This window comes from Cupressus sempervirens, chromosome 4 (genome assembly GCF_028749045.1).
Source record: "Cupressus sempervirens isolate cs-2001-9-10 chromosome 4, ASM2874904v1, whole genome shotgun sequence".
In the NCBI taxonomy this organism is placed as follows: domain Eukaryota; kingdom Viridiplantae; phylum Streptophyta; class Pinopsida; order Cupressales; family Cupressaceae; genus Cupressus; species Cupressus sempervirens.
The window spans coordinates 750,462,446-750,534,534 of record NC_143121.1 but is presented as its reverse complement, the minus strand read 5'-3'; the positions used below and the strand labels follow the sequence as shown (position 1 = coordinate 750,534,534).

The following is a 72,089-nucleotide window of genomic DNA, read 5'->3' as shown; positions in this document are numbered from 1 at the left end:
ATGTAGCGAGCCTCCTTTTCCTTAGAAAGTTTTCTATGTCTAGAATGAATAGTCAACTTGTAAAAATCCTGAGTATAGTCCTTCACGGACTAATGCTTCAGTTTGAGTTCTGCAATCTCTTAATAAACTCAAGTTCATAATCAGTAGAAATGAACTTAGCCTTCAATTTAGTCACCATCAATCTCCAATAGCTGATATTGATTTCACCTTCCTCTTCTTTTTCTCTTTGTAGTTCTTTCCACTAAAGAGAAGAATGTCGTTTCAACTTAGTCTATGCCAACCTCACTTTGAGTAGATCTCCAATATCCTCTAATTCAAAATAGAAATCTGATTCACAAATATAATCAATCATTTTTGCAGGATTCGAAGTACATGAGAAATTAGAATTATTCATATTATGCTTTAGTTTCAATTGAGTGTTAGATCTATCTAGTTCACCATCTTTATCTTTCATAGATCACTCCACATGATCAGTTCTATCTTCACCACTTGATCTAGCAACCTAGAAGTCTTTGGTAACTTCCTCATAACCATATTTGGCACCCACATGATGAGGTAAACTACATATATCCCTCAAGAAATCATTCTTAATCAACTCCATCTTAGATTTGAAGTATATTTCAACCTTCTCTGATATCCTTGCTTCCAAAAAATCACATAGATCTTCAATTTCCCTAGGTTCCATTCTTATTGGAGGCATCTTCCATGATCTTTGCAAACTCTCTGCAAAAAATCCACAAGATCAACTAGATCCTCACTCTTATAATATTCACCCTAGGTCCTAGTGCAAACTGCCTCGACTTGAGCAATCTATTTACCCACTCAAGAAAACTAAGCTTTGATACCTCCTCATGCAATGCAAGCCTTAAGAATTCCTAGAAGAGATGTCCTAGCCCCTAGAAAATAACCATATAACATAGAAACAACACAAGATACAAGATTTAATACACCAAAATCCTAGTTAGTCCATATCTGTAGCATTAAAAAACTCTAGTAGAAACCCCTAGCAACAACAAAACTTGTTCTCTCAAACCATCAATAAATCTCCTTGTTTCCCAAGCTATAGGAACTAGCTCTGCTAAACTTTACTCCTCTCATCTTCTCCTTCTCCATGTTGGATGAATAATGATTCAAGAGCCAAAAATCCCTCTACTTACACCCAACTAAACAACAATTTGGCCTAAAAAATTAAAAATTAAATAAACCCTTATACTAAATACATATTTAAGCCCCAACTTAGCCTACGACATATATTACATACCAAATTCCTTAGAAGGCTTACAAAAACCATTATATACACCTAGGAAAAATAACCAAGACCCAAATAGGTCCACAAAAACTCCATGATCGCTCCACATTGCGGTCATTCTCCTCACATGTTAAATTCATTGACTCAATTTATAAAATCCACAAGAACTCTAGTTTCCAAATCAAACCATTGATCATAAAAAATTACCACCAAGAATGATTGAGTTCATAAAAGAATTGTTGAGTTCCTTTTGTTAGAAATTCTTTAGAATAACCAAGAGAGTGGGGGGGGGGGGTGAGTTAGTTATTCACTGTTCAAATGTCCAATTCAAACTTTTTCATCAAGCAAAGTGTGCCCATCAAACTATTCATTTGTCCAAGCTTAGACATTTTTGATTTTGCAGGTTACTGTAAATCAACATGCAAGAATAACACATGAAAAGATCAACACATAACACAATGATTTACATGGAAACCCAATTTAGGAAAAACCACTAGTAACATGCTACTCAATTCTCACTCTTTTGAAGTGATCCCCTATGAAAGGCATGCCCTGTTAAAGGCTACACCACACTGTTAAATGTGACCTAGTTAAAGGATTTAACCACCCTATTAGAAGTGGGCTTGGTTAGAGGACTTTATAACACTCACTTGGAATGTTACCCTGTTAAAGGATTTACATATGGTTGTTAAACCAACCTAAGTCCATAGGATTTTTAGCCTAACTAATACAATTGCTAGAGAGTAACAATAAGAGGTTTTCACCTAATTACAACATACAACATATCTTGCAAATTTCAGATCACCATTCAGCTCTTCACAAATTTCCTAGCTTTTAGTCTCTGCAACTCTAAGAGCTTGTCTTCCTTTCAAGCTTTGTCACGTTGAGTCTCCATGCTTAATGTACTAGTGCAATCCTCTCTTTCTAACCACTTATTGAAGCAGAGTATCTGTGCTCTATTCTTCCTTCTCCTTGACACCCTTCAACCACTTCGCAATTTGGCACATTAGAAACTCTTGCTTCTTGGCCTATGACTCCTTAAATAGAAGTTTAGAGTTGCTTTTCCCACTCAATTCTTCCCTCTTTTAATTTTAGTTCAAATGGATTAGGTAGAATTTATTGAATGTAACCCATATTTTGTTCCTTCTAGAAACATCATGAAGAATCCTCTTGAATTCACTCAAAAATAGTTTACATAAAATTCTGTGCCACCATCTCATCATCCTTATCCTCTAATTAGTTCACAAAATTCAAGGTAACAACTTTGTCAGCTCAGATCTGATGAATCTTTTACTTTTCCAATAATGCAGGAGCTCGACACTATTAAAATTTTGGTCCTTGGCACATACTGTGTTACTTGGCACCAACTATATTTTATTGATGCTCGACACCCACTTAAAATTCACTCAGCATCCACTAAATCTTTTGATGCTTGGCACTTGTTACTTTTCTCGGCACTTGAACACACTCGACTCCTTCTGTATCACTTGGCACACACTAGATTTTCCATTCGCTCGACTCTAATTGAAAATTTTCTTGGCTTGAACTAGCTCGCTCGACACTCACTAATGAACTTAGTTAAGCTTTGTAGTCAACCTTGTTACAACTTATTCCTCCAAAGTTTGTAAGTGTGACCAACCTTTGTATCATCAAGTATGTTATCAATACATCATTTAACCATTGTCTTAGCTTATCCTTGTATTTCATTACAAAATCATAACTCAACCTTTCCCTTAGGTGCTCTTGTTACATCTTGTTGATTAAATCTTCTTCATCAATCAACTAAGTGACAGTACTTGCATCTTATAAGCAATTGTCATTCTAGTAAACAACAAGTTTGACATCAATGATAAAATAATGATTGAAAACATTCTTTATCAACAATCTCTCTCTTTCAATCGATCTTCTTCTCACAATGATCTTTTCAATTAGATTTTTAACAATCTCCTTCTTTTGCATTGATGGCAAAACCAAACCAATCAACCAAGTTATCAAAATGCTAACTTTGTTAGAATAGTAAGTCAAATGCCAAAATGAAATTATGTTACCATAAGTTTTCACTACTCCCTCTCTTGATCTACTATCTTGATTACTTTACTTATACTTCTCCCTCTTAGCTGTTGTATCCTTTTCTTTCCTTTTTTCTATAAGTACTTCAACATTTTCATTCCTCTTTTCAAATGTTCACTTTGATCTTGTACTACTCTTGAATCTTTCTTACATTATTTCTCCCTCTACATGCATTAATCATGTTCTACCATTCTAGTGTCACCTACTTCTCCCACAATTGTTGATTAGTTTTTGCTATTTCTCCCTCTTTGACAACAATGCCAAAGACATATTATCTCAGCATCTTAACATGCAAGTGTAGCATTTACAAGTTATTCCAATTTCTCCCTCTGTCATCTTGCCTGTGACTGATTTGAAACTTTAGTAATTTTATTAATTAAGGCAAAATCCTAAAATAAGTATCCTCTAAATCAATGTGTAATATTTCAAACATTAACTCATTTGATGCAAGGAAAACTTTTCTTTTACTTCAAGTAGCCTTGCTTAGGAGAATCATCCCTAACTTGCCTCTAAGATATTCAAAAGCATCTTTAGGTAGAGCTTTTATAAAAAGTTCAGCAATCTATTCCTTTGAGCGGACATATTCCATTCTTACTTGCTTATCTTCCACCAATTCTCTTACATAGTGATACTTAATTGCAATATGCTTTGTTTTGGTATGCATCATAGGATTATTTTATATGTTGATGGCATTTATGTTTTCACAATACAATATCACAGGTTTAGCTACCTCTTTCTTCATAACTTACAACAAATGTCTGATCCATTCAATAGTGGTGCAATTGATAGTAGCTGAAACATATTCAGTTTTTGTTGTGGACTATGAGGTACAACTTTTCTTTTTGTTGGTCCAAGTAATTAGTATTTTACCTAAGAAAAGTGCTCCTCCACTGGCGCTTTTTTTGTCATCAATATTACCTCCCAAATCTACATCAGTGTAGGCTCTTAGCTCAAACTTTTTACTCCTCTTGTAGTATAAACCAAAGTCATTAGTTACTTTTGAGTACCTCAGTATTCTCTTTACTACCATTAGATGATTTTCCCTTGGGTTCGCACAAAATCTTGCCACTATTCCAATAGCTAATGCAATTTCTAGTCTACTATGTACATCATACTGCAACTTTCCAATCATTCATCTATACAATGTCTAATTTACTTCAGCTAACTCATCATTCTTGGATAACTTTTGTCTTGTTACCATTGGTGTACTAACTAGTTTTGAGTCTTCTAATCCAAATGTCTTGAGTATCTCCTTGATGTATTTTGATTGGGTCACAAATATGCCATGCTTCAATTGATGTACTTGCAATCTAACAAAGAATTTGATGTCTCCAAAAATTGACATATCAAACTCATGTTTCATTTGATTAGCAAAATCTTTGCATAGAGCATCTTTTCCTCCAAACATTATATCATCAACAAAGATTTTAGACATCAAAATGTCTTTACCTTTTTCTGCCTTGATGTACAGATTGTTGTTGTTATCTATTCTCTCAAATCTAATCTTCACAAGATATTTGTGTAGTCTCTCATACCATGCTCTAGGTTCTTGCTTAAAGCCATAGAGTGCATTATGTAATTTTCAAACCATATCCTTGTTGTTGTCATCAACAAATCCCTCTAGTTGTTCTATGTAGACTTCCCCTTCCAGTATATCATTCAAAAAAGAAAACTTTACATCCATTTCATAGAATTTGAATCCTTTGTAGGTAGCATATGCAAGTAATATTCTTACTCCCATTCTTGCAACAAGGGAAAATGTTTCCCCATAATCTAGGGCTTCTTCTTGTGCATAACTTTTGTAGACTAGTTTGGCTCTGTCTCTTGTTATCTCAACATACTCATCAAGTTTGTTTCTAAAAACTCATTTGGTACCAATTACATTCTTATTAGGTGGTCTAAGAACTAGGGTGCAGGTTTTTTTCTTCTCAATTTGATCTATCTCCTCTTCTATAGTTTTACACCAATCATCATCTTGTAGTGCATCTTTTACTATTTTACACTCAACCTTGTTCATTAGACATGATTCATTCCTTAGTCTATGTCTTGTCATTGGTCTGGCATCCTTTTCACCAATGATTTGTTTTGTAGGTTGACGTCTTCTCATATATTTAGCTAATCTTGGTTCTATCCTTCTTTCCATATTTGATTCTTTAGCTTCAGAGTCATTTTGCACATCACCATCTAGTATTTTATTATCTCTTCCATGTATACTAATTTTAGAGTCAGGATGTGCATTTTCTTCATTCTACAACTTAGCTTCTAAATGTAGCTTGGCATTCACTTGTTGTAACTTGGCTGATACTAAAATTTGTTGCTGATTTCCAACTTGATTGGCAGCAATATCTTCAATTGGCATTCCTTTATAGAAGTATACAAAGGATCTATAATCTTCTAGTTGCTTGAATTCATCAACTTGGACTTCTGCATGCTCATCAAAATTTATATTTACACTATCCACAATATTGTTAGTGTTAGTGTTCAAACACTTATATGCCTTATTTCTAGTGGAGTATCCCAAGAATATGTCTTCATTACTCTTTGCATCAAACCTGTCATTTCTAGTATCTTTAAGAATATAGAAGTTACAACCAAATATTTTGAATTTTTTTACATTAGGTGAGTGACCATACCATAATTCAAAAGGTGTTATATTTGTACCTTTCTTGACTTGGACTCTATTTAGGGTGTAAACAACAGTACTTACAACTTCTCTCCAATACTTTAGAGCAACATTTTTCTCCATCATCAAGGTTCTAGTATAGTCTATCACTGATCTATTCCTTCTTTCTACAATCCCATTCTATGGTAGAGTTCTTGGTGCTAATGTTTTCCTTTTGATTCCTTTGTCATTGCAAAATATCTCAAATTCTTTTGGTGTAAAATATCCTCCTCTGTCTGATCTTAGGCACTTCAGACTTTTTCCTATTTTGTTCTCTACTTTGGCCAAATACCACTTAAACATTTGAAATGCATCATATTTATTCTTTAAGGACATGGTAGTCATCATCCTAGAGTAGTCATCCACAAATAACATTATGTATTCATCTCCTTGGTATCTTTGCGCTTCTATTGGACCACACAAGCTAGTATGCACTAACTCTAGTACTTCTTTAGAAGTGTATGTTTTGCTTTTAGAACTAGACTTAGTCATCTTTCCTAGTTGACATTGTTTGCACATTGTGTTTTCAAGTTTCTTTAGCTTAGGAAAACTCTAACTTTCTTCTTTTGCTGATGCTAATGAGATTGTCAAAGTTAACATGACATATTCTTTTATGCCATAGCCACACATCATCAAGTCGAATAATAAGACAAGTTGCATTTTCCATATCTAGGTAAAACAAATTACTCCTATTTTGTTCACCTTTTCCTATCAGATTTCCATCAGTGTCATAGATTTTGGTAGTTTTATTTCCAAATTCTACTTTGCAACTTGCACTGCCTAACTTTGATACACTCAACAAATTGTAGTTCAATCCTTCAACATAGTATGCATTATCACATGAAATTTTTTCTATAAGTTTAATTGAACATTTTTATTTGATTTGACATGGAGCATCATTTCCAAATCTAACACTATTTTCATCATATTGAGTAAAGGTAATAAACTTACTTTTATCTCCTATCATGTGATCTAAGAACCCACTATCTATGATCCACTTGTCATTTTTGTTCACATAGGTTACCAATGTTGTTGCTTCATCTTCATCTAATTCATCCTTCATGTCCACATAAACTACTTCATCATCATTCTCATCATAATCATCTTCTACAATGTAGAATCCTTTTCCTTTGTCCTTGTAATATCTGCTATCATCTTCTCTCTTGTGCTTGAACTTGTTTCCTTCTTTGTATTTCTTCTTCTGTGTACACCTTGTAGCAATACAACCTACTTCATTGTAATTAAGAAAAATGATAGGCAACTTACCTTTAAATTTACCTTTGCCTCTATGGAATCTTCTAGTTAGTAGTACTTTCAACTATTCCACATCTTTCCCATCTGTGTTGCTATCACTAGATGCATGTTTTCCTTTTCTACTCTTCTTCTTTGATGTCACCTCCTTAGTCTCTTTCAATGTCAACTTTTTCTTGAAAGAAGATTCAAGATTCTCAAGTCTACAGTTGTCAAAGTTGGACAATCCAAATGCAGTAAGTCTTTCCACTATACCTTCAAAGGTTAGTGTGTTTCTTGGAACACACCTTAGCTCTTGGATGGATGAAACTCTAATAGCATAGATAGGGAGTAGGGTTCTCAAGTATTTTCTATTGACAGACTCCTTTTCCAATTGACCACCCAAACTTCTTATTGCACTTACCACTTTGTTTATTCTAGCAGCATATTAAGTAGAATTTTTGCCTTCCTCCATTTTCATGTCATCAAACTTTCCTCTGAGGCATTCTCTCTTTGATCTTTGAATATTTTGATGTCCTCCATAGATATCTAATAGGGCTTTCCACATCTTCAATGTAGACTTACATCTTTGGATGTCATCAAATTCAACATACCTAAGTGCAGAGGCAATCTCCAACATTACTTGACTATGCTCCTTCCTTTTGACCAAATCATCTACAATAAGAGGTCTAGCTGGGTCTACGTGTTCCATTCCTATTGAGGTTTTTGCATAATACCTAATGATCCAAGGTGTAGTTTCATTAGACTTTTCCATGTAGAGGAGTTATCTTTATTAAGCTTGGGAACTTCTCTCTTGGACATCTTGATCTTCCTGCTTCTAGTACCTTTAAACTAAATCAACAGATGGCTCTGATACCAATTGTTAGAAATGCTTTAGAATAACTAAGACGGGGGTGAATTAGTTATTCAAGGTCCAAATGTCCAATTCAAACTTTTTCATCAAGCAAAGTATGCCCATCAAACTATTCATTCATTCAAGCTTAGACTTTTCTAATTTTGTAGGTTACTGTAAATCAACATGCAAGCATAACACATGAAAAGATCAACACATAACATAATGATTTACATAGAAAATCAATTTGGGAAAAACCACCAATGACATGCTACTCAATTCTCACTCTTCTAAAGTGATGCCCTGTGAAAGGCCTATCCTATTAAAGGCTACAACAAACTATTAAATGTGACCTAGTTAAAGGATTTAACCACCCTGTTAGAAGTGAGCTTGGTTAAAAGACTTTAGAACATTCACTTGGAATGTCACCCCATTAAAGGATTTACATATGTTTTTTAAATCAACCTAAGTCCATAGGATTTTTACCCTAACTAATACAATTGCTAGAGAGTAATAATAACGGGTTTTGACCTGATTATAGCATACAACTTATCTTGCAAATTTTAGATCACCATTCAGCTCTTCATAATTTGCTTGGGTTTCAGTCTCTATAGCTATAACAACTTCTCTTCCTTTCAAGCTTTGTCACATTGAGTCTCCATGCTCAATGTACTAGTGCAATCCTCTCTTTCTAACCACTTACTAAAGCAGAGTATCTGTGCTCTGTTCTTTCTTCTCCTAGATGTCTTCTCCTTGACACCCTTCAACCACTTTGCAATTTGGCGCACTAGCAGCTCTTGCTTCTTGGCCTATGACTCCTTAAATAGAAGTCTAAAGTTTCTTATCCCACTCGATTCTTCCCTCCTTTAATTTTAGTTTGAATGGATTAGTTAGAATTCATTGAATCTAACCCATATTTTGTTCCTTCTAGAAAAATCATGAAGAATCCTCTTGAATTTTCTCAAAAATTGTTTACATAAAATTCTATGCCACCAACTCATCATCCTTATCCTCCAAATGGTTCACAAAATTCAAGGTAACAACTTTGTTAGCTCAAATTTGGTAAATCTTTGAATTTTCCAATAATGCAACAGCTTGGCACTATTGAAATTTTGGTGCTCAACACATATTGTGTTACTCGACACCAACTATGTTTTACTGATGCTTGGCACCCACTGTGAATTCACTTAGCATCCACTAATATTTTTTGATTCTCAACACTTATTACTTAGCTTGACACTTGAACACACTTGGCTCCTTCTTTATCACTCGGTACACACTAGATTTTCCATTTGCTCAACACTAACTAAAAATTTTCTTAGCTTGAACTAGCTTGCTTGGCACTCACTAATGAACTTAGTTAAGCTTTGCAGTCAACCTTGTTACCTCTTCTTTCATGTCTTGCAATAGATTTTTGATCCATACAATATTAGTGCAATTGATAGAAACTACAACATATTCAGCTTTTGTTGTTGACTCTGATGTACAACTTTTCTTTTTGTTGGTCCAAGTAATTAGTTTTTTTTCCAAAAAAAGTGCTCCTCCACTAGTGTTTTTTTTGTTATCAATAATACCTCCCCAATATTCATTAGTGTAGGCTCTCAACTCAAACTTTTCACTCTTTTTATAGTATAAGCCAAAGTCATTAGTTCCTTTTAGATACCTCAGTATTCTTTTCATTACCATTAGATGATTTTCTCTTGGATTTGCAAAGAATCTTGCCACTATTCCAATAGCTAATGCAATGTCTAGTCTACTATGTACAACATACTACAACTTTTCAATCATAGATCTATACATTGTTTGATTCACTTCAGTTGAGTCATCATTCTTAGATAACTTATGTTCTATTACCATTGGTGTACTGACCAGTTTTAAGTCTTCTAATCCAAATGTCTTGAGTATCTCTTTGATATATTTTGATTGGGTTACAAATATGCCATGCTTCAGTTGATGTACTTGCAAACCAACAAAGAATCTGATTTCTCCAAACATTGACATTTCAAACTCATGTTTCATTTGATTAGCCAAAACTTTGCATAGAGCATCTTTTCCTCCAAGTATTATATCATCAACAAAGATTTTAGATATCAAAATTTCTTTACCTTCTTCTACTTTGATATAAAAGCTGCTACTGTCATCTATTCTCTCAAATCCTATCTTCACAAGATATTTGCGCAGTATCTCATACCATGTTCTAAGTGCTTGTTTCAAACCATAGAGTGCTTTATGTAATTTGCAAACCATATCCTTGTTTTTTTCATTGACAAATCACTCAGGTTGTTCTATGTAGACTTCCTCTTCTAGTATACTATTCAGAAAAGCATACTTTACATCCATTTGTTAGAGTTTGAAACCTTTGTAAGTAGCATATGCAAGTAGTGTTCTTACTCCTTCAATTCTTGCAATAGGGGAAATTTTTTTCCCATAATCCAATCCTTCTTCTTGTGTATAACCTTTGCAAACTAATCTAGCCTTTTTTCTTGTTATCTCACCATTCTCGTCAAGTTTGTTTCTAAAAGCCCATTTGGTACCAATTATATTTTTATCAACTGGTCTTAGAACTAAGGTCCAAGTTTTTTTCTTCTCAATTTGATCTATCTCCTCTTCCATAACTTTATAGTAGTCATCATCTTTTAGTGCATCTTTTAGTATTTTAGGCTCAACCTTGCTCAATTGACATGATTCATTCCTTAGTCTATTCCTTGTCATTGGTCTAGCATCCTTGTCACCAATGATTTGTTCTATAGGGTGATGTCTTCTCACATACTCGGCTAATCTTGGTTAGGTCCTTTCCATGTTTGGTTCTTCAGCTTCAGAGTCAATTTGCACATCACTATCTAGTATTTCATCATCTCTCCTAGGTGTACTATTTTTAGAATTAGAATGTACATTATCTTCATTATGCAACTCAGCTTATAAATGTAGCTCAACATTCACTAGTTGTAACTCAACTGATATTGAAATTTGTTGCTGATTTCCAACTTGATTGGTATCATTATCTTCAATAGTCATTCCTTCATAGAAGTATACAAAAGATCTATAATCTTCTAATTTCTTGGATTCATCAACTTGAACTTTTGTAGCTTATCAAAATTTACATTTGCACTCTCCATAATCTTGTTAGTGTTAGTGTTCAAACACTTATATGCCTTACTTCTAATAGAGTATCCAAGGAGTATGCCTTCATCACTCTTTGCATCAAACATACAATTTCTTGTATCTCTAAGAATATAGCATTTACAAGTAAATACTTTGAAATTTTTTACATTAGGTGAGTGGCCATACCATAATTCAAAAGGTGTTGCATTTATTCCTTTCTTGACTTGGACTCTATTTAGGGTGTAAACAACAGTACTTGTAGCTTCTCTCCAGTACTTTAGAGCAACATTTTTCTCCATCGTCAAGGTTCTAGCATAGTCTATCGCTGATCTATTTCTTCTTTCTGCAATCCCATTCTGTGGTGGAGTTCTTGGTGCTTATTTTTGTCTTTTGATACCTTTGTCATTATAGAATATTTCAAATTATTTTGATATAAACTCTCCTCCTCTGTTTGATCTTAGGCACTTCAGACTTTTACCTCTTTCCTTCTCAATTGTGGCCAAATACCACTTAAATATTTGAAATGCATCAGATTTTTTCTTTAAGAACATTGTAGTCATCATCCTAGAATAGTCATCTAAAAATAACATTATGTATCTATCTCCCTTGTAGCTTTGAACTTCTATTGGACCACATAAGTCTGCATGGACTAGTTCTAGTACTTCCTTGGAAGTGTATGTTTTTCTTTTGAAACTAGATTTAGTCATCTTTCCTAGTTGACATTGTTTGCACATTGTATTTTTAGGCTTCTTTAGTTTGGGCAAACCTTTGACTTTCTTCTTTTTGCTGATACTAATCTGATTGCCAAAGTTAACATGACACAACATTTTATGCCATAACCACACCGTTGGAATGTCTTAATGGGAAGAGTGCTTCTGAGAGCAGGGGGGGTGGTGGGGGTGAATCAAGAGTACTAGCCTTTTACTTGTTTTAAATCCTTAATAACATATAACTAAAATTAACATGCATGAATGAAAACATTAAACAATCATGAGAAGTAAACATGCATCACCACATAACACTTGAGATTTTGATGACCCATAAACTCTCCAGGAATAAGAAGGTAAAACTGGGGTGGGGATGATACCCACAAAATTACTGCAGCAATTGATTTGAACCACTTATGATGGTTTTCCCTATTAAAGGTTACAACACACTGTTAAATGTGACCATGTTAAAGGATTTCTACCCCTTGTTAGGAGTGTTCCTTGTTAGAGGACTTAAGAACATTCAACTTACACCTTGTTAAAGGATTTACATAAGGTTGTTAAACCCACCTAACTCAATAGGATTTCCAAATTTCCAATACAATTGTGAGAGAGTATTAGAATAATGCACATGATCTAATGCAATCTCTGATGTTGATCTCAGGCTCTTGATCTACTCTTTAATAACTAATCTCTACTAGATCTAATTTGCTAATTGTTTTCCTTGTTCTATTCTGATCAACTAGATGTGTAAATTTCGTCATTTCCACTAAATCTTAGACACCAATGTTTTGCAATGACCTTAATAATAGTCTCTACTTTTCCTTCTTCTTTCAACTTCGCTCCTCTTAAGTTTAATGGCATCAAGACTCCCTTATAAAGATTAATGGTTCATTATGCATCCTTGATTCAAGTGTTCGCACTCAAATCCAAAAAATTCACCCATTGGCTACATGCAATCTCCAATTTTTTTATTGGTTGCATGTAGAATGCATGGACAAAAGAAAGGATTCGATCTTATCTCCTTATCCTGCTATGAGTCATGCATAACATTTTACATCTTTGTTTACAATTACACAAACTTTCATATTGATCATGCATTTCTCAGCACATGAAGTAATACTGATGCTCGACACCATGTATTCTAGATTGCTTGGCTTCCACTGTGTTTCCTGGTTTCTCGGCACCTATAGAATTATTGTGTCACTTGGCACCTATTAATTTTTTGCATTGCTTTGTTTCTACTAATTCCTGAATCACTCAGCTCTTATTAACTTTGTAATGCTTGGCTCCTATTAGATCCTAAGTTACTCAGCACATATTGGTCTCATCTACTTGGCACCTACTGTGACTTGCTTAGCACATATTGTCTTCTGGTATACTCGGCACTATCTATAACTCAGCATGTGTTAAAGTTCTAGCTCAGCTTCCATTGTATACTCAGCATGTATAGTGAAAATGGTTAAGTGTGTTGACACTCATTTGTCAATCTTACTTATTTGATCAACAATCTCTCCCTTTGACATGAGTGTCAAAAAAAATTAACTAATCATTCATGATCTAAACCTTATGTGTCCATTCTTCACTTACAAAATTTCAAAAAGATATTGTGAACAACAATATGCCTTATGACTCCCCCTAAGTTTATTATTTCATAAATCCTAATGTCTTGTGCCATTGTGCTTGATGTACTTTATTCTTTGACCTATTTCTGACCTATTCTTGCCTTCTAATCCTATTATCTCCTTATTTTACTATATGCATTTATCCTCCTTTAATATATCTCCCCCTTAAAATATTATCTCGTACATTATCTCATCTCCTACATTATCTCCTCCTTTGAATATTTTCTCCCCCTTTTTGACACTTATGTCAAAAGATTCTAAATGGTAATGCCATGCTTGGCCAAAAATGTTTTATTTGCCTCAAGGAGAATTTTGAGAGCTGCATCCCAGTTATTTAATGCAATATCCAATGACTTGTGTTGGATTGCAAGCTCTATTGTTAGATCAACAAGTCCTTCATGTGTAGAAATATTTGGATACTTCTTCAGAACAATTTATGCATACATTTGCTCCTTGTGTAAGACTTCCAAATGGGGAGTGACAGAGGCTTGTATTTGCATCATCTTTTCTTTAATAGTGGCCACTTCTTCTGATAATGTAGCTAATTCCCTTTGAGTGTGAGGCGTTTGAGAAAAATTCTTCTCACTTTGTGCAAGATTTGAGGGTAGTTGCATGCTGGAGAGCTTTAGTTTTCTCTCAAGGTTGAAAATTTTCCAATTTATTTCTTATGTGCACCTGGAAAAATCACACAATTTGCTATAAAGAGAAAGATGTTCCCTAACACAATCTTTACATTATCCAATTTCTTAGCTAGATCAACTTGTCCCAAAATAATGTTACTAGCTATCTTTTGGTTGACCTTGCCTAGAAACTTTTTTTTTGACTGTTCCATTAGTTTTACATTTGTATTATGGTCTTTATTATTCACTTGGTCAACTATATCAGATAGTTTCTCAAGGATTGGCATGCTTGAATCTGGAGGTTGTAGGCTGAAGGAATCCATGAATATATCTTTGATCTCATGCATTGCCTACTTGTATTTGATGTCTTTCCTCATTGCCTCTTGCCTCCTTCTTTTATCCAATGCACTCTATATTTCATTCATTATTTCCTCAGTTAGAGTGCTTGAATCATAATAGGGTATTTGGATTTCTTCATCAAGCTCAAGAATACCATAATGAATGGTCCTGGCTACCCTAGTAGAACTTGAGCTTGGTGTACTAACTTGTAAGGTCAACTTGTCCATACTCGACTGCTGAATAGGTTTTGTAGGAGTTTCTATTTTTGGAAATTCAACCAAAGTTTGTATTGCAGACTCCTTATCCTATGTTTCTTCTTGATCTTCTTCTTGTGTCACTGCTATTGGGGGTGTACTTGTTATCTGTACTGATGTACCTGTGACTTCTCCTACTATTGCACTCATCTCCTAATGAGCTTGCATGGCTATTCTTGGTGGTGATGGAGATGGTAGAAATGGAAGTCCATTAGTTTGAGTGATTTGAGGTGGTTCTTGTGGTGAAACCTTGGCTTCTTTGAGTTTATCTACTAACTTTTGGAGCTCATCTATACTGATCAATATGGGACTTGTACACAACTATGCTTGAAGAGTTGTTTGGTCAAGGATTTTAGTGAGATCCTCTATAGTAAATTGATTGATTTTTTGACTTGAGGTGTTAACAACATCCTTAATCTTTATGATTTCTGTAGATGTGGTGGTAGAGTGAGGAGGACTAGGAGGTGGAAGTTGTGTCTTGTACACTTTGCTTCTCATCAGTACCCTTGTCTTCATCTTTTCTTTCCTCCTCTTCAACCTTTTTCTCTACTTCTATCTTCTCTTCTCTCCTCTTTCTCCTCTCTTCTGGTTTAGCTGTGGCTTCTTCTTTGTATTCCTCTTCAAGGACATCTTTAGTTTTCTTATACAAATTCTTCCATGATCTTGTTGTCCTTTGTACAACTTCTTCAATTTTATTTTGTAAAATGGAGAATGCCCTATACTTTGGTGTAAACCTTTTATTATGCCTTTTGACTGCTTTAATTATTTGTTCCTTTGTCAAATCAGGCAGTATACTTGCTAGGGTTGATTTCCTCATTTCTTTCTCCATTTTCAAATAGAAATGTCATTTATCTTCTATAATTTTTGACAATTCCTTTGGCAATTGTCCATCTAGTTCAAGAGGTGTATACTTGAACTGTGCCATCTACATAGACTGATTCTTCTATTCTTTTTTGTTCCTCTTTAGTGAACTTATTGAAATCAATCTTTTTTATTTCACTTAAGTCTCCATTCTTAATCTTTTCACATAATGTATCAACTTAAGACTTAGGAGGATGACTTATCTTTTCAGACTGATCTTCTTCATCAGTATCAAGTTGAGCCACATATCTTTTCCTTTTCCTTGGCTCTTCTTGTGCCTTCTTGGTTGTTTTCTTCTTCCTTTTAGCTTTCTCTTTGGCTTTTTGTGTGGTGGCCCTTGTTGTAGCTCTGGTTGTTGGATTCTTTGTTGTAGGCTGAGAAGCAGGAGGTGTCATTGCCTTCCTTTTGATGGCCTTACCTTTGATGAGTGCTTCCTTGGCTCCTTCTTCCTTGACACTCTCATCTTTGTCTTCAACTTAGCCTTGTGACAATTCAACTGGCCCTTGTTCTAGCTCATCTTCATCTTTCTCATGATCACCTTCCTCTTCATCTCCACTAATTTCTTCAGCTTCTCCTACTACACTTGTTGCTTCAACACCAAATTTCTTCTTTATTGTTTTCTCTAGCTTTTCCTTCTTCTTCACTACTATGGCTTTCTTAAGGTCTATTACCACCCTTGATTTTACAACATCATAGGTTCCAAATGCCTTTGTAGTTTTTTCCATTTCCACTACAAGTAGTGTTGTGATGGTTGCTGAAGCTTGGTCAACATCAAGCTCATATCCCAATGGTCTAAGCCATCTTACTCTTGGAAGGACTGCTTGGATATAAGTATAGTCAATATGAACAAGAAAGAATATATCATTCTCATGTTTTTTTACCAATGAAATTGGTATCCTCATTCTCATTTTCATTGCATTCTTGAAATCATCAAAATATACAGTCATTTGATCATCAAAACTATCTCCCATTTATGCAATGAAATCATTTATTTGATCAATAATTGTTTTGTTCTGACTCTAGTTAACTTTGCCAAATGAAGGGAATTCCTTCATCACATAAAAGAACATGCATACAAATACTGACCCAAATTTACAGTGTGCTCCCTTGGACTTTCTAATTGCTCCAAGATTTTCATTAATCTACTACAACATGAGCTCTACAAGGTTGTATGTATGATCCTTCTTTATCAATTTGTATGCAACATCAACAACTATACAAGACACGCTATTCAATCTACTAGATTGATACAATTTGTGTGATATGATCCTCACAGCAAAATCTAATGGGGGGTCTTTTATTGTGTCAATTGTCATTTCCCTATTATTCCATTTTGCACCTATGTTCTTCTCTATTGTTTCCTTCTTTTCACTTCTCAGTGTCTTAGGCTGATCTAGGGTTGGAAATCCTGTAACCCTATGAAATATCTTCTTGGTAATTTAACTAGTCCTTGCTCTAACTAGAATGATCCATCATGGATTCTACTAAGTACTATGCGTATCCACTTAGTTTTGAATACGATTGGAAAAACTAGGGCTTTGGTTAAATCCTTCTTCTCTACACTTGAAAATTCATCCTTCAATATACCATTGTCACAAAGTTTGTCAAAGGCATTAAAGATTTCCATGTCTCCTATGGCTCCTATTTTTCAGTTATAACACCTTTGCACATCCTAAACCATAACAAATTTATCAGGGATGGTGGATAGGGCACCAATGAGATCATTTTTATATGCAACTTCTAGGATTGGCCTAAATTCAGGTTGCTTAACCTCATTGCTGACAAGCTGAATCTCATGGCTCTGTTTCCCTTTGGTGGATTTTGAAGCAGACGCCATTTTTAACCGAACTAGGGTTTTATGTTTAAAATAAAATTCACAAATTGTACAACTTAGCACCTAAAGGAAATACTTGGTTAAACACTTAAATTGCTTGGGTAGATGCTAAATCACTACAAATCACTCGTTGAATGCTTGAAAATTTATGAACCATGCTCCTGGTAATCGCTCTTTGTTTGAATGGCTAAAAATGAATCGATTTTCACCTTTAAGTGGCTCAAAAACCTTGCATTTAATACATTCTTGTATCTTCACCTGTCACTTGGCTTCCAAAGGTTTTCAACTTGACATCTATTCTATTTCACTCAGTAGCTATTCTCACTCAGCATCTATTAATTTTGTTAGTAACTCAGCAACCACTACAATTTTAACTCGGATTCCACTAGACTTCTTAACTCAGCTTCCAAAGAAGTTTCACATGGCAACCAAAGACAGCTCGACATCATCATTCAAATTTTGTCTTAGCATCTTAACTCATGTAGATTTATACTTTACAATGCTTCTTCTTTGTTTAGGGCTAATGTATGATACTTCTGTATATGTATCAACCCCATAGGCTCATCTTGTGATTAGTTGGATGAGGTATGATCACTTGACCTCTTGGGTGAAGTGATCCTTCCATTAGATGCATTTGGTACATCCTTTTTTTCCCATGTCTTCTTTATGTCTGTTCTGATGTCTTCCTCATCAACCTTTTCTTTGCCCTTATTTACTTTAGTCTTGGGTGCCTTGGCCTTTGCTGAACAATTCTTGCTGACATGTCCAGTTTTCAAGCAATTGAAGTAAGTAGTTTGGTTCAACCATCTTTTATAGTTCCCTTTGAAGTGTGTTCTTATGCAGTTTTGGGGTATATGTCCATAATCTTGACAATAATGACAGATTTTCCTTGTATTGTAGTCCCAATTATAATGGTGTACATAGTTGTTCCCTCTTATATGCTGGGTTGGTGTCCATATAGTCTTTAATCTACACTTAAAGGCTCTATGTCCATACTTCTTTCAATTATGGTAGTGTCCATCAAATCTTTGTATCCTTGTGACTTTAGACCTATAGTCTTGTGTCATGTGTCCTTGCTTATTACACTTGTGACAGTAACCCTTACTTTTGGGTATGTTTGGCTGATTGATCCTTCTACTCCTACAAACATTAGCAGTATGCCCCTTTTTATTACAGTAATGACAAGTGGGTTTAGAATCCATACCTTTGTCAATTCTTTTCTTAGCACTCTTTGATGATTCCCCAACTTCAGTGCTGATGTATCCAAATTCTGATGTATCATGGGATGATCTTGGAGATTTCAGCATCTATTCAAAGTACTTGATAGCTTCACTTGAGTTGTTGAGATTCTCTATTGTTTCTTTTTCTCTCTTCAATTGATTTTGTAGTTGTTCATTCTGCATCCTCAAAGTAGAGATCTTAATATCTTTCATATTGAGTTCATGATGAAGGTTCATCAGTTGGGCAAGTGTATCCATCTACATGTTTGAGATCCTTGTTAATTTAGTATATTTTTCTTCATTTCTATTTGCAAGATTCCTTTTTCATCTTCCATCATGACTCTATCCTCAACTGCTCCTTTCTTTTGCTCAGTGATTTCACATAGCATCATGGCCTGTGATTCATGCTCCATCTTAAGAGTTCTTATCTCTTCTGCTTGAACTCTATTTCTGTCCATCAGTTTTGCTATTGGCGCATCAAATTCTTTGGAATCTCCTTTGGAAAATACTTGTGTGGTGTCAATCTCCTTGTAGTGAATATCATTTTTAGCTATAGCTATTTCTTTCCTTCTTTTTAAGGATTTTCTTAGTTCCTCTCTAGCTTCCTCTACCTTGTGTAGAGCGAGATGCACATCTATCACCTGGTTCTCAATGATCTTCCCAAGTTTGAAGACTTCCATCTTTAGATCTTTTCCTCCAAGTTGTTAGGCTTCTTCTTGAGAGAACTTAGCTATGATACCAATTGTTGCAATGTCTTAATGGGAAGAGTGCTTCTAAGAGGGGGGTGTGAATTAGAAGTACTAGCATTTTTACTTGTTTTAAATCCTTAATAACATATAACTTAAATTAACATGCATGCATGAAAACATTAAACAATCATGAGAAGTAAACATGCATCACCACATAACACTTGAGATTTTGATGACCCAGAAACCCTCAAGGAGTAAGAAGGTAAAACTGGGGTGGGGATGATAACCACGAAATTACTGTAGCAATTGATTTCAACCACTTATGATGGTTTCCTTATTAGGGGTCTGCCCTGTTAAAGGCTACGACACACTGTTAAATGTGACCATGTTAAAGGATTTCTACACCTTGTTAGGAGTGTGCATTATTAGAGGACTTAAGAACATTCAACTTAGAATGCCACCCTGTTAAAGGATTTACATAAGGCTATTAAACCCACCTAACTCAGTAGGATTTCCAAATTCCTAATACAATTGTGAGAAAGTATTAAAATAATACACCTGATCTAATGCAATCTTTGATGCTAATCTCAACCTCTTGATCTGCTCTTCAATAACTGATCTCTGCTAGATTTGATTTGCTAATTGTGTTCCTTGTTCTATTCTGATCAACTAGATGTGTAAATGTCATCCTTTCCACTAAATCTTTGACACCAATGTTCTGCAATGACCTTAATAATAGTCTTTTCTTTTCCTTCTTCTTTCGACTATTCTCCTCTTAAGTTTAATGGCACCAGGACTCCCTTATAAAGATTAGTGGTTCATTATGCATCCTTGATTCAAGTGTTCCTGCTCAAATCCTAAAATTTTTATGATTGGCTACATGTAGAATGCATGGACAAAAGAAAGGATTCAATCTTATCTCCTTATCTTGCTTTGAGTCATGCATAACCATTTTACATCTTTATTTTCAATTGCACAAACTTTTAAGCTTATCCTGCATTGCTCGACACATGGAGTAATATTGATGCTTGGCACCATCTATTCTGGATTGCTCAGCTTCCACTATGTTTCTTTGTTGTTTGGCTCGTATAGAATTATTGTGTCACTTGACACCTATTAGTTTTATGGATTGCTTAGCTTCTACTGATTCTTGAATCACTTGGCTCCTTCTAACTTCGCAATTCTCAGCTCCTGTTGGATCTTGAGTTATCGACACATATTGGTCTCATATCCTTAGCACCTACTATGACTTGCTTGGCACATACTGTCTTCTGGTCTACTTGGCACTATTTGTAACTTAGCATGTGTTAGAGTTCTTGCTCGACTTCCATTGTATACTTGACATGTATAGTGAAAATGGTCAAGTGTGTTGACACTCAACATGCAAACATAACACATGAAAAATCAACACATAACAAAATGATTTATATAGAAACCTAATTTGGGATAAACCACCAGTAATATGCTACTCAATTCTCACTCTTTTGAACTGTTACCCTGTGAAAGGCCTACCTTGTTAAAGGCTACAACACATTGTTAAATGTGACCTGGTTAAAGGATTTAACCACCCTATTAGAAGTGGGCATGGTTAAAGGACTTTAGAAAATTCACTTGGAATGCCACCTTGTTAAAGGATTTTAAAATGACTAGTAAACCAACCTAAGTCCATAGAATTTTTACCCTAACTGATACAATTGCTAGAGAATAACAATAAGTGGTTTTAACTTGATTACAATTCACAACTTATCTTGTAGATTTTAGATTGCTTCTTTAGCTCTCCACATTGCCTGGCTTTTCATCTTTGTAGCTCTGACAACTTGCTCTCCTTTCAAGCTTTGTCTCCTCAAGTCTTCATACTCAATATACTAGTCCAATTGTCTCTTTCTAAACACTTATTGTCTCTATGCTCTATTCTTCCTTCTTCTAGATGCCTTCTCCTTGACACCCTTCAACCATTTCACAATTTGGCACACTAGAAAATCATGCTTGTTAACCTATGACTCCTTACATAGAAGTTTGGAATTGCTTTTCCCACTCAATTCTTCCCTCCTTTAATTTTAGTTTGAATGGATTAGGTAGGATTCATTGAATCTAACCCACATTTTGTTTCTTCTAGAAATATCATGAAGAATCATCCTGAATTTTCTCAAAAATAGTTTACATAGAATTCTGTACCACTAGCTCATCATCCTTATCCTCCAACTAGTTCACAAAATTTAACGTAACAACTTCTTCATTTTAGATCTAGTGAATCTTTGACTTTTCCAATAATGCAGTAGCTCAGCACTATTGAAATTTTGGTGCTTGGCACATACTATGTTACTCGGCACCAACTATATTTTACTAATGTTCGGCACCTATTGTGGATTCACTCAACATCCACTAAGTTTTTCTAACACTTAGCACTTGTTACTTTTCTCAGCACTTACTAATGAACTTAGATTAAGCTTTGTAGTCAATCTTATTCCAACTTATTCCTTTAATGTTTCTAAATATGACCAGGCTTTGTATCTTTGAGTAAGCTATCAATACATCATTTCACCAATGTCTTAATTGATCCTTGCACTTCATTACAAAATCATAACTCAACCTTTCCCTTAGGTTCTGTTGTTACATCTTGTTGATTAAATCCTCTGCATCAATCAACTAAGTGATAGTACTTGGATCTTATAAGAAATTTTTACTCCTAAAAATAGCAAGTTTGATATCAATGACAAAACAATGATTGAAAATATTCTTTATCAAGAATCTCCCTCTTTGCAATCAATCAATCTTCTTCTCACAATAATCTTTTCAATCAGATTTCCAACATGGCCATCCAAAACATGTTGAATTGAGAATTTATAGGGAATCAATACAAAACAAAGAAATTGTGAATTGCTTCAAAAGGGTAGGGGGGTATGTGCAGGATCATGGTGTGCCAAAAAGTGGCGATCTGAAAAATATGTAATTCTGAAATGCCTCAAAGAATTTCAAAATCTATTCCCACTTTTTTCACACCCATCCTGATACTAAATGAAAACAATTAATACCTTTATAATTCCTACTATATCTTTCAATACCAACCTTATATGGTCATCTTTAAAATATCCTAAAAATGTGTTTTTGGCATGTTCTTATGTGTTTTTTACTTCAAGCATGTAGCTGACGACTTTTTTTTAACCAAAATTTGATGTAATGAAAAGGGTTTCTTAAGAATGTTCTTAGCTTTTCATAAATGTAAGTTTTGTCAAATTACGAGTTTAGTAAGTAATTATTACTTATTTTCTAATGGAGTTAGCTACAAAGTGTTGATTGACATACTGGTTGAAAAATAGCTATAACTTTGAAACCGTATAAGATTTGTGAAATCCAAAAGATGCGTCACATTCTATGCTTTGACTAGTATAAGAAAAAAAAAAAAAAACTTAATTTTGATTTTTTTTGAACTAGTTAAGGTGGTTAGACACAGGAGTTTTTTAATATGCGTCACATCCAAGCATGAGTCTACTTTTTATATCTAAAATGATATTTAAAAATATTATCATTTGATTATGATTAAGGTGGTTAGACATACACCTACTTTTTATTTTTGCCCTGAAATTTTTGTAGTACTGCATTAAAATCCAAACTTTTGACCAATCAAATATTTTTTTCTCCAGATAAGGCCTTGTAGTTTAGAAACTAGATTCAATTTCCTACAGATTATTTTCTCACAACTTTTTGATATAAAGTACAGAACCACTTTAAAATTATGTGTCAAGTTGACATAACCCTGATTTGCTGGTTTTTCACTGCCGCTTAAGGCCATAGTTTGGTACACCATGATCTTGCACATACCCAGGGTTAGATAAATACAGTTAGAAATATAAGAGAAGCAACTGAGAGTGGAGTGGTGAGTCAGCTACCACAAAAATTAATCCAAGATCCCTTAAGATGTCAATACAAAAAAAATACAAAACTCTTTTGTAACATAGTAAGAACAAAAACACCCAGTTAACACAACACAATTCTGTTAACACTAATAATTATTGTCACTTGGTAAGTACTGAAATGAAAATTATTAAGATTTTTAATATGTTTAAACTTATTTAACTTAGTTTCATACAGATAAAGGAAATTGTATGAACATAAGAGACACCAAAATTTAACATTGAAACCCAATTCGGGAAAACCACCAATTGCAACTATTTATTTTTTTAACTCTTATAAAGTAAGCCTTGTTAGGAGCCAACCACATTAAAGGTTACAAAACACACTATTACATGTGACCCTATTAAAGAATTTAGTTCACCCTATTAAGAGTGGCCTTGTTAGAGGTCTTTAGACACTTCAATCTAGAAACCCCACCTTGTTAAGGGATTTACAAAATAGCTATTAGGCTAAATCTATTAGGAGATTTGATTCACTACTACAATTTTTAGAAAGTAACAATGACTTGGCCTAATTGTAGATGTAACTATCTTTGCTGGTTCAAATCTCAATTCTAGCTTGAATACTTGATCCTCCTTGATTTGATTAATCTTTGTAGCTTAACAAGGATATTCTGTTTATCCTTCCAATCCACCTCCTTTATGCATCTTCTTCTCTTCCACACACTCTCATTCAATCTATAACTTCACTTTATAATTATATCATTTAAATTCTCAAGTAGGTTTTGAAAATACTTAAAACAATTAATATTCATCCCTTTAGTTAGCTAGGACTAACAAATTAATTCATCAAAGTGAATATGTTGAAACAAGAAAATCCTTTGTTAGCCGACACATCTTGGTAGACACTAACTCAAAAATTATTTTCCTTCATTGATCAAGTGAGCTCAGTTAACATTACATCTAAATGTTTTCCTTTGGTAATTGAGTGAGCTTGGTAAACACTAACTTTTATTGTCATACACTGGAGATTGTCTTCATTGCCTAAGTGAGCTTGGCAAACATTGATTTCTTGGTAGATAGATGACATTTTGTGTAACATTAAAGACAACATACAATTGAATAATTATTTTCAACAATATTCCTCTTTGGCATTGATAGTAACACAATATGTCATAATGCAATAAAATTCTAGAAAAAAACATATGGATAATATCCTTAGTTTCATTCTAATTCTCATCTATAATAACTCCCTCTATGAGTGTGAGTTTCCCTTTGCATCAATCACTTCCTCTGGAATGATTCTCTAATTTCTTTGACTGTGGTATGACAACAACCTTTGACATCTCAATCATTCTTCTTCATTGATATCTCAAATACAAAATTTAATAGTATGATAGTAATACATACTCTCCATCATTGACATCTCATGCCAAAGACATTATCCAATGCATTCCAATGTACTTGATCAATTGATTCATATGTAATCTTCTCTTTCATTCCTGCATGAACTTGAGTAATCTTCAAAAATAGTGAGTTGATGCATGAACTCTATTTAGTGAGCTTTAGATAGGAGAATAACCCCTAACTTTTCTCTGAGATACATGAATGTATCCTTAGGTGATTAATGGCTTTGTGAATATGTCTCCAATTTGTTCTTTTGTATTCTCATATTCCAATCTCACCTCTTTTTCTTGCACCAATTCTCTCAAAAAATAATATTTTATTGTAATGTACCTGGTTTTAGTATACATCATAGGATTCTTTGATATGTTATTGACACTAGTGTTATCACAGAAGATAACTACTAGATCCTTGATTTCTTCCTTAATAGCTAAAACTAGTTGTTTGAACCAAAAAATATTAGAACAATTAAATGTTGCTACAACATATTTTTCCTCTTCTACTGACTAAGAGATACAATTTTTCTTCTTACTTCTCCAAGATACTAGCCTCTTCCCAAGCAATAATGCTCCACACTGGTGCATTTTCTATCATCAATACTTCCTACACAAGTAGCACTAGCGAAGGCTTTCAATTCCAAGTTGTTTCCTTTCCTGTCCCATAATCCATAATCTTAATTACCTTTGAGATATCTCATGATTCTCTTTATTTTAATCATATGATTTTCTTTAGGATTAGCTAAAAATGTTGCAACCATACCAACTGCTAGTGTAGTATCTAGCCTTATGTGCACTACATACTGAAGTTTTCCAATCATTGATCTATATGTAGTCTGATCTACTTCATTGGAATCATCATTTCTAGAAAGCTTATGTCCAGTAGACATAGGTGTCCCAATGGTTCTAAATTCCTCCATTCCAAATTTCTTGAGTATTTCCTTGATGTTCTTTGTTTGAGTAATGTAATTCCATACTTCTTCTATCGAATCTTCAGACCAACAAATAATTTGATCTCTCCAAACATTGACATTTCAAATTCCTTTCTCATTTCTTCTATAAATAATTTACACAGATCATCATATCCAGTAAATAAAACATCATCCACAAATTATCTTGCCAGCAATATCTTCTTTCCTCACCCTTCCTTGATATAGAGACTATTGTTGTCATTTGTCCTTTGAAAACCAATCTTTATTAAATAACTATACAATATTTCATACCATGATCTAGGGTCTTGTTTGAGACCATATAACCATATCCTTTTTGCTACGAACAATAAAAATTTCAAGTTGCTCAATTTAGATTTCCTCTTCTAGGATTCCATTCAAGAATGCATATTTCACATCCATTTGATACACGTTGAATCATTTATGTGCATCATAAGAAAGTAGTGTCCTCACACCTTCTAATCTTGAAAAAAGAGCAAAGGTTTCATCATAATAAATACCTTCTTCTTGAGAATAACCTTTGCATATTAATCTTTCCTTGTTCCTTGATACTTATCCATCTTCATTTAGCTTATTTCTGAATGTGACAATACCATTTTTGTCATTGGATCTAGGAACAAGAGTCCAATGTTTATTCCTCTCAATTTTTTCAATCTCTCCATTCATTCCCTCAATCCAAATTTCATTGTCCGAAGTATCTTTAACAATTCTAGGTTCAAATTTAGTAAGCAAACATGTACCTTTTAATTTATTCCTTTTCATTGTGCCTTATAACCGATCTCTAATGAATCGCGCAAGTGCATGAGGTCTTCTAACATATCTTGCAAGTATAGTTACCTTGGACTTATAACTTATTTCACTTGCTTCACCATGCTCAACATGATTTGCTGAGTCATACTTGGGTCCTACTATCTATAACTTGAGTCCTTTAGACTATGACTTTGGTTGCACTAGCTACACCTTGGGTCTTTTTAACTATAACTTGGATATAAGACCCCTCCTCGTATGCACTTATTTAAATATGAATTTTCTTTGTTAAATCCTTTATAGGAGATTGAATGAATATATGAGCAAGACAAGGCAATAATATGGAGAAATGTTGTTGTTGTTACTAGAAGACATGAAGAGGAAATCAAGATAAACTATGACTATCTTATTTGTAATGATTATGATGTTGGATATGAATTAACATTTTATGGTTTAGGTATCCTAATGAAAATTGGGATCAGTTGATAGATTCATGTTTTAATACTCTATGATTCAAGATTCACTACATTATCTTGACTATTTAGACACTAATTCGCACTAACAATGATACAAGGTGTTTCACCATATGATAATGATGTTAATTATGGTACATTTATTATTAGGGTATATGCATTTAGATAGTTACATGTGCCTTATTGATGATATCATGATGTTTGGGTATACATATGCATTATGATGATTGTTTAAGTATTTTAAATTGAACTAATGAATATGTTATGATGACTCAATTATGAGATTTGCAATGATTAAATGTGTAGAAATGAGATCAAGGTTATTTAAATGAAATTTTGATGTTTTGATCAATGTGATTATAGAATTTGGTTTAAATATATGAATATGATATTATTCAACTACTAATGTATGAATTGAGTGTGTGGGATTATTAACCATTGAATATATCATAGAATAAGTAATTGACCCTATGTATTACCTCTGAAACCAGGATTGAGTCTAATAAAGAGACACAAACCTTATTATTTTTTATTTTATTTGTATCATATTCTGAATGTGTGTATCATTCTGTAATTTTATGGTGTTTAATGTTACATAATAGTGAATATTATGGTGTCACTTGACACTCATAATTCATAAATATGAGTGAACATGTTAATTAGGGGTAGTATAATAACCCATTAATCTAAGATTTATTAAGTTAGCAATCTAAATCTAATCAGTTGGTAATTTAGATTAATTACCCTAATTAGGGTTTAGTGGAAAGGAATTATTTTTAGGGTTTTTTAAAAGGTTAAAATATTTAAAGCCAATTACATAGGTCCTAAAATGATCCTAGAGGTCAAATGTAATGTAATCCAGGTGCCCAAGGGGTATAGGTATGGTTTGGGAATCTTTTCTAGCATTCTAGACCCTTTTGTTGACATCTCCTTAAGGTTAGCCAAGTTTACACTTCTCCTAGATTTTTTTTTGAATGGCAAGATCAAGTGGGAAGACTCTAGAATGCTTAAGTCAAGTCTAGAGTTATTGTCATTTGAGGTTGGTGAGTTTAGAGGCCTATTTAGTGGTCATTTTGAGAGTTGAAGGTTGTTCAACCGTTCTCCACATTTAGAGAGAGTTAAGCTTAGAATTGAGGAGGAAGAAGAGTTATCTCATCTCAAAAATTCCATTTCCATAACCTTTGTGAAGTTAGGATTCTTCATGGCCTTGTTCTTTATACATTTTTCTTTGTTTTCTTATGTAAATCTCTTGCATGTGTGTACTTCATGTTTATGTTGTAACATGTGAGCGATGGGTTATTTGTGGGTTTTCTATTTTCTTTCCTTTCATGTTTCTCATTTTGTTTTGTACTATTAAGGCTGTATTGGCATTACTCACCATCAAATAGGGTAGAAGTGATCAAGTATGGGAGGAGGGCTTTAGTTGGACTCTGGGTCAGTGTAGAGTCTCTCCTCATGATAAGGAGAGGGAGAATGTAAGGTATTATAGGCCCTTGTCAATACAAACTATTTTTTTGATTGGGAAGATAAGGAGAGAAAGAAGACAAGTTTATTATGATTTGTTAGCATCAAAAGAGGCATATGATTGTCTGTTCTTGATTGACATCTTGTACCTAGAAAAATCCTTCCTCTCCCTAGTCTTGGTTCAATAAAGAACCTGTTGTGTAAATCTTGGATGGGATTTGTTTTATTGAGTGTGTCAATGTGATTGTATTTAAATGTCACCTTATTAATTTTGGTTCTCCTAACATTAGGGTTCGACTTCACATTGAGGCCTTGGTTGGGAGGTGAGCTCTCTATAGTTATCTTTAGATAAACTTGCAGATTGTTTAGATAGAATCTTGAGATGGAGCAAAACTAGATTTAGAGTCTTCTTGGTGTTTTGGAGTCCATTGTTACAGAGACTTCTCCTCCAAAAATATGATCCTGATGTATAAAAAATTGATAGTACAAATGAGAACATTTTAAATCAATTTCATGATAAATTCCTTGAAAATAGATTGGTATAGGATGAATGCAAAAATATAGTGTTTCACAATTCATTTCAAAATTATATATCTAATGACAATGATATCAGGTTTTCTACTATGATTCTTTCTTGATTCAGTCTTTGAATTAGGTTCTAAAAAAAATGATAGTTTCTTACAGGAATATATATATATATATATATATATATATATATATATATATATATATATATATATATATATATATATATATATATAGTCGGATACAATTGTTCAATTGTGTGTCATCTTTGATGTTATATCAGTTATCAGACAGAGTCTACTGAGGGTTCCTGAATGTTACACTGTGGAAACAGTTTCTGTTGAGCAAAGGAAAGTCAGTGTTTATCGAGTTCACTCGGTCTCCAAAAGATATTTGCAGAATTTGCAGTATTTATCAAGCTTTAGTTGGTTAACGTTGGAAATCATTTCTAGAGTAGTGTTTACTGAGCAAGGTCGGCCAATGAAGCTTTTCATTATTTTGGGAAATAAAGTTTAATTGTTTCATGTAATAATTGCAGCTGACTAATGTAATGATTATTGATAATTGTAACTTTTAATTAAGCCAACTTGACAATTTGTAAGGTATAAATAAAAGGTCAAGTTTTACATCAAGTCATTCAAATTGTTACTCAAATTATACTAGTTGTAACTCAGATCCTTCTAGAGGTTTTGGGGACTCGAAAGGTGAACTCTATTGAATTCCAATTGTGTTTGTTTGAACATTAGGCAATGTATCAAGTTCAAAGTAAAGAAAACTTATGTAGTTTTCAAGTTCTTTGTTGCTCTCCTCTTCACTCTTTTCTGCAAATTCATCAATCTTTACATGTGTACTCTCTATAATCTTATGAGTAGTTAGATTCAAAAAAATTTATGCTTTGCTTCTACTAGAGTATCCTAGGAATATTCCTTCATCACTCTTGACATCAACTTTTCCTTTCCTAGTCTCTTTTAGGATATAACATTTTATACCAAATACTTAGAAATAACTTACATTAGGTTTATAGTCATACCATAGTTCATAAGGACTCTCATTTGATTCTTTCCTCAACTACAATCTATTCAAGGTATGCATTGTTGTATTTATTACTTCCTTCTAGTATTTGATTGCAACATTCTTTTCTATTATCAAAATTCTCACACAGTGCATGATAGATCTATTTCTTCTTTATGCTATACCATTCTGCTGAGGTGTACCAAGGGCTGATACTTGTCCCTTGATTCCTCTTTTAGTGTATAATTCACTTAATTCATTAGAAATGAATTCACCTCCTCTATCTAACTTTAAACACTTTATTTTCTTTCCTTTTTCTTTCTCAACTCTAGCTAGATGACACTTGAACTTTTGAAAAGCTTCAAACTTATCTTTCAAATACATTACTATCATCATCCTAGAATAATCATCAACAAATAAAATGAAATACTTGTCTCCATTGTAGCTCTCTATGCCATTAGGCCTACAAAGGTTTGTGTGGATCAGCTCCAAGACTTTTTCAAATAGATAGTTCTTTCTTTTAAAACTTGTCTTTCTAATCTTTTCAATTTGATAATTATTGCACATGCCTATATCAGTTTTACTTAGACTTGGAATACCTTGAACTCTATTATTCTTTCTTATCCTGATCAAGTTATCAAAATTCACATGACACAACATTTTTTTTCCATAACCAACTTTCTTCTACTTGAGCTTTTAAACATGAACTTTCACTTAGATCTAGGTAGAATAGGTTACCTTATGTTTGAGTGCTTGTCCCAACTAGATTTTATTTTATATCTAGCAATCTAGCCTTCCCATTTATGAAGTCTACATTTAATCCAATTTTGTTCAACTATGCTACACCCATTAGATTATGCTTTATTCCTTCAACCTAGTAGGCACTACCACATTCGAGTTCATTGGTTAATGCAATGCAACCTTTGAATTTTATGCAACAAGGTTCATTGTTACCAAATCTGACACTCCCACCATCATAGTGTTTCATTTGTTCAAACTTTATTTTATCACTAGTCATATGGTGAGAAAAACCATTATCAATAATCCATTTTTCATTCTTGCTAACATGAGAAATAAGTGTCATTTGATCATCTTCATCATCATCATCATCTTTTATAGAAATATAGAGGATTTCATCATCATCCCTACTATCTGAATCTTTAGCCATGTAATAAGATTTTTTATCTTTACCTGTGTAGTCTTTGTAGTTTTTCAAATCCTTGTTGCCTTTGTACTTGATGTTCTTCTTTTCTTCTTTGCCTTATTTTTTTGGACACCTTGTAGCAATGTGACCAACTTCTTCACAAGAAAAATAGATTATAGGAATTTTACCTTTATAATTTCCTTTTCCTTTGGGGTATCTTCTTTTAAGAAGGGCTTCAGTGGCTTCAAGATCACTATTAGAACTATCTTCACTTTTAGATTTTCCACCTTTCTTTTTAAGTGAAAGATTATCTTGAAATGTAGACTCAGTGCTGCTAGATTTAGGAACATAGTTATCATAGTTATCTAAATCAAAGGCTATCAAAATTCTCACCACCACATCAAAAGTTAAATCATTTTTTGGATTACATCTTATTTCTTGAATAGCTAAAACTCTAATTGCATAAATAGGAAGAAGAGTTCTGAGTACCTTGCTGACCACTGTCACATCATCTATTATCCCTCCTAGGGGTCTGATCAAACTCACCTCTTAGAATTTAATGAACACAAGAGACACCAAGATTTTACGTGGAAACCTAATTTTAGAAAACCACCAAGTGCAACTAGTTAGTGTTTTTAACTCTTTTGAGGTGAGCCCTATTAGGATCCAACCCTATCAAAGGTTACAAAACACAATGTTTTTGAATTAGTAGCAGCAAAAATAAGAGGGCTGACCTATAATAGATAAACTGGTCAACTACCAGTGGATAACCATCAAAACTAAACTAACCCCTATTGCTGCTAGAAACAAAAACAATGTTCACAACCATAATTATGAGAGCATCAGTAGGCTTTAAACAAAATTCCTATTATCAAACTTAAGAAACAATAGAAAAATATTAACAAAGACACAATAGTCTTGCAACCTAATAAGTTTAGAAACCAGTAGATTAATAGCATAAAAAGAAAATGGAGGGAGCCCTTAAGATTTCTTGGCCTCTTTCCTCCCAAGGAGGATATTCACCCAATCTTCCACCAAAAAATCAAATAGCATCTTAGAGTCCTCCTTAGACAAGTCTCCTTCTGAATTGTTGAGCAGGCACAAAGTGGTAGCATCCACACGTGTCACTTTTACCATAAAATTTGTCAATAGGCGCATTCTCTCCTCCAACACATGGATTATCTCCCATGCCTCATTACCAGCGTTATGCAATTCACCTAGATGGCCATCAATACCAGTCTTTGTAGTATCCTACACAATTAGGGGGTTAGTAGCATTTTTAGAAACAACCTTAATAAGGGGGACATCATGATGTGGGAAGGCATCTTGTCCACCATTTTGGGGAACTAATCCTTTGTTAGGTCCACACACTCTAGATCAACTATCACCAAAACATGTGACACTTACTTATTCTCCTTTCCTTTACCCGAATCTGACCTAGAGGAGTCTAAAATCTCCTCCATACCTCCCACCCCAAATTTTACCACTTTTTCTTTCATCCTCCTTTTTGGGCAGCCCAAATCCTCTAAATCTGACTCCTCCTCCTGTGAGGCTCCCTCCTTCAACTTCCTCTTAGCATTAGGTTTTTCTAACCTCCTCAACTTCCTCCTACCCCCTCTCTCCTCATCCTCTAACTCCACTAAATCCTTCTTCTTCCCTTTATCATGCCTCCCTCTTTTCCCCATGGGGGAGGGATTCACTAGGGAACCACTAGGTAAAGGTTGTGGGGTAGGGGCTCTGAGACCTATGATTCTAAGGGGAACCATTTCAGACCTGGGGTTTAGATGGGTTGGAATATCAATTTCCACTATCCTATGGGGGACTAGGGTGACGAGGAATTGATAGAGCTCAAAAATTAAACCTTGGTTTGAAATAGTAAAAGTAACCCCTCTTTTTCATTTCTTCTTTCACATCAACTATAGTATCCTCTAATTCATGCTGCAAGAAGAAAGGAAGTGAAATCAAATCCTAGTGACAAAAATGATTAAGGAGAAAAAAGTGATAGTAGTGGTAGACTCCATACCTTCCTTCTAGGGTAAGATATTTTATCAAGAAAAAAAACAAACCTTGTTCCATAGGTCAGGAATCTTCTGCTACATGAAACCCCCTCTATGCAAAATTGGTTCCTCACCATCCACAAAGAAACATTGCAGGCTTGCATCATCTATCACCCTTGCCACCTTCTACCATTTCGTACCCTTCATGGCCAAGCCCATCGATAGAGCAATCACCTCCTTCAAAATATGAAATGAGATATCATTTATGATAACTCTACAATTCTCCTAGGAGTTAACAAATTGCATAGATAAATTCTCATCATGCCCATTAAGTGCCTCCATAAATGTGACAAAATTTCCCTCCTTCAATAAGAACCAAACTAGGGGCTTCCTCATATTTTCATCAATCATAGCCAGTTCAATGTGCATCAAATCACCACCCATCTCCACATTTTTTTCCTCTTCTCTCTTTCTCTTTAGAGCCCAAACATAGTTTCTAAAAAAGACTTCATACTTAGGTAGAAAAACCCAAAAGTGGAGATTATAATCATAATTAATAGTAATAATGAAAATAGCTAATTTGGTAAGAAAGATCATGTTTCAGCCACCACAATCTATCCCCCAATCCTTTCCATTATTCCCAAAGCACATCAGCCCTTTAAAAAATAATTCCTTTCTCTACATGGTGTACGATGACAATTTTAGGGAAATAAATAAAAAATCCCCCATATAAAACTTCTAATTTTTGGGCCATGTGTATTTATTATTACCTATACTCGATTCTTTACTCCTTGCCACTTATACAAAAAGGTCATGTCCTCTCCACTAGCTCAACAACATAATACAAAATAACCAGCTAGGACTCATCATTTCTAACTTTGTGGCTCACTAACTCCCTTACCAACTTTGGTAATGCATTCAAATTCCTCCAACACCTAAGCCCCTTCACCTTTAAGCCAATCACTACCATTCCATCGACCACACTATTTCCCTCTCAAAATATGTGATTCAAATCAAACCTATTAAGAATGGTTAATAGGTACTTGATATCATCAATCACACGTTTGATAGCCCATCCCTCCCTCATATTACCTTTGATACTCTCAATAATTATTTTAGAATCTCCTTCAATTTGTACATACCTCTAGCCTACACTTATGACCAATTTTGAGCCCCAATATAGAGCCATCGCCTCCACTATGTTGTTTAAAACTTTCCCTAACTAACAAATATACACCAATAGAATCCTTCCCTTACTATCCATGACTATCCCTCTACCCATCAAACCCTCCTTTCTAGCTACTCCATCAAAATTGAGTTTAACCCAATTAGTAGGCGGGTGTTTCCATCTAGTTTTTTTTCTAGCCATAAGATTAGAATTATCAGTTTCCATAATCCCTTCCACAACTAACCAGCTCTTAGCCACTTTGACCTCTTGGGTAGAAGGGGGAAATGCCAATTTTCTCTACTTGCTGCAACTAATATACACAATGTTAGGTGTGATGATGTTAAAGGATTTAGTTCACCATATTAGGAGTGGCCTTGTTAGAGGTCTTTAGAAACTTCAATCTAGAAATGCCACATTTTTAGAGGAATTATAAAATATATTTTAGGCTAGCTCTCTTACAAGATTTGATTCATACAATTATTAGAAAGTAATAATGAATTGATCTGATTCAAGATGCAACTTCCTTTGCTGATTTAGATCTCAATTATAGCTTGAATACTTGATCATCCTTGATCAGATTAATGTTTGCATCTCAACAAGGATATTCTCCTTATCCTTCCAAGTTTCTTGCTTTACGAATCTTCTTTTCATCCACACACTCTCATTCAATCTACAAGTTGACTTTATAATTATATCATTTACATTGTCAAGTCAATTTTGAAAATACTTAAAACAATTAATATTCAACCCTTTAGTCGACTAGGAATAAAAAATTAATTCATCAAACTCAATATGTTGAAACAAGGAAATCCTTTCTTAGGCAACCCAACATAGTAGACACTAACTCAAACATGATTTTCCCATGTTAACCAAGTGAGCTTAGTTAACACTGCATCTGAACTAATTTTCCTCTGGTAATTGAGTGATCTAGGTTAACATTGGTTCTTTTCCAACTTTCCTTTATTGAGTAAGTGAGCTTGGTTAACACTGGATTTACCCTAACTTTTCTTTGTTTCCTAGGTGAGCTCGATAGACACTAACTTTTCTTGTCATACACTAGAGATTGTCTTCATCCCTTGAGTGAGCTTGACAGACACAGATTGCTTAGTAGATACATGAAATTTTTTATAACATCAAATACAACATACAATTGACTAATTATTTTCAAAAAATCACATCCAAGTGATGAGAGAGCACAACACTATGCTTTCTTCAAAAAATTTCAATTCTTGGCACAAAGGTTAGGTGGCTATTGGAAGTGTTAAGTTTGTGGCAACTCTAGAACTTATTGGAGAAGACACTATGAATAGATGAAAGTGGAAATGAACGGTTCCATAGATTACAACAAATTCAATAATAAAGTTTTCTAGGACACTAAAGAGATGATTAGGGTGAAGTCAAACAATGGGTGTGAGAACCTTTCACTCCCTAGTGTTTTCATGTGGGTTATGAAGTTGTTTACCCTAGAAGGATGGTTCACCACCTACCATGGCTATAATTCTCATTTTATCAATATGTTAAGGAATGGTGAGAATATTAGTGTTCCCCTATTTTCTATTAGCTTCTCTAGTTAATAGCACTACCAATAGGGATAATACGCTAATTCACAAAGGCCTAATTTTTGTCCTATATCACCTTGTTTTCTCCCATCATCCTAGTTTGGGCATGTGTCTTCTTCAAAATGAAATTCCCCATCCTAACTTGAGGCCCTCTCTTGTAATTGAAGAAATTGAAGCCAAAATGATTCTTGAGCCCTTCCAAACTAAAAAAATGTCGTAAAATCTAGGAAAAGACCAAGGTTTCCAAGGCTAAAACCTAAACCCTTAAAGATTCTCTATTATTTGAAAGCCTTTCTAAGTACAAGAATTATTCTAGTAGGTCTAGACCTACAAGAACCCCTAAAAAGAATAGAATTTTTAGAAGAAATCATTGAATTAGATATGCAAGATTAAAATGTAATTCAGATGGTGAGGAGGGAGAAAAGAAACTTGTGTTTCAAGGTTATAAGGCTTATTCTAGGTTAGTGGGAAGAAGATCTACAAGATCGATAAACAAAAATGTTAAGAACTATAAAGAAGAAAGCAAAGAGGATACTTTGGAAACTGAGAATGAAAAGGTGATATATGAAACTGAAGTAGAAGAAATCCAAATAAAGGTGCAGAATAATGCTACTAAAGAGGAGTACTATGAAGTAGAAAAAGAGGTGGAGATAGATGATGAGGAACATGACTCTCAGGAGGCTCATATTCAAGTAGACTTGGGCATTCATGAGGAGGTCCCATTTCTTAAGAAATCTAAGGATGGATAAATTATAGAAATATAATATTCTATGTCCTCTGTATAGAATAGATTTGAGAATATGAAGAAAGACTTCATGCAAAGATCTTGGAGCTCTATGACAAAGTCGATATCCTCAACAAAAAATTTATGAGAGATAAAATAGGTATCAAGATTGACCTGGTAGTTTCTTCCATTTGTAGGATCTAAAAGGAAATAATGAGGAAGGTTTTATTTGTCACCATCATAGCTAGAGGATAACTTAAGAATATTGTTCTATTGAATGATGATGATTTTGGGTATATCATGTTGAGGGGTAAAAGCACAAACCCGTGTCACCCTTTTGTAAAGGAAAAGGCTAACAAAAGTATAACTGTTAACTTTCAATGACATAAAACTGGTATTATTATTTTGAATTTGAAAATTAAGTAAAATAATGAAATGTGTAGAAATGGATGAAGTTTAGGATTATAATTTTCAATAATTTTTTTGAATAAGAATTGATATATTTTCCTAATTTTTATAGATATTCTTTTAGCTCCTAAAAAATGCTAAAAATTAGGGGTCTAGTTCCCACCACAAAAATTTATGAAAATAAATGTATTTCCCTTTGGTCTCAGACTATATTATAGATAACATATATAGCTAGAACAATAAAAAATAAAAATAGGCTTTAGACCTATATTTTCTCTTTTATAAAAATTCAAATTTTAACTCACCTGAAATTGATAGTTTTCATCTCCCACCACAATTTTTAAACATTAATCTATTCTAAGTAGAAGAAAAAATATGCATTCTAGAAGAGGAATCTCTGCTCTAGAACATAATATAAATTTTATTTTATTTTGTTATGATTTAATATTTTTTTCTTTCTCATCTTTTCTACTGTTAAAATATGTTCCTATAGAATTTTTTAATTACAATATAGTATATCTAATTAAAACACTATAAACTCAATATGAAAATATTGTTGAGTTTGATCTTTATAAAATGGTTTTTATATGTTATTAAAAATGTATCATAAAAAATAGTAAGATTTATTGAAATGTAACTTCTTTGAAATAAATTTATTTCTTTAGTAATTGGATGAAAACTACTATAAAACTTGCATTTAATAGATATTTCCAATTGGAAAAGTGTGAGACCACATATAAATTAGCCAGAATGAATTTATCTAGATCATACGTTTGAAAAAAATGATTTTAGATATAAATACTCAAATTCATTTGGATAAGTTACCCAGAAAGGTGACACAGCTTTGTACTTTTACTTTGAGATAATGCATGTTTCACACATTACATAATATTTTGGTATTGTATTATTTTATTTTAGTATGTAACGTTACACCTAGATAGACGTAAAACATAAAAAGATTCTCATGGGATATACTTGATGACTTGTATTGTAACATTGTGATAATATCTCATGTAATTATTTAATATTGGGGAAAAAAATTGAATTTCCAATATTAAATGTGGGGTCAATGGGTTAGTTAGAACATGGAATATTTAGCACATGCTTTATGTAATACCACTTGGTGGTTTTGTGGGGCTTACTACTATATATGCAACGACAAGGATAGTTATTATATGAAAAGACAGAAGGCAAAAAAGGGAAAGAGTCAAATAGAACAAGGCTTGATAGGTTAGTCAAGGGAGCATTTGTGAAGGTTGGAAGCATGGCATAGGATGTGTTGATTCATACTTGTTCACATGGAATGCTTAGTAGTGGCTATGGCTTTGAAGGATTCCATGGTTATATTGCAATGATATTTTTGCTAAATAATACATGGTGATGGATGCTTTTGGAGGTTGATTTTTCCCTCAATGAGGGTTTTCAAGGGTATATCTTATGTCCCTTTTTTTGTGGGCATGTTATCTTTTCTCGTGCATGTGGATTTTAATTTCTTATTTATTTTAGACCTATTATGGGTTATATGGAAATGATTATATTCTTTGTTGCAAGTTTCCTTGAAAGTACTATCAGAGCTATGGTTTAATTATTGTAACCCTAGATTGAATTCATGAGAATGTGTGAGAGGGAAAAAGAAAGTGCAAGATATACAAGTTGTTTATTATCGATCTAAGAATTTTGAGTTTGCTGTAATGATGGGATGTTGGTAAATTTAGGACATTTGAAATTTTTTGATAAAATAATTTTTGGATATTTCATTTAAATGAGGATTTTAGGGGGAGCTTGCAAAATGACCATTGGATAAAAATAGACATTACCATTGTATTTGGGTCGATGTTTCCCTAAATTTTGAGATATAATATGCCCCAATTTGGCCATGTTTAGAGGAAATGAAAGAGTTTCTCGGTTCGAGCCCATGATGACCATCAAATTTAATCCTGTCAAAACTTTCATCACAAAAAATAGAAAATATAAATATAAAATCATATTTAAAATGGTGAAAATGTTGTCTTAGTAAAAAAACCATAACTTTGTCTTAGGATATCATATTTTAGGCTTCTTATAGGCGTTGGAAAGCTAATTTAGAGAATTACAACTTGGTGTAAGATGTTTTCTATGATTTTGACATATTGTTAGGTTTTAAGAGCCCAAAAGTTAGATGTTGTTTATTTTAAGCACAAATTAGGGCATAACTTGGGCATATAGGGTTGAATTTTGGACTTCAAGTAGTCAACAAAAAGTTCTTAGAGAGCTCTACACATTGATTCAAATTTGGTATAGGTTTGACATGATTTATTTGGTGATATATTGATCTAAATAGTCAATGATATATAATGACTTTGGTAACATTGTGAGTTTATGACATTGCATATTTTGGTGATTTGAGTTTGATGTTATTGTATACTCAGTTTATATTTAAGATTGGTCTCATGATGATATGGTTATCAGTATTTGATTTGGATATGCATGATGACTTGTTGGGTTGGAAAGTTATGTAGTGTTGTCAGGGTTCTATGCACACATGTTGCATTTATGGCTTGGTTATGGATTGTATTTGTCCATTGATCTTTCATTATTTATGAATATTTAGATTGGTGGCTTGGATTTGGGTTGTCTATGCCCTAAGTCAAATGATTTTCTAATTTTTCTTCATGTAGAAGGGATGAGATATTGTTACCAGGTATTCGCATGGTAGAGGATTGTGGTTGACTATTTTATGCTAGCAGGTTGGACACATTGAGACTTAGTTACTTGGTTCACAAATGTGATTATGGTTGCATGGATTTTGGCATTACATAATTGGATATACAAGTACATCCTTGATGTTCATTGGTTTGGATTCCTGATTTGGTTATAGTGGCATATCATTTTAGTTGAGGATCATGGTTATTTGGTTTCTTTTGATGAGCTCATGATGTGCACTTTGAGGTCTTTGATGGTTTAATTCCTTGGTTGATTCTCATGGTTAGAGGATGGTTTTTCATCATGATGTCATGGATAGCTTGGATACATAGTTTAGTGGGACCTTGTGATAGTGATGAGGTATGAGTGTAGGATTAGTTCCTAGTTTGTTTTATATCGTCTTAGTTTGGAGATCTTAGTTTCACTCGATATTGACACTTTGGTTGCACATATAGACCTAGATGATACTCGTCTAGGAGATGGATTTTACGATGCCATAAGTGACTTGGTTCCACAATTGAGTGGGAGTTTTTTTTTCAGCATTGATATACTTATTGAAAGTTTGTAGATGTTGAAGGTTTGTCTTAGATCCTATTGATGGTGAAGCATCTTTCACATTTACATAGTACAATTGTTATCCCCATGGTGTGTGAAGATGGTTCTTAATGGTATGTGGAGATGGTTTTCTTCATTGTGTGTAGAGATGGTTGCATCTTGACGCCTCACATGGTTCCTGGTAAAGGTGTGGTTTATGATTTCATTTGATATGTTATCCTTGGTGTTAGGATGGTTTCATTATTATTTCATGGTACACTCTTCATACACACCTAGATTTTTGACATATTATAGTATATTCATATGGAGCATGTTATCTCTTTAGTTGAAATGTTTAGATCATGTTGTCATGTTTATGTTCTTGAGGTGTTGGTTGGAATTTTTACATTGATCTTGGTTTAGTTTTTTGGTATGGAGTACATTGATCATAAGATGGATGCTTCATGATATTGCTATGTTACATTTGGAGTTGACATGGATTGATTGTTTATAGGTTCTTATAGATACTTAGAGATGGTGGTGATGTTGATTTCTCTTGAATTAAAGAAGTATTTATTCAGACAATTATCTAGTTTTAGTTGGAAGTTTGAGGGGAATTCACCTAATATGAACTTGAGAGGAGATTATTATTAGATGATTCTTTCTTGGAGACTTGAATATCTTGATAAGAATTCTCATTCCCCACTCTTAGTCTACTAGATGGTTTGCTACTTGAGAGGCATAGGTCATTGTTTCTCTCAGGTGCATTATATTTATGCATATCTTTCATAGATATGGATCTTGAGGAATGGTACATGACCTAGTTCTGGAGGGTTCATTTGAGAGATGGTTTAGCATTTCTTATCTACATTTTCATATGTTTTTATGTTGGTTGAGTTTGGGAGATGGTTTATATTGGGAATATTCCTTGGATTAGGAATGGTTTAAGAGTTTGATCTTCTTGTGAGAGGCTTTCATCCATGATTAGTTATATGGTATGGTTTTGGTGTTGTTGTGGCTTCTTGTTGGGGTTCTTATGGAGGACATCATACTTTCATAGCTTACATCTAGAGGTTTATGGGTTCTCTTTGGTCTTGGTTATCTTCCTAGCTATTTGGTTTTTCTTACATTGGATTTGAGATTGGTTGGAGATTGTGATCACTAGTTTTTGCTCATGCATGTCATGTGAGAGATGACATGATTATTTCTTTACCTCTTTCCTCTATTGGAGATTTTTTTATAAGAGTTGTTCTTGCTACTTATTGGTTTATGTGTTGTGAATTTCCTTTAGACTACATAGATTCACTTCTTTGAGATTTTGTGAGTGGATTAGTTATAGACTTGACATTATATTTTGTAGTTGGAGCTTCTTGGTATATATGTGGCAGGTATTGCTCTTGAGGCTTGTCATTGCAAGTTACAGATTGGATATGTTGATGATTGTGAGATTCACTTGGTATAACTTTGGAATTATGGATAGTTGGATAGGTTTGGCATTTTCTATGGGTGCTATTTCAGCTATGGATATTTTGACAACTAAAAATACATGTGATTATATTTGGATCAGGTTTTTTTGCTTGGTATTTTAGTTAGTATGAGATTTTATGATCTTCTAATGTGACAGGTTGGGTGGCTTTCTCTTTTGATGGCTTGTATGTATATTCGGTGGTAGTACTATAATAAGAGGTGAGATCATTCATGTTTGAGATGCTAGATACTTTGATTTATTTGTAGGTATTAGGATGGAGCACATGGTGTACTTTGATCCTTGATGGTGGATGTGTTGGGAGGGACATGGAACATGTAAAGATTCCCATGGGATATAGTTAATGAGTTGTATTGTAACATTGTGATAATATTTCATGTAATTATTTAATATTTGACTAAAGAATTAAATTACCAATATTAAATATGGGCTCAATGGGTTAGGTAGCACATGGTTTTAGCACATGCTTTATGTAATACCACTTGGTAGTTTTATGGGACTTGCTACTATATAAGCAGCCAAAAGGGTAGTTGTTGTATGAAAAGACAAAAGACAAAAAAGGAAAAGAGTTGAGTAGAACAAAGCTGGGAAAGTTAGCCAAGGGAGCATTTGTGAAGGTCAAAAGCATGGCATGGAATGTGTGGATTCATACTTGTTCACATGGATTGTTTCGTAGTGGCTATGGCTTTGAAGGCTTCCATGGTCATATTGCACTGGTACTTTTGCTGAATAATACATAGTGATGGATGCTTTCGAAGGTTGGGTTTTTCCCTCAGTGAGGGTTTTGTAGGGTATAGCTTGTGTCACAAATTTTTGTGGGTATATTTTCTTTTCTCTTTCATGTGGATTTTAATTTCTTATTTAGTAGATCTATTATGGGTTATGTGTAAATGGTTATATTCTCTATTGCAAGTTTTTTGATAGATCAAGATCCCTAAGGATGTTGCCAACTAGATGGAAGACCTCAAGTTCTTAGTTGAAGACAAGGAAAATGTAAAGAATACCTAGTGGCTCTTCCCCTCTTTGGTTGTTTGGCTTTAGTAATTTTTTCCTTTATCATTACTTATGTTTTTGTCCTAATTTGGCTTGTCTTATTTGATATCACTTCTAATTTTGAGATCCAATCTTAAAACCTATATGTATTTTGATGATACCCATTCCTATTGGGGTTAAAAGACTTTTTCATGCTTCAGTAGTTATAGTAGTTTGAGTAATATTTCTAGGGATGAAATTATTACTTCCTCATTGAACTTTTAGAGGGTTTTAATCAATTATTATATCTGGTAGGACTTTGGCTATTTGGGCTAGATTTTCTCTTTTTTATTACTTGGTTATAATGGCCCAGAGTACTTAAGTGTGATGTGCAATATTGTTATATGGGTTTAGGATCCTTTTCATTCCTTTTTTTAATAGTAAAAAAAAACAAATGCATTTAATTTTCTTAATGTAAATTTGATAATTTTATGCACCTTACAATTAAATTTCTCTAAGGTAAAATATTTCAATGGTGTTACCTCATTATTATCATTTTCATATATTTTTGGAGTATTTTAACAAAAATAATGTTCAAGATAACTATGTCCCAAGGTGAAAGCTCATCCAATCACTCATTTTATCAAAAAACCATCATACTTTTCCATTCTTATCATGTTGATACTTTTGAATATTTAGGATATCATGTTAGTAATGAGAAAGGTTTTGATAACAATCACATTTACAAGAATCTCATATTCAATGGTCTCTCTTTTTGGTAGTATTTTGGATCAAATATTAACATATGAATTATCTAAATTTTTTTAGCATTCATTTTTACAAAATTGCAACTCACTTAAGTAATATAGGGGTTCTAACAACTTCTTGAAATGCCAAATTCCTTCACTACTCATTGAAATCTTAAGTACATGACTATAAACTATGAAGTTTTTATTAACCTTGAAAACACCAAATAAGGTTAGTAGTAATGACACTCCAATGATAATCTCAAAAGAAAGCCTAATGGCCACAATAATTGGATTTCCTAAAACTAAACAAAAATACCGAAAAATTCACATATCAAATTTTTCATAAGAATATACATATTGATAGCTAAGAGTTGTTTTAAAACTTATTGAAGTATAGACAAAGTTCATATTTTTCAATAGAAAGTGCAATGTCTTAAAATTGAAATGTGGTATGTTGGTAAGTCAAAGGGTTCTCCAAATTGATTTTAATAGTACAAAAATTTACTGAGTAAAGGTCATTTTATTGATGACTTCAAAAGTCAAACAAATACAATTTTTTTGTAAGCAAAAGGTTTCTTCAAACCAACTAAGTCCTTGTGTTATGATGTTGTCTTTCATAACTCTATTCATTGTTATATTCTTATTCAGTTAATAATTTAAGAAGTTTGAAATTTATAATTATTACACACAATTGTTTCACTCCTAGCTCACTCTCATAGTTATGAGGTGAGAGTTGTGATGAATAAAAAATATATTTTGAATATTTTAACACATATTTTGGGAAATATAGTAGAAATGAAATTTGAAGTCCATAAATAAAGCTAATGATTTGAAAAAAGTAGGGGAAATTAATTCTTCAATATTTCTTAAACTAAATCATCAGTAAACCTAAGGTTGTTTAATCAATCTTGTGTCTTTGCCATCTTGTTCATCCTAAATAGAAAATATTTATTAAGTATAGATTTGGGTAAAAGCACAAACATGTGTCACCCTTTTGTAAAGGAAAAGGCTAACAAAAGTATAACTATTGACCTTCAATGCCATAAAATTAGTATTATTATTTTGAATTTGGAAATTATGTAAACTAATGAAATGTGTAGAAATGGATAAGTTTTAGAATTATCATTTTTAATGATTATTTAGAATAAGAATTGATACATTGTCCTAATTTTCATACATAATTTTTTAGCTGCTGAAAAATGCTAAAAATTAGGGGTCTAGTTCCCACCACAAAATAATATGGAAATAAACTTATTTAAATTTGATCTCAGACTATGCTATAGATAACATACATAGCTATAACAATAAAAAATAGACCTATATTTTCTCTTTTATAATGATTCAAATTTCAACTAACCTGAAATCGATAGTTTTCATCTCCCACCACATTTTTCAAAAAAAATCTATTCTAACTAGGAAAACAATTATATATTCTAGGAGAGGACTCTCTCCTCTAGAATGCCATCCAATTTTAAAACTTTTTTGAGATGGTTTATTATTTTTTTCTTTCTCAAAATTGAAATCTTTTTGATTCTTAAATTACATGCTTGTAGAATTTTTTAATTACAATATACTAGATCTAGTTAAAACACTATAAAATCTATATGAGAATGTTCTTGACTTTGAGCTCTATAAAATGGTGTTTATATGTTATTAAAAAAATATCATAAAAAATAGTAAGAGTTATTGAGACTCCACTTTTCTTAAATAATTTTATTCTTTTACTAATTGGATACAAACTAGTATAAATCATGCATTTAATAGAAATTTGGAAAAGTGTGAGACCATATATAAATTAGCTAGAATGAATTTATCTAGATCATATGTTTGAAAAAATTACTTTTTAAATAGAAATGTTCAAATTCCATTGTTTTGATAAGTTAGCCTGAAAGGTAACATAGCTTTGTACTTTTACACATTTATCAAGACAATATTGCATTCATCTTGATATGACTGAAACATGCTCCTCATACTTAAAGAACCATCATTTTAAATTAAGATAATATTTTTCATATCTCCACTCTAATTTAAATGGTAATTATTTTGACCATGTTGCTAGTGCTCTCTTTTGTAACTAGTTTATTTAGTTTATGGGAATGTTTTTTATAGATGGTTTTGGTAGTGTTAATATTTTTAGCTACCAATGAATTCTTTTTCACATTCAAAAGTATATTTTTCAAGTTTTTTTATTAAGAAAAGAAATAGTTAACATATTCTAACCCAAAATACAAACAAAACACTAGATACCAAGAGCATAAGATTACCAATGGCTAGTAAAGAAAGATTCATGTCCCTCTATCAAAGAAAAAGGTCCACAAATGACTAACCTACAAACCATGGTTACTAATTTATTACTGCACTCAATGTCTTTAATACTTATACATAGTCTACTAATCTTCTACCTTGAGAATTCAATTGAAAATCACTCAATACTTTAAGAAATCCTTTCTTACCAAGTTGAAATGTGTTGGTCATTTTGACAAGTTATTGATGAATCTTGGGAAATATTTTTATCTATGTGAATTCTTCATAGATACCTATGACTTGTTTTTGTTCACTTTTTTCATACATGAAATAATGTGCATGTCTTTGGTGGAAAACAAAGTATAAACATCTCTAGTTGAATTCAAACTTCAAACTAGGTTTCACATAGCATAGCTTTGTATGAAACAAACATGTTATGATAAATTGAGTGTTATGGTACAACTTTAGTTGTAAAATGAAGACAAAATATTTTATTTATAACTAAATAGAGGGAAATAACTTGCGAGAGCTTTTAGATAGAACAAAATATAGTGAAACTCTAAATAGAGCTTTCTTAAATAGTCTCACTTCTGAAAATTTGTTTTTGTAATTATGGTTCTTTCTTGGGTGGTATTTTAGTTACATTTTTTATAAAACATTTAATTTTTTTCCTTGCTTTTCTAGATTGTGTGGGTTGGTTTTAGGTCCCAGTCTTTTGGTGCTTTAATGTATTACACTTTTACTATGCAAATTACTTTAAAAGAATCATTCACAATATTTTTATATGATGATGTTTATGTAATATTCAAAAAGGTATTACGATATTTTTTTCTAGGTAATTACTTTGTGATACTTTTAAGCTATAAAAAATTGTGCACCTCATAAAACAATCTTAATTTGTTAGTTACTATGATTTTATAAAGTTAGAAACATAAAAGAAAAAAGTTTCAAAGAAAGTATTGATATAGATGAAATAAATTTTCCCTCAATTTGCACTTATATAGGTGTAAACATAGAAATATATCTCAAGTTGTGAATACAAGAGAATTAATTAGTTTGGGGCAGAAATTACTAAAACAAATAATGTGAAATGTGTCAATTTATGAACACTAGTAGCATAGTTCTACTAGTTTGAACTAAAGTTTTAATAAATATGAATTTTGAGGATTCTAATACCAAATCTAGACAATTTTAACTAACTCCTATGTGAATCAATTGATCCATCCTCTATTACATAGAAGGATAGAACCCAAGTTGCTTCACTCTATTTAAGAAAAGTTAGTAAAGCATACAACTTTTAGTCAAATATTTATAGAATAGTGCTTTATGGAAGAAATTTTGTTTTGATTAAGTCTTACAATATCTTCCCATCTCTTTTCAATGTCAAACATGTATGATTTTATTCCCTTTCTATTTCATAGAAGATGGTGTTTATTTGAGTGCTTTTATTATCTAAGGGCATTGGTTGATCTTCAATAAGGATATTATTATTATTATCATGATGTCATGCATACCTTTATCACATACTATAATTGAAGATTATGACAAGGATGTTTGAAAATGCTTTATCCTATTTTTTTAATATTATGGTTTCAATCTTCCATCTTGAAGCTCTTAATATCACATCTTTATCATGGGAAAATAATGGATGATATTCACTTAGAGTAGTTTTTAATGATATAATGGAGATCTTAGATATCATGGATAAAATAAAATTATAGTAGTGATATTTCATTCACCATATACATGTGGATAATTATTTTGTATTTTTCAAGGTTTCATGGATGGGCTCTTTGTTTATATTTTAATTTTGTGAGATTTATTATATATTTTTTACATTCACTAACAGAAGATGGTTATCTTAAAGTGACATAGAGATGCTGATATCATGAAAACTTTTGACAATGTTTGCACACCAAAATTTTTTTTACGAGCTTTAAACCTAATTTCAAATGTTTAGTCAATGATTTTTTTTGTATATATTGACATGTTCACACAACTCAATGTCATTTTATTCTGTCATATTGAAGTGGTAGAGAAGAATACCACTTCATAATGAATTATGCTCTATAAAATGTTATGATGAATAAACATTAAAAATGAGAAAATAAAATGAGAGCAATAAAATAAAGATTCCTAAAAATATAAAACTCATTATCAATTTCACCCCTTTCTCCTTAAGTAGATTTAAATTAGAATAATACCTTCTTTATTTTATTGTTCAATATATATAACAGCCTTACCTATTATACTAGAATACAATGATATAAGTAGATTGAAAGACACGATCATAAGCTTTAATTAAGCTGATAAGGTCTGATAAGGTTATTTATTGTGACACACAACAACTTAAGAATTTCTATATCCGAGAAAAGTGTTGACATGAGCCACCAATTTAGTTTGATATTTAACAAAAGTACATTATTATATAATAATTGAATATATATATTACATAAGGTAAGAATTTAGAGCTTCCGGTTGCCTACGAATCCAAATAGAATATCCCCATTCTAAAAACGAAGTAAAATATCCCTATCTTTAACAAGGTCTAACTGGAATATCCCTATTCTTAACAAACTCCAAGAAAAATTTAGTCTCCTTCTATATCAGTAGAAAAACCACTCCTATAAACAATGCTTTCGGATAAAGATATGCTCCATTTTCCCCTTCCCCACCATATTCACTAGGTTAGGCTTGAATTTTAGCAAGCTCCACATCATTATCTTCCAATGATCTTCGCGTTGTTTCCGCCTCATTGTCTTCCAATGATCTTCCCCTTGTTTCCGCCTCATTGTCTTCCAATGATCTTCCCCTTGTTTCCGGTATCAGAAATGTGCAGCAGAATCCCAAGCAACTTGCCACTGCAAGAATAATCAAGGCCCTCTTCACTCGTATACCAGTTGGATAAGAGGTTTCGCACTCAAAGGAGTTCTTCGCAGGATCCTTCTTGTGCCTGGGTTGAGATGCGAACAGGAAACCAAATGCTCCGATGATAGCGCCTGTTTTCCCAGCGGCGGCAGAAATAACATGACACGTCGATCTCGGCAACGTCTATACAGCCACGAAAATGCACTTTCTTACGAAGGAGAGGACTTACAATTTTTTTTTGAAAAGTTGGAAAAAGCAATGTAAATGAAGTGCATTTTCGTGGCTGTATAGCCACGGGCGTCGATCTCCGCAGGCACAATGAAAGTAGTCGTATTCGGCCCAAAATTAGCAAAGAAAAATGTCAGAGAATAGATCGCCAGAAAACCGTAACGATGAGACCAGTGAACCCAGAAACTTTCATACGGAGTGGCGAGGGCGAACAAGAAAACTGACATGAAGAAAAACCCAGTTAGCTGAATTTTAAACTGCCTAATACGATCTATCAGAAGAATGGTAAATATGTATCCTGGCAGTCCCACACAGTGCAATCAATGTCTGTGAACTTGCAGCATCCTTAACTCCTTCCAATGGATTTTCATAAACACATTTTAACCATCCGATGTTGTGATAAATATCGTCCTGAAATAGATTGCCACTGTAGAATGAAATATCCACAATTAACCAAGTGGACGCCGTGCCGAGCAATTCTAAACCGTGCCGCTTCACAAAATCCATCGAGAACAATCCAAACTCAGGGGACCGAGTTTGCAAGTTCACAACTTCCGATTCGTCTTCGTCAATCGCCAGACTCAGAACCCTCGACATGTCAATCGCGGCCTGCGTGGCGTTTCTGGCAACCAATGCGGTTTCGGGATTTTTCATCCGCCAGTAATATGTAAAACCGGCGGGAACGGCTCCGAGCATCAAGATAATCCTCCAAACCACGTCCTTCTGTCCAAACGACGGCGCATCGCCTCCCAAAGACTTCATTGTGAAAAATTTAACTATTGCAGTTACTGATTATTAATCTCCTATCATAAATGATTATTAAACTGCTGAAAATAAATTTTTAGCTAATATCGAAAAATAACACAACTACAACTTCACTTATAAAATACAAAAAGAAATGCGTAACACAATGAACACAATATTTTCGGACAAATTGTCCCTGAAAAAACCCCTAAGGGAAAACCAGTTCTACAGATGAAGAATTATATTAAACTTCAGCAAATCAAAAGATACAAAGATTCATTGCCTCTCACTGGCAGAACTCCGACAACCTCCTAATTTCTCCCGCTGATATTCTTCACTGCTATCCCCGCGCTAACACTGCGCCCTTGCTAACACTGCAAAATTGCTTCTCCAAAACTTCATGTCTCCAAATGCCCCCTAGACCCCCTTTTATACTACTCTTGTTGGTAAACTAATGGCCGAGATTGATTTACAATCGACGGTTGAGATTAAGACAAATCGACAGCCAACAATAGAATTAGTTGCAAGGTGTCCAAAAGGGAATCACTAAAATTAGTAAATAATAACCATTTACTAATTCTTGGCAAGTGGACAAATAGCTGTCCAAACTACCCATAATTAATGCTGCTATACATAGATAAGGACGAACAGCTATCCAAGCTACCCATAAATACTACTGCTATTTTCGAGTTAGAAATAACAACTGTCCAACTAACAATAATTAACACTCCCTCTTAGTGAGGAAGCTGTTCTGCAGGACACCTAACTTATCTCTGAAGAAGATAAATTTTGCCTTCCCCAATGCCTTAGTCAGAATGTCTACTACCTGCTCCTCTGTAGGTATGTACTGTAGCTGAACAACTCCCCTTTGTACACAATCTCTGATGAAGTGATATCTGATATCTATATGTTTAGACCTATCATGAAATACTGGATTCTCAGACAACTTGATGCAACTCTGATTGTCACAATGTATCATAGTAGTCTCAACCTTCTGAACAAACAAGGCTACTAACAACTTTCGAAGCAATATAGCTTTACATGTCGCCATGCTAGCTGATATGTATTCTGCTTCTGCTGAACTTAGAGCCACAGACTTCTACTTCTTGCTGAACCAAGATACAACTCCTAATCCCAAGCTGAAACAACACCCTGAAGTGCTCCTTTTGTCCGTTGTACTTGTTGTCACTTAGGTTTGCACCCTTGTCCAAGGCCTATGCACGAGGACAACCTAATGAAACATGGAAACAACCTCCAAGCTGCGGGACTTGAACTACGAGGTTGAGTCTCCGGAGAAGGCCGGTTTCCTCTTACTATCAGGGAACATCTATCTACTCTTGGAGAGGAAAAGGGAGAAGAAGAGCACGAAAGAAAATCTACCTAGTCTAATCTAAGGAGGTGATGCACCAAAATAGAGTGTTCGAACTAATTCTCTACCCATATCTGCGCTACTGAACTAGAATGAAACTAAGGATATTACACATCCACACTTTTCTTTAATCAAATAACCACATACAGATCAGAAAACCAAGAAGAATGACACAAGGAAGAAATTCACTTATATATCATTCACAGGCCAGCAGAGATATAGTCATGGGAATTACAGATTTCCACAAAACAATGACACAAGCAAAGAATTCTTGCACTTAATACCAATGGCTGAAGGAGATAAATAGAGAATCAGACAGTTCAGAGGCATAGGGGAGTTTACACTAGAATTGTAGAGAAAAGCAGAGGAAAATCAGAGAGAAGGTCCCCTCCAAAAAACTACAAAATCTGCCTTTATAGTTCAGGCATAACTGAGATCTTTTGCGGCTGAAATGACCCTACAGCTACCTACCATTAAGTCCTGTGGAGGACAATCATGGAAATCTGAAGAAAATCTGATCTTTTTTGCAATAGGTGTCCTGAGAGGACTGAAAACGACGCTATCGATGTTCTGACTAGGTAGATGGATCGACTGAGACGGTGGAGTGTTCTTCCTCATTCTGCATTCATTTCGGGTAGGTCGGGATTGATCATGAAGATCAAATCGCGTAACAAAATTGATCACCCTCATCTTTTAGGTTCATGAATCAGTAGGGGGTCAAAGAGTCAACCTATTTTCACAAGCCAACTGGGCCACGCGGGCCAATCGCTTCTTTTTGTTCTGCCACCTGGGAAGTCCTCTGTGGTTGACCTCCTTTTATTGAACTAACCATGCCACCCTTCAAACTATTATCGTTAACTGTAGCGATCACACTAACTGCCAGCCGTCAACCACCAACTTTAGCCAAGCCAGCGAGACACGTGTCAACAAGGTGCTATGTTGCCATGGTATCCGCCATGCAACTTGGAAAGGTGAGATAACACCAACCGTCGATCTGCCTTAAACTTGACGATCGTGGAGACTCGTCAAACCACTATACTATTCTTACCCAAGGCCCATCATATCTGGTGCCACCTTAGTAACCGCACCACACTCGAATGACACCTGGCAGTACCTGACTGACGTACCCTAGCGAGACTTGGCATCACTGATCCATTAGGCGAAAGGGTGCTATGTCGCTGTTGTAAATCTCATGCAGCTTTTCCATAGCGCGATGGAACCCATCATAGATCAATTTCAATCTAATGATCAGAACCACCTGGTACTCTGCACATCCTTCCCTCTGAAAATCGCTAGGCCCGTGAGCCACATATGCTCTGACTCATACACTTGGCACCTCCCTATTGGCCTATGAACCACATATTCGCCCAGCCCGTCGCAAACATTTTTTGATGACGTAACCTACCCGCCGTGAAACTTTCTTCGTCAGGCGCTATGTTGCTATGAAGATTTTTCAGCCAATAGACGACAGCGACATAGCGCCCATGGTACCGTGGAACCTTTCTGACCCGCCGTGAAACTTTTTTGACCCGCCAAAGAGTCTTGGACGACAAGCAAACTGGACCCACCAGACACGCGTCAACAGGGCACGATGTCACTAACATAAATCTCACACAACTTCACCATAGCAAGACAGCGCCCTACGTAGATATTCCTCAGATCTGATGGCAGAGAACTTGCGGGCCACAAAATATATCATAAGGTTTTAAAACTTTGGTATTTTTTAATATTTCACGGGTATTTGACTATGGATATTTCAAAGGTAGGAAGGGCAATATGAATTATGAATTTTGGCGAGAAAGTTAAAATAAAACATTTCTAGCGACTCACAGGGGGCAAGAGCCTGCTCGATGCATGACCAGTGCCTGTAAACAATCCCTTGGGCCACAGGGTCTAAAAAGTATGAACTTGAGAACTGCAAAACCCTAACCCCTCTTTGAGCAGATTAAAACATGAAAACCCTAGCTTTGCAACTACAACTGGAAATAAAAAACAAAACTTCCTTTGCAACCTGAGACACCTCAAAATCCGCTACCTCACAGGGAGACGGCTATGCCCGTGCACTTCTTGAAAAGTAGGAAACAACATAAAAGAAACTAAACTACCTATATACATGGATTCACAACCTTAAAAATAGGGCTTCAGATAGATCCCATTGACTGGAATGGGAAAAATCTCTCCATTGGGCCGGCTTAGCTGGAATGCGTTAGCCTATTTGCAATTGGCAATCAAATAGGGGCCACTCCATAGTGCATCAAATTTGGAATGTCTTCCTAGTTTTTCCCTATCTGCATCCCACTTTAGAACTAAATCTCCTTCTCTGAAGGTTCTGGCCCTAGCCTTCTTATCAAAACTCCTTTTCTTCTACTGCTGATGTATCTCTAGGGTTTGCATAGCCTTATTTCTCTTTTCTTCTAGTTCAATCAACTTTGCCATTCTTATTGTCATGGCATTATCTTCAATCAATTCCAGCTGATGAGCCAATTCCAAGGATGGGAATTCCAATGAAATTGGGAGTCTGGCCTCCCTACCATATACCAACACAAAAGGTGAATTTCCAACAGATCTCTTGGGTGTTATCCTATCAGCCCAAAGAGTAGTTCTAAATTTCTTATGCCAGACCCTCTAATTGTCTTCTATTGTCCTCTTCATGATTCTGATCAAATTCTTGTTGGAAGACTCAGCCAAACCATTACTTTGGTGATAGTAATTTGATGATGTGCTCAGGTAAATATTGTGATTCATTGCCCATGCACAAATCTGGGTTCCAACAAAAGACTTAGCATTGTCCGAAATGATAGTAGAAGGAGCACCAAACCTAGATACAATCCCATCAAAGAATTCAACAACTGATGGTTCTGTAGCATCCTTCAAGGCAACCGCCTCTGTCCATCTAGTGAAATAATTAGTAGCAGCCAAAATTCATTTATGACCTGCACTAGATGGAGGATTAATGGGGCCTATAAAATCCAACTCCCATTGGGTAAAGGGCTGATCCACCTGAATAGGATGAAGGGGGAGAGCTGCAAGCCTCTGTTTGCTTGAAAAGAAAGCACACTTCTCACATTTTCTCACATATCCATAACAATAATGAAATAGAGATGGCCAATAATAACCAGCCCTCATGATCTTCATGGCAGTTGTTCTTGCAGAGAAATGGCTACCATCAGGGCCATCATGAAGTTCCTTAATCATCCTCTCAGCCTGATTCTCTTCAATACATCTCAACATGGTCCCATTAAAATGCTTCCTAAATAGGATACCATCAATTACAAAATAGGGAATGGACTGCAGTCTATATTGTCTCCTTTTAGTTCTGTCCAATCCCTGGGGGTATCCATCCCCTGATAAGAAGCTCCTCATATCATTTATCCAGCTCCTTGGACCATTAACATTTCCTTCCTCCTGTTGCTTTGTTATTACCATAGTAGCCTCTTCATCTGAATCCTAGCCTGATAACATTTCTTTGCACAATCTTCTCCCTCTTACCAGCTTGGTAATCTAAATATCAACATCATATTCCATTACCCTAGTGATCCATCTAGTTGTCTTTTCACTGATATCCTTGCTTAATAGGAAATCCTTTACACTAGCATGGGGCACCAACAAATGGATCCTATTGTGGGATAAGAGGTGTTTGAATTTTTTCAAGGCTCTCATGACAGCAAGGGCCTGCTTCTCAATGAAGCTGTACTTATCTTCATATTCCTTAAGCCCTTCACTAAAGAAGGCTATGGGTTGCTCCTCATCCTTGTCATTTGTTTGAGTCAAGACACCAGAGATACTTGACTCACCACCTAGAGTGTAGAGGATGAAATCTTTTCCAAAATTTGGGTTCATGAGAGTGGGGGCTGAGGCCATGGCTACCTTGATTTCTTCAAAACTCTCATTCCCTTCGTTGGTCCATGAGAAGACCATACCTTTCTTAATAATAGCTATAAGAGATTTCACCATGGTAGCAAGATTAGGAATAAACCTTCTTACAAAATTTATTCTACCAAGGAAACTTTGCAGCCCTTTCTTGTATTTAGGAAGAGGAAGGGCAAGTATTGCCTTTGTTCTTTCTGGATCAATGGTCAGCCCATCCTTAGATACAATGTGTCCTAATAATTTTCCTTGGCTTGTAGCAAAGACACACTTGGCTAGGTTAAGGGAGACCCCAAACTCTCTACATCTTAGAAATACCTGTCTTAGATGATCAAAATGATCTTCTACATTTTTTGAATATACAGTTATATCATCAAGGTATACTAAGACAAACTTGTCAATTAATTTTTTAAAGGTCATCTCCATTGCCTTTTGAAATGTGGCACCTGCATTTCTTAGTCCAAATGGCATCTTGCAATAAGCATAGCTGCCCCATTTAGTAGTAAATGCTATCTTATATCTGTCAGATTCTTTAACCAACACTTGGTTATAACCAGAAAACCCATCAAGAAAATTGAATCTCATTGACCCACTGAGTCTGGATAGAATTTGCTCCATGGAAGGGAGAGGATGCTAATCTTTAAGATAAGCCTGATTAAGGTCTCTAAAGTCCACACACAATCTGATTTCTGCATTTTTCTTCCTTACAGGGACAAGGTTAGCTTCCCATGATAAGTGTTTGATAGGAAATATTATATTAGCCTCAATCAACTTGGATAGTTCTTTTCTCATTAGAGGCTCAATCTTAGGATTCACTAGCGTCTATTCTTGCCTTACTGATTTGGCCTTATTAATCAAATCTATGGTATGCTAAAACAAACTAGGGTCAAACCCTTTTAAATGATCATATGTCCAAGCAAATACATCATTAAATTCTTGACATAACTGAATGAAGTTTTCTTGATCAGTTCTAGAACATACCTTCCCCATATTCAGAGATTTTCCATCAGCAATTGTAACTGGGGCATGATCATCCTTTTCTGCAGCTACATTCATTCCTTTGCCTCTTGTTTGATCATCAGGGTTAAAGACACTCTCTAAGGTAATGAGACCCTTGGGCAACTTGTTAGAGCTGAGATGAATGATCTTATCACCGTACTGATCTTGCAATCTTGACTGGTTTCTATCTAAGAATTCTGTCTCATTCTGCAAGAAACTCACAATTTGCTCATCAGAATCAAACACCTGCCAATGAGTGTTGTTGTTAGGGATAGTAGGCCTCACTACCACCCTTATTTTTTGCTTCTTCTCTTCCTCAAGATTCCCTGGTACATTATAAGTTGCACCCACTGCTGCAAGTCTATCAGCATATCTATTTTCTCTCCTAGGAATGCTCTAAATATTAAATGCATTGAAGCCCTCACGCAAATCCTAGACTCTGTGTTTGTAAGACTTGAGTAGGCCATTTTAGGTGACATTCTAGTTTCTCACTTGGTTAACTACCAACTCACTATCCCCATATACTCTCAAGGCTTGAATTCCTCTCTTTTGGGTAAGTAAGAGACCTTGAATCAAAGATTCATACTCGGACACATTATTGGTGCAACTGAATTGGAGCTTAAAGGAGAAGTAGTATCTTATTTGTGCAGGAGAGATCAACATAACACCAGCCCCTGATCCATTTCTATTTCTTGAGCCATCAAAATACATACTCCATATCCCACTTATATCATCATTAGTCCCAACAAGATCAGGAACTTGAGCATCTTTCTCTATTACGCAATATGTACTAAGGCTTGTCTCAAGAATCTCTAACATAGGCTCAAACTAATCAAAATCTCTGCTATGGAAGTGGTAGGCTCATTTACTATGTCATTTTCATCCATCTCTAGAATAGGGCAATTCATGTTGATGGGATTGGGGTTGTAAGATTTAGTGTGATGAAGGGCTTGAGGTTCTGCTCTAATTGAGGCATTGGCTCCATATCTGGTCTTAAATGACATATACGACTAATCAGCAGATATGAATCCACCAATTTGAGTAGTGAAGTCTCTTGAAAGATAAATAGAAAAATAGGGCTTGACTTCAGCAACAGATATGTCTTGAATCATAGTGCAACCATGGCATGCATGTAGGGCCATCTCCACATTCTTAAGGATACCTGCAGTTTTGACAGTACTACCATCTAATTATAAGACATCCCTAACAATGGGCTCATATTTCATTCCTAAAGCATCAAAAACACACCTAGGCATTACTAAGCTACTAGCCCTTGAATCTATCATGCAATTGTGGACTAATTTGCCTCCTACAATCATAGAAACATAGAATGGAGGAGGTCTAACCTTTTTATTTGTCTCCACATCCCCTGCTAGTTGTACTAGACTTGTGGCACTCTCCATGGCAGATGGCTGATCCTTGGGTTCAATCTTCTTTAACTCTTGATGCAGCATCCTCTTCTGCATTGGTATGGTAGCAACAACATCCCACATGGAGATATTCACATTGGTCTTCTTCATTTTCTCTACCACACTGAAAGGTGTATTAGGAACTTTGGTAGAAACTTTGGGAGCTGCACTTATAAGAGGTTGAGATGGGGCAACATGAGGATCACTTGCATCTTCCTTTCTAGAATCTTGCCTTTGCTCCTATGAAGCACTTGTTTGTTCACTTGCTACTTGTATATGAGGTGTAGCACTTGAAGTTGAGGCTTTCTTAGGAAAAGGAGGGGTAGCATGTTCTATAGCTCTCCTCTTACTTCTTGTGTTATGAGCAACGAAATCCTAGTTTACATTACAATGCTCTCCAATCGGATGATTCATGAAAGAGCAATCATCATGTCCTTGAATATATGAGGTCTCCTTGGAATGATCCTCCTTGTATGATTGCTTTGCTGCAGGTTCTTGGACAGTTAGGGCCAAATAAGATTCTGCCTTCTGGCACATGCAATAGGCATAAGAATAGTTGCAAGAAGGATAGAAATCTTGATCTTGGGCCAAGTTATTTTGAGGGACTATAGCACTGTTCTGATTTGAGCTTGAAGCAAAAGCATGACTATTTTGCCTACCCTGATCAAAAGAGCGATTCCACTGATTAGGAGGCCTACCACCATTTGGAGCTTGATATTGCAATTGGGGAGGCTTGCCACCTTGAGGCTACTGCCTTTCCAAGGCCACCACCTTGTTACTCATTTTTTGTAATATAGAAAAACTATCCTCTAATCTCTTCCCCTGGTCCTTCAACTCCCTCCCCTGTTCTTGCAATTTTTTTATCTAGGGTTTTCTCTCTTCTATCTGTATTCAACACTAGACCTTGGAGCATCTCTCTTAGTTCATCTATCCCATTTGAGGATGTGGAAGCTTGGGGAACTGGAGTAAGGGCTTGTGATGTAGAAGTTGTAGGAAGAGGGGCCATTGCTGGTTGGTGGTTGGGAACATCAGGAAAGAAAGGCATAGGGGGCCTTGGAGCCAACTTTCCTCCTTGTATCAGGATATTCTCAGCTTTTATGGCTATCTCATAAGCATTAGGCAAGGTATCTCCTCCCATAGTTTGGATTGTAGTGGCAATATCACTGTTAAAAGCTCTAAGGTAATGCAAGAAGGCATTACCAGGGGTAGGTTTCACTATAGTAGGTATTCTATCCCATGTCTTTTGAAATCTATAGTTAAAATAAGTCATACATTCATGGGGGGCTCTTTTTATAGTAGTCAACTGCTCTAAAAGTGACAGATAGTCACTTTTATCTTCAAAATGTTTGCATAACCCTACTCCTAGTCCATCCCAATTAGTTATAGAACCATGAGCTAAGCCTCTAGACCACTGTAATACTTGTCCTTTTAAAGATGAGGCTAGAAGTATAATAGCAACATCATCCTCTATGATACCATGAATATTACAAACATTTGCTACTTCTTGGATATGCTCTAAAGGGGAGATGGAAGTTTCACTAGTAAAATCAGGTATACTTTTTAGTGCAGATACTGGTATATCATGTCTTTGAGCTAACAATAGAGGACTTCCACCATTAAAGGTGGAAAAAGCATGGAATCTTGGCTGTGCCATGTAAACGAGTGTTCTATTGATGAGGGTTGATGGCAATCTAGGCTGAGTTCGAGCAACAGGAGGAGTAGAGACAGATCTTACATGTATATTAACTGTTATTACACCCCTAACTGGTGATAATGAAGTTCTAGTCCTCCTTCTTCTAGGATTTGAAAGAGAAAGCTCTTGATATTGAAATTTACCTCTAGAAGATGCCCTTGTTTCAGCTCTGGGCATGAATCACTTCAACTTTGGCCTGGAACTAGATTTTTTGATGTTCGGAGTCGCCAAGTACTTTGAAGAATCAGCCTCTTGAAGGCTTAAATACTGAAGCCAACACTACCTCTTCAGCATTAATTTCTGAAACTCTTTATTCTTGACACCAGTAGACTTTTAAATTTTGTTTGAAAAACTATCCCACCGGGTGTGCAAAAAACTTTTGTCACTTAGGTTTGCCCCCTTGTCCAAGGCCTATGCGCGAGGACAACCTAGTGAAACATGGAAACAACCTCCAAGCTATGGGACTTGAACTGCGAGGTTGAGTCTCTAGAGAAGGCCGGCTTTCTCTTACTATCAGGGCGCACCTATCTACTCTTGGAAAGGAAAAGGGAGAAGAAGAGCACAAAAGCAAATCTACCTAGTCTAATCTAAGGAGGTGATGCACCAAAATAGAGTGTTTAGACCAATTCTCTGCCCATACATGTGCTACTGAACCAGAATGAAACTAAGGATATTACACATCTAGACTTTTCTTTCATCAAATACCCAAATACAAATTAGAAAACCAAGATGAATGACACAAGGAAGAAATTCACTTATATATCATTCATAGGTCAGCAGAGATACAATCATGCAAATTACAGATTTCCACAAAAAAATGGCACAAGCAAAGAATTCTTGCACTTAATACCAATGGCTGAAGGAGATAAATAGAGAATCAGACAGTTCAGAGGCATAGGGGAGTTTACACTAGAATTGTAGAGCAAAGAAGAGGAAAATCAGAGAGAAGGTCCCCTCAAAAAAACTACAAAATCTACCTTTATAGTTCAGGCATAACTGAGATCTTTTGCGGCTAAAGTGACCCTACAGCTACTTGCCATTAAGTCCTGCGGAGGACAATCATTGAAATCTAAGGAAAATCTAATCTTTTTTGCAACAGGTGTCCTGAGAGGACTGAAAAAAGTGCCATCGATGTTCTGACTGGGTAGATGGATCATTTGAGATGGTGGAGTGTTCTTCCTCATTCTACATTCATTCCGGGTAGGTCGAGATTGATCATGAAGATCAGATCGCGTAACAAAATCAATCACCCTCGTCTTTTAGGTTCATGAATCAGCGGGGGGTTAGAGAGTCAACCTATTTTCACAAGCCAACTAGGCCACGCGGGGCAATCGCTTCTTTTTGTTCTACCACCTGGGAAGTCCTCTATGGTTGAACTCCTTTTATTGAACTAACCACGCCACCCTTCAAACTATTATCGTTAACTGTAGCAATCACACTAACTGCCAGCCGTCAACTGCCAACTTTAGCTAGGCTAACAAGACACGTGTCAACAAGGCACTATGCCAACATGGTATCCGCTGTGCAACTTTGGAAGGCGAGATAGCACCGACCATCGATCTGCCTTAAATCTGACGATCATGGAGACTCGTCGTACCACTATACTGTTCTTACCCCGGGCCCATCATATCTGGCACCACCTCGGCAACCAGACCACACTCGAATGACACCTGGCAGTACCTGGCTGACGTACCCTAGCGAGACCTGGCCCCGCTGATCCACATGGCAAAAGAGTGCTATGTCGCTGTTGTAAATCTCGCGCAGCTTTTCCATAGCGCGATGCTGCCCATCATAGATCAATTTCAATCTAACAATCAGAACAACCTCGTACTCTACACATCCTTCCCTATGAAAATTGTTGGGCCTGTGAACCACATATGCTCTGACTCATACACTTGGCACCTCCCTATTGGCCTGTGAACCACATATTCCCCCGGCCTGCCACAAACATTTTTCGGTGACGTAACCTGCCCGTCGTGAAACTTTCTCTGTCGGGCGCTATGTCGCTATGAAATTTTTTGGCCAACACACGATAGTGACATAGCGCCCACGGTACCGTGGAACCTTTTCGACCTGTCGTGAAACTTTTTTGACCCACCAAAGAGTCTTGGACGACCTGCAAACTAGACCCACCAAACACGCGTCAACAAGGCATGATGTCGCTAACATAAATCTCGCACAACTTCACCATAGCGAGACAACACCCTACGTAGATATTCCTCATATCTGAAGACAGAGAACTTGTGGGCTGCAAAATATATCATAAGATTTAAAACTTTGGTATTTTTTAATATTTCACGGGTATTTGACTATGGATATTTCAAAGGCGGGAAGGGCAATATGAATTATGAATTTTGGCGGGAAAGTTAAAATACAATAGTACTTCCTACCCAATCTGCATCAGTATAGCCTATTAACCTGATACCTTCACCTCAAACATATCTGATCCCATACTCGACTGTACCATGCAAGTAATGTAGCACATGCTTAGCTGCTATCCAATCCATTCTCTTTGGTTCAACCATGAACTGACTAAGAGAGTTTACTGCAAATGCTATATCTGGTCTAGTGTTGACCAAATACATAAGCAAACCAATCAACTATCTATATAAAGTGGGATCTACATCCTTCTCCTTAGATGTATCTACCTTCCTCCAATTCGTGATCATGGGTGTAGACATAGCTTTGCAATCCTCCATCCCAAATTTCTTCAAGATTTCAATGCAATATTTCCCTTGACCAAGGAAAATCTCCCCATCTGTCTGCCACACTTCCATGCCTAGAAAGTAGTGCATAAGTCATAAATCCTTCATCTCGAACTCTTCTGCAAGGTTCCTCTTGCAATCCACTATGAGCCCTAGTGAACCTATAAGAAATAGATCGTCCACACAAAGAAAAAGAATGAGAATCTCAGCCCCAACCATCACGTAGTAGAGGTTAGCATCTGCTTCACTCTTCACAAAGGCCATTTTCTACAAGTATGTATCAATGCGCTCATACCATGCTCTAGGATCCAGCTTGAGTCCATACAATGCTTTCTCCAATCTGCACATGTGGGTCTCTTTGTTGTGTGCTACAAAGCCTTCCAGTTGTTCTATGTATACCTCCTCCTTCAACTCACCATTGAGGAATGTTGTCTTGACATCCATTTGATGGATTTGCTATCCCATCTATGGTGCAAGTGAGATTACAGCTCATATTGAAGTATACCTGGCAACTGGAGCAAATGTCTCCTCATAGTCTATTCCCTCCTTTTGAGAGAACCCCTTTGCCACAAACCTAGCCTTGTATTTCTTGATGCTACCATCTGCACCATGCTATATCTGTTGGTCTAGGTACTTTCTCCAACACATCATTTTGCATTATTGAAGAATATTCCTCAACCATAGCATCTCGCCATACCTGATGTTCTGCAGCTTCCTAATAGCTAGAAGGCTCACTATCTACAAACTGACTAACTAATGCCACATAGTCATTGAACTTGGCTGGTTGTCTTCGTTGTCTAGTACTCTTCCTAGGAGCTCCCACAAACTCCTGAGTATCCCTTTGTGTATCTGGAACCACATGGTTCCTGCTGCCAACTGTAGAGGATGAAATTTCAACCTCTAAGTCTTCTAGATGCATTTCTTGTTGCACCCGTTGCTCCATACTCTATGAATCTTCACTAACTAAGTCTACACTCATACTGGTAACTGTACTTGAGCTTTGCTGCCCTTGACTTGGTCTTGGAGCTTCTATTGGCTGCTCACTCTGATCATCTGTTGGAAAATCTTTGGATCTCCTGAATGCCTTGTCCTCCATGAACTTGACATCTCGTCTAACAATAATTCTTTTAGTCCCCGGAATGAAAATCCTATATGCCTTTGAGGTCTCATTGTACCCAACAAAGTACCCCCTCTCTGCAGTCTGATCTAACTTTGTACGTGTATCTCCAGGAATATGACAATATGCCAAATTCTCAAATATCCTGAAGTGACTAACATTTGGCTTCTTCCCTAGCACCTTGTGTGGAACTCTATTCTGAATGTAGACTGTTGTATTACACGCCTTTTCCCATAAGTAATAGGGCTATGTTGCCTCTGATATAGAACGGTTCTTCTTCTCAGAAACTCCATTCTGCTGTGGATTGTAAGGAACAGTCCATTCTCTCTTGATTCCTTCTTTGTCACATAGCTCCTGGAAGATATTTCCTTTGTACTCGCCTCCATTATCTGACCAAAGAACCTTTATCTTCTTTCCTGTCAAGTTCTCCACAAGAGCCTTGAACTCTTGGAATCGACTGAAAACCTCATCCTTAGTCTTCAAGAAGTATATCCAAGTATTTCTAGAGAAATAATCAATAAAAGTAACATAGTACTCATATCATCTGAGAGATTTCGTCAACATTGGTCCAAAAACATCTGAATGTACTAGATCAAGAACACCCTTAGATCTGGTTTCACTGCTTGGAAAAGATGTTGTTTCAAACTTCCCCAACACACATCCCTTACATACATCATCATGCTCTATGCTCAGCTCTGGAACACCTGTCATGGTCTCACGAAGCAATCTAAGTGCTCCATGATGAATATGGCCCATTCTCCTATGCCATAGCCCTCCAAGATCTCTAGGATTGCTATTGCTCATAAGTGCCTTAGGAGTATCAAACTGCAATTTATAAAGGCGACCACTCCTAACTCCAATAGTTATGGGTGATTTCCAATCCTTGTGCTTAATCAACACATGTGTCCCTCTAAAGAGTACATTATACCCCCTATCCTGAAGAATAGATACAGAAATCAAATTCATACCTAAGCCTAGCACATATAACACATCATGAAGTGGAATTATCTTTCCATTCTCCCTCTGAAACTGAACAGTCCCTTTCACAACAGGGTTGAGTTTGGACAAGTTTTCCATAGAAATCTGGATGTTGGTGTCCTCCTCCTTGTAACTAGAGAAGTACTCTCTAACTCCTGTCATATGAAATGACACCCCACTATCTATATAACAAACACACTGTGAGGTTGAGCTAACCATACAAGCTATGAGTGCAAACTCATCTTCCATTCTACTGGAGAGTTCTTCTACAATTGATAAAGCTGTCACCTGCTTCTTACCCTTCTTCCTCTCTGGGAAATCACTGACATAGTGGAAAAACTCGTGACATCCAAAGCACTTGACCTTAGAAAGGTCCTTCTTCTTCTTCTCACTTTGTGAATTTGATCCTTTGCTAGATCCCTTCTTTTCTTTCCCTTTACCCGCTAGGGCAATGTTCTCTTGTTCCACCTCATTTTTCTAACTCTTGTTGGCCCCATTGACAAGACTTAGTCTAAACTCCTCCTGAGTGAAATTAGTCCATAGTCAATCCCAACTCAGTAAAGTATCTCATCCACTGACAACTTGAACAAAGACATTCCATTGTTTAGTAAACCCATTTAGCGCTATCTCCAATAGCTGCTAACTCATCCTTGACAAGTCTGAGCCTGGTGAGGTAACTTGTGACGTCTTCTCCCTAATTCATTCGGGTATTCTTTAGTTTCTCTCTGAGAATCAACTTCCTATTGGTGGTAGCATTTTGGTATAGATTCAAAATGGCGTCCCACATCTTCTTTGCCGTATCTAGCTCTTTGATATGTGGAACAATATGATCCTTGAAACCATCAAGGATAATCCTCATCACTTTGGCATCATCCTTTCTATATGTTGTAAGCTGTGTTGCATCCATTGGTATAGGTACAACACTATTAGCATAATCTTTGATACCATTCTCTTCCAACAATAAAGAAATTCTGGCCTTCCAGACACCAAAATTTGAGGCACCATCCAATCTATCCTGATCTCTCAAACCAGCTGAAGCCATCTCAAGGGTTTAAAGCAATAATAAATCTAAAGAAATCAAAATTTCCTTCCTAGGGCAAAACTCTTCTACCCTTAACAATGCTCTGATACCATGTGAAAAATTTAACTATTGCAGTCACTGATTATTAATCTCCTATCATAAATGATTATTAAAATGCTGAAAATAAATTTCCAGCTAATATCGAAAAATAATACAACTACAACTTCACTTATAAAATACGGAAAGAAATGCGCAACACAATGAACACAATATTTTTAGACAAATTGTCCCTTGAAAAACCTCTAAGGGAAAAATAGTTCTACAGATGAGGAATTATATTAAACTTCAGCAAATCAAGAGATACAAAAATTCCTTACCTCTCACTGGCAGAACTCTGACAACCTCCTAATTTCTCCCGCTGATATTCCTCACTACTATCCCCGTGCTAACACTGTGCCCTTGCTAACACTGCAAGACAATTTTCTATCATTGCAAAATTGCTTCTCCAAAACTTCATGTCTCCAAATGCCCCCTAGAACCCCTTTTATACTACTCTCGTTGGTAAACCAATGGCCGAGATTGATTTACAATCGACGGTTGAGATTAAGAAAACTCTACAGCCAACAATAGAATTGGTTGCAAGGTGTCCAAAAGGGAACCACTAAAATTAGTAAATAATAACCATTTACTAATTCTTGGCAAGTGGATAAATAGTTTTCCAAACTACCCGTAATTAATGTTGCTATACATAGATAAGGATGAACAGCTGTCCAAGCTACCCATAAATACTACTACTATTTTTGGGTTAGAAATAATAGCTGTCCAACTAACAATAATTAACATTCATACTCACCGCCACAACGAGAGCCACAATACTGCCAGCCAGAATATCGAGCCCTTGCATGCCGAACACCACCGTGATGAAAGGTCCTCTGGTTTTGGTATTGGCATATTCAACCATGATTGTTGCAGACAAAGGGTAGTCATCGTCAATTCCTAACCCTAACCAGAACCTGAAGAAACACAAGGTGCCAATCACACATTCTCTCGATGTGCTAATAGAGAAGCCAGAAGCAAGAGAACTGAAGACCATCAGAGTTAGGGTGAATCCATCTGCCCTCTTTCATCCAATTCTGTCTCCAACCCAATCGAAAAATAGCTAGCCTGCAAAAGCCCCGCACAGGGCTATTCCATTAACAAGGGCTTTCACCTTGATGGGTAATGAGCCCTTCTGTTTACTGTCGTTGTAATAGATGTTTCCCAGCAGACTGGAAATGGGCGAGAGGTAGAAGAGATCGTAGGCGTCTGCGAAAAATCCCATTCCAGCAATAAATATTGCACTGAAATGATACAGCTGTGTGCGCACCGAGTCTAGCACAGAAATAACCCTGAGTGGCATTTTTTAACTATAGATTCACAATTTCTATCAAAGTATTGTCAAAGGGTTCTTAGTGTACTGGTGAAGTTCTAAGATTTACAAAGAGTCTATTAGTTCTTCTAACAAATGAGTCCTGCTTAGTGCAAGGTTGGAAATATCTAAAAGAGATAAGATTGGGATTGTGGCTGGGACTAATCTAATGGAATGAATACCCCTTAATCCTTAATGAAAAAGATTAGACAAAAGCTAAAACTTTCTGATATTTTTTACAAATCACTATGAATCTTTGATCAACCCGATGTATTTTAATATACACGGCTAGAGGTCGTTGTTCTACTGCTCGTTGTCTCTCTTTATTTTTAATCCTTGTAGTCAAAGAGTCTTTAGAGATATATATATATTTTTGGGGGTATTTTCTAAGAATATTAAAAAATATACTATTTTAAATTATATATATTTTTAATACTGCCAAATTCACCCAGGGCACGATCCCGACCTCATCCCTTATGATGTCTATGAGCCTTGCACTCAGCAAGACTTGATCCCTGGTGGGCTCTTTGTGAGCCATACAACTTCACTAATACAAACACAGAGAAGGGACAGCTTTGTGGGGCACCATCCGAAACATGCTCTGAAGCCCAACTTGTAAAGAATATTCATAGAAAATTAGGGTACAGCGTGACAAATAGGTTTTGGAATTTTTCAACAATGGAAAGTGATCAGTTGGAAAGTTCAAGATGAACAATTAATGTATCCCATGAAATGGTCACGCAATTCTTTCTGGATTAAGAACCTTAGCAGAGTGTCTACCAACTACTCCCACTTGGGGAGCGGTATAAAGTTGTATTTTTTTAAAACAAAATTATATTGAACAGATTATAATTATAAATAAATTTGAAGTTATCGAGGGAGGTGGAGGAAAAAATCGAGTCACCAGCAATCCAGTCAAAAGGGTGCAGTTTATCTTTTCTAAATTCATCTGTATACTGTTAGGTGGATCTCTAATCGGTTGGATGTTTAGTATTATAGAGTGGTGGAGCATTCTATTGATATATATGATTGATAATTTCTACATTAATATTTTAGTCTATTGTAATGAATGAATTATATGTTAAATTTATATTAAAATTTGTTTATTTTAAGCATGTTCTAATGATATAGTTTGATAAATTTATTTGTTGAGAAATTTAATGTTATTTTGTGAAATCAAATATGAGTTTCTATTTTCTTATATTTCATTTTTCATTTATTTTATTTTATTTTATCAAGTTTACTTCTAATTTAAAAAAACTATTCTATCTTTTTAATATGTTATAACTTTGATTGTCATTTTTCCTTACATTGGCATAACTATTTTACTGTGCATGTTTAATTTCATGAGTTTATGATGTTCATGAGATTATTTATTATACACTTTGAAATACATATTATCATATAGAGATCTCCTAATAAATTCACCATGCATTCATTATCATAGAGTCTAAATCAACACAAAATCATTCTAGAGCATTTCAATGACAATAGAGAACTTTCTTTTCTATAATAAACATTTATGTGACTCCATAGCTAGTCTACTAAAAAGGATTGACTGGAGCAAAATGGATCAACTGAAGAGAACATGAATTTTATTATATAATCATTTCTCCAATGGATTAGTAAATAATAAATTAGAGTGAAGTACTACATGGTTATCCAATTTACACATATGATTGTTGTGACAAGGATACAATAGGTAGAAGTGGCCTAGAACCATAGAATTAATTAATCATAATATTCTAAAAGTTGGTTAACTATTATGAATTAAATATCTTTTATACATAAAAATATTTTAGTTTGGAATCAAAGATATCATTGATCATTCTTATGAGATCTACATTCATTAACAAACACATTTAATCTTCTTAAGGAACATTTGGTATTTTTATGTGCCTTAGAATTAAATTGGCCTAAGTTGAAATAGTTTTAATGGTGTTACCTTATTTTTATCATTTTCAAATAACATTGGAGTATTTAATAAAAATAATGTTAAGATAACTAGGTCCCAAGGTGATAGTTCATCCAATCACTCATCTCATAAAATTAGCATGTTACCTATTGTTTTTCATAATGTTGATACTTTTACATGTTTTGGAAACTGTTTCAATAATGAGAAAAGTTTTTCTAATAATCACATTCAGCATAATCTCTTATTTCATCGTCTCTCTCTTTATTAGAGTTTTGAGTCAAATGTTAACTTATAAATCTTCTAAAGTTTGTAGGTCATATTTTTTTTATTTAATTTTTTCTAATAGTGTCCATACTTTTTAAAAATTTCATCCCACTTAGGTAATGTAGAGGTTCTAACAACTCTTTGAGCCCCCAAAATCCTTTACTATTAATTGAAATCTTAAGAAAATGGCTAAGATTTTTGAGGCTTTATTAACCTTGAAAAACCCTAATAAGGTTAATATTAAATAAAACTCGAACGATAAGCTCAAAAGAGAGCCTAATGGCCACAATAATTGGATTTCCCAAAACTCAAAAAATGCTAGAAAAATTTGATCTCAAATTTTTCATAGGAATGACATATTGGTAGCTAAGAGTTATTTTAGAACTTATTGAAGTATAGACAAGGTTCATATTTTGTAATAGAAATTTGAATGTTTTCAAAGTGATATGTGGTATGTTGCTAAGTCAAAGTGTTCTAAAAATTAATTTTAATCCTACAAAATGTTAGTGGAAAATGTAAATTTATGGATGAAGTCAAAAGTCAAATAAAAATGAAAATATCATAAGAAAAAGATTTCTTTAAACCATTTAAATCCTTATGTTACGGCGTTTCTTTTTATTATTATGCTTAGACCTTTTCTATTAAAGATACACATCCACAAAAAAGGGGCCAAGGGATATATAATCACCCCATGAGTTCACTCGGCACATAGCTATATAAGACAACTATTCATTAAAATAAAAAAATTACATAATAAAGAAAGCCCTCATGCTACAAGAGAAGTGCAAGCTGAGGGAAGGTCTTTATCATCAAAACCCCAAAATTCTTTGTGGTTGGTAGCTAGGTTAGGGGGAGTGCAACCGTTAGTACGAGTGGTAGCAACATCATCAATTTCTTTTCTCTGTTCTACCTAGGTAGAGAGATAGCTAAATCCAGCCATGGGAAAGCCCATTTAGGATCTCTATGTGTAGAAGGCTAGCTCCCATCTAGTAGGAGGAGCCACTAGAGACCAACCCCAACTAAATCTCTATCGAGAAGAGGCCAAGTAATGACACCATCAAAACCACAATAGGGAGAGTAGCAAGAAGGCTGTGACATGGAAGTATGCGAGTGGTGCAAAAAAATACTCTAGCCTCTTTGGCCACCATGAGGAGGGGTACAATCATCAAATAAAGGATCTAGTGGCGCTCGGGGGTCGTACATGGGGCATCCCCTCAATGAGCTAAAAGCTTGTGTAAGTGAGCTACCTTTAGCATGACCTTATCTACCTATACTTGAATCTACATCATGCCATTATTAAAAATACATGATTTAGAGTATATAGAAATATGTATATCAAGAAAGATGTGAGAGAATAAAATAGCATTGTGGTCTTTCTTGATAGCAAATAAAATATCCATTCTAAAATCATGCTATATCTAGGAGTACTTAAAAGGAAGTATGGGAAAATCTCCTAGCTCAACCATATGCTAGCTAAAGGCCTCTAGATGGAAGGACTTGAAAAAATCATGGATCTAGAGCCAATAATTCTAAACTCACCTGCAGAACAAAAAAGATATGTAGGAAAATTTTTAGCTGGCCACAAGAAGGACATCTAGGGTCCAGAACACCTAGATGTAGAGCCAAGTGTCCAAGGGTAGCCCCTACAAAAGGATAGACCAGGAAAAGAGAGCAATTTTAGGCTCTGTGATGGTTTTCCAAACCATGGAAAATCTATAAGACTCCATGTCTTGTTAGAGGACTGTAAATACCAATGATGGTTGATAGTATCAACTATTGAAAGGTGAGGAACTAGCCAAGAATAGCCTAGCTTAGGTTTGTAACTAGTCATAGCAGTGGCAATATACAACTTCTAATCTTTCTACTATGGGTGAGATGAATCAATACCAAGCTTGTGCAATAGAAGGGGAGGCATGACAAAACATGGAAGATCAACTATCTGATGATTTGGATAGATAAGCTTGAACTACAATTACAGGTCCTCCCATGAGCAAAGGGTCATAGTAAATTTGGAAAAAAGAGATTTGGGTGTCTTGATTCTCTTTCAAAATAAGTGCAGTGAGCTAGCTCCTTGAATTTTAGCCAGTGGATCATCTTGAACAATAAACAAGGAAGACAACCACAAATTTTGCTAGTTCATAGAGAGCCCATCTCTAAACCCATTGCCTACCCAGTGAAGCCACAACTTGATGGCTTCCCAAGCTTTCCAAATTCTTTTAGCAACAAATGTGCCTTAAATTTACACTAGTTTAGTGGTCATGAGAAGGGTTTGAAGGAAAATCTCCTTCTAGGTAGGCTGGTTAACCAAAAATCTTGAAGAAATTTAATGTCGCAACAATATTTTCCTAGTCTCATTGCAAGTGAGAGCCTAAATCACCCATTTAGCATAGGGGGAAATCCTCTATTTATGAGTGGGAAACAATCAAAGACCACCAAAATCTTTGGGAAAACAACAAAAGTCCTAGGAAACTCTATGAAATCTGTCATGCACAACATCAAAGGCCCAGAGGAAATCCCTTTGGAGGCATTCAAGCTTGAGGTATGAATCTTTGGAAGAGGCCCAACACAAGTAGTAGACATGTGTAACAACCAACACTTTAGAATAAATTTGAATTTTCCTACAAGGGAGAGAGGCTTGGTGAGACAATAGTCCAATTTTTCTCAATTTGTGCCAGCAAAACTTTCTATAGATCCATAGGGGAAGCTTGAAAAGTAAATGGAATACCCAAAAATTAAAATATTTTATCATGCTCAACCAATTTCCACCTATGGCACTACAACCATGGATGGCCTGGCAAAAAGTATCCAATCATTGAAAGTAATTGGAAATATTGTCTTCATCCTCCAAAAGGGTGAGAAAGGTGTCATCAACAAAATTGCCATTCACAAGTTGCATTATGGAATCCAAGAGTGTTATTCCACACACAGGACCCTATGAGATAGTGTTGTTAAAAGATAGCCAAACCATTTGACCACAAACACATATGGAGAAGGTTCTAAAGGAAAATCTTGATGGGTAGATTTATAGGACCTGAAAGGTTCAAATTGACATCCATCATTGTAATAGTAGTAGTGGCATCACAAAAGAGCATCTAAACTATTAGTAGAAAGTTTGGGCCATATCGTAGGGCTTGAAGCATGGCCACAATGAAAAGCCATTCAATCTAGACATAGGCTTTGAAAAAATAAATCTTAAGAAATAAGGACTAATTTTTGACTAATGAGCCCACTCCATACCTTCCCAGACATCAATAATATTATCCATAATATATCTAGATTTAATGAAATGAATTTTTTTATGATGAACAATTTATGAGAGTAGATTTTGGGCTTTAAAGGAGAGAGGCTTGGTGATAATCTTGTAAGATACATTCAACAAAGTGATGGGTCTCTAATTGCATATGTCATCAAGATCAAAACCTGTAGGTATGAATTTGATATTACCCTTATTAATAATATTTCCTAGGGAATGAGAATTGTATGCTTCCTGATAAACCTAATGTAGATTAGGGCCAATATCCTCCTATAAGACTTTCTAAAAATTCATATGGAAATCCATCATAACCAAGGGCTTTATTATCAACCACATAGTTGATAGCTTCCTTGAGGTCAGAAAGCATGAGCTTTTGCTCATAAAATGTATATTGCTCTAGAGCAAGCCTATTGGGAGTAGTAGCAAGGTAGGCTTATAATTCCTAGTCATGCAATGTAGAGGGCTGCTATGTAGTGAAGACCTCATAATGATGCACAAAAGCCTAAAGGTTATTGGGTAGGTTAGAAAGAACCTATTGGTCTTCTCTAATACACTTGATGCCTATCACAGAATGGTGATCCCACATAGCATTAAAAAATTCCTTGGAATCCTAATCGTCAACCTCTGACCCATGGAAATGGGCTTTGATCTAAGCTCCCCAAGAGGCATTTCTAAGAGAAATGACTTGTCATCTCTTCTCTCCATTATCTAATAATTGATTAGAAACATCTAGGTTATGAGGACAACTGAGGGATTATGGTGAAATCATTGACATTCCTTGCAGTGCTTGAACCAACAAAGGGAAGGATTTTGGGTTATGAACGCCCACTATCCCCTGAGTACTAGGT

At 35.1% G+C, this 72,089-nt stretch overlaps 1 pseudogene; it reads right to left on the bottom strand.

The window, feature by feature from the left end:
• Positions 1-48,091: 48,091 nt before the first annotated feature.
• Positions 48,092-65,800, bottom strand: LOC149563544 (putative inorganic phosphate transporter 1-8; annotated as a pseudogene).
• Between the last annotated feature and the right edge of the window lie 6,289 nt (positions 65,801-72,089).